We start from the raw sequence: 72,089 nt of genomic DNA, 5'->3' as shown, positions 1-72,089 counted from the left end.
CTTGAGTGTAGTAGGTGATAGTTGTAGCATTATGTATAATGACTATGAGTTGACTATGGATTATGACATGATTGTTAGTCTTGGTAAAAGTTTACTTAAAATTGATAGATATTATTGTCTCGATATTTAGAACATGCGGTTGACATGTGTGAGAAGTTGCAAGAAACATGCTTGGTATTAGTGTGAAAAGGTAATAGTTGATGTGTTTATATAACTAAGACTCGATTGCAACAAGTTAAAAATGTAAACAAAAGCAATTGGGCAAGAATTTATTAGGCTATGTTTAGAAACCCTAATTGCAAATGAATGATTGATTTGCACATAGGAAGTCTTCTTAACCTTGATTTGTTTGAAACTATGTGCATATGTGTTATATTCATGGACATGTATTTGACAGGTATATTAGCTAGTCTCTAGTTACAGGTGCATTTGTCAAGGGGATTCGAGTCCCTTGAGAGATGGCATGGGCATGTTCAGCTATAAGGAAACATGCTTGGCACAACAAGATAAGGTATTTAGTGTATCATTATGTTTATTTATGCACTGAAAGTTATGTTTTTATGGCGTTATGATGAAGGGGATTGCACAGAAAAGATACTGCAATAAAATCTTGAAGGAGGCTCAGGTTGATATTTCCTTTGGAATCACAAGGAACCATGTGGATTGAGTCATGGTGTTTATTGTTTGTCTTGTGATTTTGGTATTTTGTGATTTTCTTGCACTTGGTTTGCAGTTTTGTTATGTCTAGTGAATGATCATGGAACTTTGTTTGTGGTGTCGTATTGTTGGGTTTCCATGGTTTTGTTCTTGTTTTCTTCTTGGTATTCCTTTATTGTTTTGAGAATATTGGGAATTGGTTGGGAAAAGAGGAAATTAATGGAGCTCGGGGAGAGTTATGTGGTACCCAACAGTTAATGTAAGACTCAGATAAAGATTTTTGCATGAGTAAGCACATCAAAAGGTAGGACTACGATAGTCGATTGGACTGGCTAGGTCCATTGTGGTAAATGGATTGTGGCAATAAAGTGATGAGAAAGGTAACCAAAAAGGTAAAGTAAATGGATTTGAGGCATCAGATGCCTTGGTAATTTTGGGAATGAATATTCTTAATGTTGCGCATGTGTTACATGAATAAAGGAAGTTCTCTTAATCCTTCACCTTGATATCCGGTGATTGTGTTATGATCATTATTAAGCTAATGTTTATATATGTATACATGTAGCTATGTATGCATGTCATGTTTGATAGGGTCATCATTGATCATGATTATTAACACTAACATTTATGTGTATGCATGGATATCATTGTTTGATAGGATCACGATTGTTTATGCTAATGCTTATGCTTATGTATGTATGTATCCATGTATCTATGTCATTGTTCGATAGAACATCAAGAATCGTTCTTCTAGCAGAATGATTTCTTATGCAGGCGAATGGCATGAAGAAGTTCCTCGCTATGAGGAATCAAGTAGGAAGAGTAGTCATGACAAATATATGAGGTCAGTATCATGTGAAAATGGATTTATACTGTATGCTTGTATTATTCCTATGCTTATGTTATGGATAGGTTATACAGAGGGATACATCAGCAAAGTGAAATCAATGTAGTCTATGACATGCTAGGATAAGCATGGATAAGACATTGGAAACAATGTTTCCAGGTAAGGATAGTGTGGTTTTGGATGTGTGGTACTACTATTGTGCATATGTTATATATCTTGTACATGTTGCATCTATGATGTGTGAAAATGTTGTGTTGTGTATATATAGTGTGTATACATGTTGTTTATGTAATGTTATGTATACGATGGTAAGTATAGTGTTGCGCAAATATTGCATATGGTGTTATGTGTATGATTGGATATGCAGTGTTGTGTATAGACGATGCTATGTAGATGTTGGATATGCAATGTTATGTACAGGTGGTGTTTCATGCATGTTGTACATGTGGCTCTATGTAAATATGGTATTGTGTACATGATTGTACAAGTGGTGTCATGTGCATGTGGTGTTGCGTACATGCTGTACAAGTGAAGTTGTGTGTAGGCGGTGTTGTGTACATGTCGTGCATGTGGTGTTATCTACATGTGGCATTGCGTACCTGTTGTGCACGTGGTACTTTGTGCATGTAGTATTGTGTACACATTGTATAATGGTGTAGTGTACATGAGGCATTGCATACATGTTATGTAGGCGGTGTCTTGTACATGCGATGTTGTGCATACCTTGTGCAAGTGGTTCTTTGTTCATGTGGTATTGGTGTACATGTAGGATTGAGTTCATGTCGTACATGTTGTGTGGTGAGCATGCGTTACTATGTATGTGCATTATGTATTCATGGTATCGTGACATATGCATTCATTGTGTTGCACTCTATATACGTATTTTTGTTTTATTGTACACCAGGTGTAGGTGTATGTGTTGTATGTCAAGTGTAGGTGCATGTATTGCATGGTGTTGTATCCAGTGTGAGATTGTATGTGTGTGATGCATACTATCATTATGTGCACGTGCTTTAGGAGAAGGCATTGGGTGTTGTCTAGTGTGGAAATTGATCTGGAGTGCGTACGGAATAAAGACAAAGGTAGAAGATAAGGATTGATGAAAGGATAAGTATCAACATTTTGTTTAATTTTATTATGCATGTGATTTATGATGGTATATGATCTATGATTCTAGTTTATGATGGTTACATGTGACTTATGATGTCGATATATGATGGTTTTGTTTTGAGATAACTAGATGTGATATGTTTATACATGATGTTTTGATCAAACAGTTATACTTGTTGTGACACGGAGCGAAGAAGATTACAAGTGTACCTTATTGACAAACTACCAATGAGGTATGATTTGAGGTTATTTCAATTTATTTTAAATCTAATGGAACTTATATGCTTCGAAGAGGAACACCTGGGCATGCCCAGTTGAGAGGTTGAAATCGACTGCAAGAATGAAAAACAACATCAAAAGGAATTGGAAAATGTAACAGTATGCCGGTAAAGCGCTTCTATAGTAGGGTCATTGTGTGACACTGGTACCCAATAGTGTCCATTGACTTACATGAGCATGTTATCACTGGTATGATGGTTTTGAGGTAGGGATATGCCTTATTTTCTATCTTCTGATGCCAGGAATCCTTTCCAAGCGATGGACTACCCGGGATGGGGGTACCACCAGAACTTGGAAGGTGATTGACTGCATGGAAGGGATTGATCATATTTCCTGAGGGACTATGCAGAAGTGAAGGGAAGGTCGGGGATGGATTTGTTTTGGTAACTAGCATTTCCATATGGAATCAGAAGCACATTGGGAATGTGCCCTGGAACAATGAATCGGTAACTGTTCATTGAGAGGACAAGTGGCACAGGATTATAGCTGATCCAGGTGGATATTGGTGGCCACTCGCTAATTTTATTTGGACCCCCACAATTGTTTCTTTCAAATTTTTAGTTTCCTTAATTGTAGCACAGTTTACAATGTTTATTAGTTTTTTGGGTCCTAAACTTCTGGAGCTGTTTTGAGGCCCTAAACGACGTTTTTTTGGCAATCTATCACCAATGATTTCTTGTCTAGAATCCTCTTTTTCGTCATAGTCCTTGAAGAGATCTTTCCAATGAGTTATCATGCACATCAAACAGAGATAATATCACCAAGTCGCGAGCCTGGGAAGTTGGTTGTCCAACTCAACCCAACAGGGCCCATAAACTCTTGGTGTTACATCTCCTCGGGTTAGGGCTTTGGTTGTTTAGGGTTTGCTTTTATTGTTCAATAAAGAAAGGCCCTTGAGCCTCGTTGTAACATAGTTTAGAGGCATGTAGCTTCCACATCTCTTCTCAGAGATAAGCTACCATCGCCCAAGCTAGTCTTATTTCCATTCTGTTTGTAAGAATATTTCAGTATTTGATATTAATGAAATGGAGTGTTATTTCTACTACATCCTATATTTATGGTTATATCTATAATTTTTTGTGTTCCTGTTTAAATTCGGATCAGTGCTATTAGAGCGGTCTACTCTTTCTCTGTCTTTCTTTGCATGTCCCCAATGAGGTCGGGATATAAGGAGTTAGGACTTGAACTGGTCGAACCTTTGCAAGCCCAGCCTCTCAAATCCTAATAGCCTCCCATGGAGGATGAAAATAAATACGAGGGGGTAGGATATCCTATCAAAGTGTTGCTCGAGGAAGCCTTAGAGTGACAAAGGAACGCGATGATGGACAACTTTGCCTAGATCCTTCAGCGGCTACCCATGGGCGACGCATCTATTTCTGACAGCTACTTTGGAAGTGCCACACCCTTTAAGGTACAATTTAACTTTGACATTCCCATATTTGAGGGTCAGATAGATGCGGACACTGTAGATAAATGGTTAAATCTACTAGAAGGATATTTTTCTATTCATAATTTTTCCAGCTGGGAAAAGATCACCTTTGCACTTCTCAAAACAACCCCCCACGTCAAGGACTAGTGGGAAACCTATTGTGAGCAGAAGGATGGAAGTACAAACTCACTGTTTTCAACCACACCCACTTGGAACTCGTTCTGGGATGCCATCAAGGAGGAGTACTACCCTATAAGGAGCTATGAGGATAAATACATAAAGTGTACAATGCTGCGACAGGGAAGAGACCAAGATGTGTTGGAGTTTACCAATTTTTTTCATACCCTACGCATGAAGTTGGGTATCAAGGATTCTGAGAAGCATTTGGTTCTCAAGTACCTCATCTGCCTACATAAGTACATCCAGGATGAGATAGAATTCCTGGACATCTCCTCGCTCAGCATGGCATACCAATATGCGGTCAAGATTAAGCAAAAGTTTAAACAGAAGAAGGGAGATTTTGGATCTGCGAATCTGAAGTAAGTGAAAGGTGCCCCCAAACCACAGAAGAAAGGACAAAGCCAAGGTAGGGTGGCCCAAGACAACCTACCAAAGCCACAAGCAAAGAAAAATGCCGTGAAGCCAAAGAAGGACATGGGAAGGTGGTGTGAGTTCCATAAGAGCTCCACTCACAACACAAGTAAGTGTCGAGCCAAGCAGTAACTGGTGGCCAAGCTAAAGGCTTCAGAATCAGATGCATGTTACGACGTTGAGTCAAACCCGACAAGGGAAATGACAAAGGGAAGTAGATTATCGATGCAGAGCCCAACGCCATCGTTGCCACCACGAAGATCTAGAAGGAGGAACCCGAAGATTTAGAGGAGGAGGAGCGCCTCTTCCACTGCCAGATGTGGGTAAAGGGTTCCCCGCTATAGTTCATTATCGATAGTGGGAGCCAAAAGAACCTCATTTCGGTAGAGTTCGTGAAGTGGCTGGGCTTACCAACCACAACACATCCATAACCGTGAGCTAGTAGTGCTACTTTCCATACAACATCAAGCCCTTCACGGATGAGGTATTATGTGACGTTCCTCTCCTTGATGTTTGTGATGTATAATTAGGCCAACCATACTTATGGAAGCGACACGCTATGTATGAGTCAAGGCCTTGTGCTATTATTGTTACTTTGGGAAATAAGTTGTTCAACATACCGGAGGTAGCACCGCCTACTGCCATCTCTTTGGTTACTACAAAACAATGTGGTAAGCTCATTTCCAAAACTAGGAAATTTGTTTTCCTGATGATACGCACTCAGGGAAAGAAGAAGATGGTGGCCACCACCTCTAGACAGGGCCCCTCCGCATGGCAACAATAGATGGAAAAGGACGTGGAGGAGTACGAGGACATATTCACCTCCCCCATAGGGGTTCCTCTGCATTATCAGGTCAAGCAATCCATCGATCTGACCCCAGGTGCGCCGCTGCATAATGGACCAATCTATTGGTGCTCCATTCTAGAGAATGACGAAATCAAGTGGTCCAAATGGAATGGCATCAACCCATGGTATTCATCCACCCATGTTATTCATCCACCCATGAAATTTACCCATGGTATTGTAAGTGGCATCCACCCATGGTATTGTAAGTGACATCCACCCATGGTATTTTGACATCCATCCATGGTATTTATCCACCCATGGTATTGCAAGTGACATCCACCCATGGTATTCATTCACCCATGGAATTGACTCGTGGTATTGTAACTAAAAAATACTATAAGTAACAAGTTGCATTTTGTAAAAGGAAATATTGTCCACCACAATGTGGTCCTTATAGTTATTATCTGTTTTAATAAAAAAATTCTTTTTGGTTTTGTTTATTGGGCATTCTACTCTTTTTTCTTATGGCAATTTCAATTTTTCATATCTTGGTGGCCTCCCCCCCAAGATCCATTTCAATATTTTAGATGTTGAGGGCCTCCCCTCAAGATGTGGATCAGTGATATTAGAGCAGGTTATGATTCCATGGGAATGAGGGTTTCATGCATATTTCAGTTTCAAATTTTTGCAGGAATAGGTACCTAGTCCCACATATTGATCAACTTATGGACCAAATAAAGGGGGCAAAATAGTTCAGCAAGATCGACTTGAAGTATGGCTATCACCAAGTACCAATCGAACCCTCTTATGTGTGGAAGACTACCTTCAAAGCCAAGGAGGGCCTTTTCGAATGGTTGGTTATACCTTTTGGGTTGACGAATTCTCCTGCAACTTTCATGAGGCTCATGGATGACATATTGCAGCCATTCACCAACTCATTTGTAGTGGTATACTTGGATGACACTCTGATCTTCAACCAGAGTTGGGAAGAGCACCTCCACCACATCCAACAAGTTCTCCAAACACTGCGGCAACACGAGTTGTGTGCTAATTTGGAGAAATGCACTTTTGGCATGACCTAGGTTCAATATCTTGGATACATTATTGCTGAACGAGGGCTGCATATGGATCCAACCAACATCCAAGTCATTCAGGATTGGCCAGCCCCAACCACTTTGACAGAGCTCCGTAGCATTCTAGGTGTTGCTAATTTCTACCGTAGGTTCGTGTTGGGATTCTCTCATATCAGTCGGCCCTTGACTCAAGTCACCAAGGGAGGAGAGAAAGAAAAAATATTTTGTTCTGAATCTCAACAAAAGGAATTCGCAGAGTTGAAACATTGCCTCTACTCTGCACCAATGTTCACTTTACCAGACTTGAAACAACCATCTGAGATCGAGAGAGATGCCTCTAACTATGCTATTGGGGAAGTCCTTACTCAATAGGGGTATCTAGTGTCATATCACAGTGAGACAATTTCAAACACAATTCGGAAGTATCCCACTTATGACAAAGAGATGTATTCCATTGTGTAGGCTTGCTGACAATGGAAGCATTACATTTCGGGGAAGGAAACAGTCATCCACACAGACCACCGACCCCTACAGTTCATACAGATGTAAGGGAAGTTGCAGAATGATCGCCATCAAAGGTGGTCCATATACCTGCAGCAGTTCCATTTGAATATCAAGTATAATAAGGGTAGCACAAATAATGATGCAGACTGCCTCAGTCGACCACCGATCATGGCATTAACCACTATGCTCAACTCTTGTGAGCACCAGACTTCTGATTGGTCACCTCTCTACAAAAGAAACCTAGAGTTTGGCCACACATACCAGATGCTCTTGGAGGGTCAGTAAGTTCCAGATTTTCACCTCCAAGATGTCTTACTATGCCACCTAGGACACCTTTGGGTTCCTTCAAGCGAGCGAGCCAAGATAATTTTGGAAGAGCACTACAGTCGGGCCGCTGGGAATTTCGGAGCCAAGCAAATAGTGACAATACTACACAATTATTTCTACTGGCCGAATCTTCGATAGGACGTCGGGAAGTACATCAGATCCTGCACTACCTGCACCATTGCCAAACCGACCATCAAGAACCAAGGCCTCTATACTCCGCTGCCTACCCCTAGTCAACCTTGGGAAAACATCTCCATGGATTACATGTCGGGCCTTCCTTCTACTAAGCATGGCAATGACTGTGCTTTTGTGGTCACCGACAGATTCTCGAAGATGGTCATTCTGGTGGCCTAAAAGAAGAATATCACAAGAGAAGCCACTGCTAAAATCTTCTTTGAACGAGTGTGGGTACACTTTGGGATCCCACAGTCTATCATCTTAGATCAGGACAGTAGGTTCCTTAGTACATTTTGGTCCAGTCTCTGGTCGATGCTGGACACCAAGCTCACTAAGTCCACAACTTTACATCCCCAAATTGATGGCCAAACAAAGGTCATCAATAGGATGATCATACACATTCTACACATGTACAACTCAAAGCATCCACACAAATGGGATGAGAGCCTTCCCTATGTCCATCATAGCTATAAGTGGCCTCTCCATAGCTCAACTAGCCACAACCCTTTTAAGGTGGGTTGGGATTCTAGCCATTATGTCCCATTGATGTGGCCATACCATTTGCAACTACTATGGTAGATTTGACGCATGTCCAGTTGGAATCCGATAAGGAAAACAACTTCATTAAGCACATCCAACATATCCACCAACAGGTCCATGACATTATGGAGAAATCAAATGCCAAGAACAAGCAACGACATGATTAACATCGAGTGCCACACAAGTTTCGGGTGGGCGACAAAGTCTGGTTGCATTTGCAGAAGGAATGCCTTATCGAAGCCTATCATAAACTAAGACCACTCTGATATGGTCCTTACACCATTACCAAGGTTGTGGGTGACAACGGATTTGAGCTTAGCATTCCCCCATTTCTTGGCCTGCACCCAATGTTGAATGTGGACCACCTTCGACCATACTTCCCACCATTGCTGTACACATCAGACATTGTAAAACAACTCACACCTACAAAGTTAAATCCAGATTGCATAGAGCAAGCAACAACTGATCAGACCATGGACACGCAGATCAAGAACACTCACCAGCAGAAGATCCAACTGTATCGAGTTGTCAAATCATGCCAACTCCTTCACCAGGGACCAAGTTCAGCAGAAGTTTCCTCATCTCATGGAGGAACTCAATGCAATGGGGACCATTTCTTCCTAAGGGGGCGAGGAATGATCCATGTGGATATTGGTGGGCACTCGTAAATTCCACTTGGACCCCTACCATTGTTTCTTTGAGTTTTTCAGATTCCTTAACTGTAGCACAGTTTACTATTTTTAGTAGTTTTTCGGGTCCCAAACTTCTAGAGCCGTTTTGAGGCCTTAAACAATGTTTTTTTGGAAATCTACCACCAACAATTTTTTGTTTAAATCCACTTTTCCATCGTAGTCCTCAAAGAGATCTTTCCAACGGGTTATCATCCACGTCAAACAGAGATAATATGACCAACTCACGACCCTGCGAAGTTGGTTGTCCAACTCGCCCTAACTCGGCGCATAAACTCTTCGTGTTACATCTCCTCGAGTTAGGGTTTTGGTTGTTTACAGTTTTCTCTTATTTTTCAATAATAAAAAATGCCCTTGAGCCTCATTGTAACACAGTTAATAGGCATGTAGCTGCCACATCTCTTCTCATAGATAAGCTATCATCGCCTGAGCTAATCTTATTTCAATTCTGTTTGTAAGCATATTTCAGCATTTGATATTAATGAAATGAAGTTTTATTTCTACTGTATATCTGTATTTATGGTTATATCTGTATTTTTTTGCATTCTTGTTTAAATCCGAATCAATAGCACTAGACACTGGGTGCAGATTTGAATTCGCAGTGGATTTTAGACTTCTTGGGAAGGAGGTGAATCCTAGTATTAGTTTGAGGGTGGAGGTGTGATCCTATGGATTCCCTTATTGTTCAGTATGGGAATCGTATCCTTTTGTTTGCTGGTTTAGCAGATGTGCATATGTGTATATGTGGTTATTGTAAATATTGTAATGAGTTGTTTTATAAAGCTCCAGTATGCAGTATGGTTTTTATTTGGTCATCTTGTCATGATGTTTTTCTTTTGAGAAATCATTCATTGTAAATACTACAATGAGTTGTGTTATAAAGATCCATGGGCAATATGTTTTGTTTTAGCAGTATTGTTGGTTATAGGTGTCATTGAACACTGAGGATGGTGTCCCCTAAGGGGGAGGGTTATGTAAGATCCTTGGTAAAAATTCCATGTAAAAATATATACGACCACGGTTGATGGGACACATATTTTAAGTTGAATGGTGGGAAAGTCATCTTAGTGTGGGTGTTCATTTGGTTGTTTATGGCTAAGGAAATTGGAAAAGGTAATGGCTAAGGCTTTGGAAAGGAAAAATGGCATTTTTGGTACATTTATTTATGAAAATAATGGAAATTAGGAGAAAATGAAGGTGAAAGGTTGCAAGTTGCATGTGAGGAGGAAATTGAAGGAAAATGATAGAAGATGAAGAAAATAGAGGCCTCATTGATAAAAAGGCTACTGAGGATCAGTTGGCAAGCCTAGTTAATGTAACCTTTTCTCAATTGAGTTATGGATCTCTCTCATTGTTCTCTCTCTCTCTCTCTCTCTCTCTCTCTCGCTCTTGGACACTTAGAGTTTCTTGAGCACTTTGGCATTGGAACAAGAAAGGAAGAGAAGGTAAGAGGAATCAAAGATCAAGCAGGGAAAGGCAGGATCAAGAAACTATAGGAGGCTTCATTGTAGGTATCAACTTGCATGTGTATCTTCCTTTCTAGATTTGGCATGCATGGAAATGCATGTGGCTATTTTCTATCATGGCATGGGTTTTTCCTGGTGTAACATTGTTTTCAGCCTAGCCTTGCCATTTCCAGATAGCCATGGTGTGATGGGATTCTCATGTTTTGGTTGAGTTGGAATGTCAAATCAATTCGAAGCTGAGTGGGGTGGATCTCTGAATGATAGAGAACATGGCCTAGTGGTCCCTAAACCAGACTATGGATCAAGGTAAAGCCATTGGCCTAGTTACCCTTGAGCTAGACTGTGGGTTGCGGTAAAACCAAGATTGTGTTGCATCGGTGGGCCTAGGAATCATTACGAGTGAATGGGAGGATATACTATAAATCCAAGAGGTGATTTTCTCTTCAGTGGGCCTTGTAATCTTGATTTTGGGATATGTAGTAAAGCTTGGAGAGTGGGTGTCGGTTTATGGCCTAGTGATCCGAGTTTGGATTGTGGTAAGGCATGAGAGACTAGGAGACAAGAAAATTCCTCACGGTGTAGGTGAAAAAATCCAGTGGAATCCATACTTGTTTGGCCTAATGATCAGGTGGAGATCATGGTAAAGGATGTTATGATGTGTTCATTGTGTTGGCCTAGTGATCTGAGATGGATTACAGTAAAGCATGGTTTTTACTGATGAGGGTGAGGTGGTTTAGCCTCGGTATGCCGTGGTTAGTTGTTTTGGTTTGAGTCCCACATTCATGCTTGGAATATGGAACAAGGGTGAATGGCTGAACAAATATATGGCTCAGCCATTCTATTGTTTGGTAGAATGTGGTAGTCTGATCGCCGATTAGTTTATTGCATTCATTAATGTGAAATTCATTCGCTTGATTTCCATGTGTAAATGTATTGATGTATATGTGGATTTTATGGCTCATATGTTTGTGATATTTTTATTCCTATTACGCTGGTTATATGTATGGATAATGTATCTATGACCTAAGAGATGATAATGTAGAAAATGACATGAGGGACCAATGGCTATTAGCGATTCTCAAATAAGTACAAGATCCCGATGTTGAATTTTGTTGATTACACCTGTAGACTACATGCTTGTGATGTGTTTGATGAAATTCCTATTATGGCTAGTAGGGGTCTGGGTAAGGTCTTGTTCATCCTATTGCTTTTGCATCATTTTTTTCATATACTCTTACTAATTTTAATCTATCAACCCATTCTAGGAAATGACCTGGGCTCTGGGCCTGAAAAAGTATCTTAAATCTCGGGGTCACTGGCACAAAACTGAAAATTTTAGTCTTTGGTCGCTGGTAGGTAAGCCTGTGAGAGTGACTTTGGGTTTCTGGGCACTCTCTTGCCCATGGCATGGGAGCGACTAAGGCCTAACATGTCTAGAACATCAATGGGACCCAGGGACATGCTGTGAGAGTGGCTGGCATGTCTCTTGAGGATTCTGAAGCTAATGTTGGATGACTGTGTGTGATGTTTTCATTGATTCCACTTCCTTAACGTTACATATGAGGTAGAATCTAATCATAGTAGGCTCTCGTCTCATGTTTACCTTAATTGGCTAGTTACTTTGGTAGATCTAGAAGGAGGGTGTTATAGTAGCTTGGTGTTTGGCGAAGAATGGTTGAAAAGAAGCTTGGTATGATTACCAATTCTTTTCCAAGTATTTATAGGTGATGGTGACCAAACACCAAATTGGTTGCCATCATGTCCAAAGGGTGACATTGTGTGCATTATGACTAATGTGTTGTCCTTGATGGTAACCTACTTAATAAAGATGTAAACATGATGGTTATGCAATGTGATAGAGAGAATGGACAAAGGTTGTCCTTGATAGCAACCTACTTGATAAAGATGTCAACATGATGCTACAGGTGAGATGGACAAAGGAATATTCATTCAAAGGTAGAAAGATGATAAAGGTAAAGCTTAGGAAAATATACGCATGTACGATGAAGAGAAGTCACGTACAGTTTCCACACTATGGTATTATGAATATCAAGGTTCTTTACGATGGTATTGGACCATAGTATTGAGCGCGACAATGGATATTTGATCCTGTCAAATAATACCATCAACATTACTAATGGATTGGCCTAAACTATTCACTAAGGCTTATACTATATATGGAGATGGAGATCAAATGTTAGGGAGTGTATGTAATGGATTATTTATGAATGACTTGATCTAAAATAAGAGTGCACCAAGGAGAATGGATATGGATCAAATCTAATAGATATGAAATGACCATATATTGAATAATTTGTTTATGGTCTAATAGATCTCTGATGATGATATTATGATGTATGTCCATAATAGTTTGCATGCTGAGATTTGGATTTGACAGATGCTCTGTTACAACGAAGGTATGTCTAAGTGATTACAGATCTATACATAGGTTTAACACTGAGAAGTGACACACATACACTAATCTTCTATTGGGTAGTCATGTATATTTTATGTCGTATAGACAGATCTGTACGCAGGTGTAGTGAATGATAACCACGTACATATGCAATCACACTTTATAAGAGTCACATACATCTGATAGGGTTTTGTAGTATGAGTTGTTAATGATGTCTGATCAGTTCAGTTATGTTTTCAATTGTCTATCGATGAAGTCTCTCTTATGATGATCTATTTTTGATAGCATTGGATGGGTTTACTTTTTTATGGAATGATATGTTGAATGGGAATAATTCTATAGTGTGATTATCTGTATCTATTTCAGTGATTTATAATGGGCTCAGTATGTGATTCAGTGATTAATTCAGTATGAAAGTGATTTAGACTCAGTTGTTTAGTATTTTGAGATTGTATGCAGGCCCTCTTAAGGAGAAGTGCACACATATGTAGGTATGACTTTGAATAATAGCGTATATATTTAGGCATATGGATGATCAAGGTTTGTAGTAGCAAGAGTTAGTTTATGTGTTTTGAGTAGTTGTGCATTCATATGATCTATCCTAGTGTAGTTTCTTTTGATTGATTAATTTCAGTGATTTATTTGATCACTTTGTTGGTTTAGTGATTGAGTGATTTGATCCACTGATTGATTTCAGAGTTATTATTTGGAATTTGTCTGCAATGATGGTAGTGGGTCCAATCTAAAAAATATGATGAAATGTTTCCTACAGGGTTGATGTTTTTGATCAGGTGGATCTAGTATGAAGTATTATGAAACTTGGTCCATAGAGGTGCTGAGGATTGGAGCCTTTAGTGAGGAAGTCGAAGCTTCCTTCTAGTGGTAGTTGGTGAATAAGATGATCGAGTTGGAGCTCCCTTCTGGTGGGTGCTGGTAAACGAGATTAAGGGGTTGGGGCTCCCTTCCACTGGGTGATGGAGAATGGGTGAAGGTTGTAGCCTTCCGCATGTCGGTGCCTACGTACTACTATGAGTCTGTGCTAGTATAATATTGTAAGATGTTTCCGTTTATAATAAAATGTCAAGACAAAGACGATGACAACCTTAAAATCTTGGTGTCCTCATGTGTTGATGTGTTTCTTATGTGTGATTTTTTATTTTATTCTTACTGCTCATGGCTACTATTTAATTAAATGCTAATGAAGTAATGATACACTGGTTAAAATAGAACAAATGATGAAATATATGAAAATTTAGTTAACGAGATATACATGGTTTTCCTTTGTCGTAGTCACGTACATACATTGGTTTACTTAATTATAGTAGCATATAGAAATATGAATAATAAATTGAAAGTTTTAAGTGAGTTTTGAAATACTGATTCACCCCCCACTCTCAGTATTTTTATCAACACGAGGTATTTGAAAAAGAAAATGCATAAGGAGTTCCATCTAAGAGTGACAAAATTTGGCAAAACTATACAATTAGTTTCGATTCTTATGAGGATCCTTTCGCAGCAAGCTTAGAGTTAGAAAATTTGTCCAAGTTTTCAAATTTTGTAAATGTCAACTTTTTTTTTCAAATCTGCTTTTGAGTTATCATTAAATAATTTTTTCAATTTACTCCGCAATAAAGACATGAAAGGTTTTCAATCAATGGACAAGGTGCTTTCATGGCTGCATTGGTTGTTTGACTTCACCTAATAGCAATGCACGATTCAGCTTAGAGTAGGAGATTTGCAAATAATCTCATAGTTTGAACATCTCTTTTAGGATTTTTGAACATTCAATTTTCAGTTTTAATGTATAATGTAAGTGTGGTTTAGTTGCAAAATAGGTTGGTTGTAGGTCACAAGTGAGGTTGCAAGTTTTAGTTTGAGGTTGGGAGAAAACCAATGGATCAAAAACTTAGCCTACAGGGGTTCCTACTATCTCTATGGTCAAAAAAATCCCCGTGGAGCCAACTTTTATCACATCTTAGTTAATAGTTTTAAGGCGCTAATAGTTTCAATGTCAACACTAATTTGTAAAACATAGTATAAAGCATTGATAGATAGAATTTCAGCGCCTATTATAGATTTGTAAATTAAAACACCGACAATTGGAGTATCAATGCCCATTTAAATTTTAAAGTTTTGGAGGTAGATATCAAAATGCACTGTCAGATTCCACTTCAGTAAAGGAGCGAGCATTTGATAAAGCAAGCGTTAGCTAAACAAATGGTGACATGTTGTGTGATGATTTCACATTAGATTATCTCTACCGCCAGAGGATAGTCATCATGGTTTAAGAGTCATGGAGGATTAATCTATTATATTATCTTATTCACCAAGCTTAATATCTTAAACTAATGACACAAACTCAACAGTGAAAGGGAAAAGGTGTCAAAACATGTTTTGTTTTCTCTTGACAAAACTCTATTTTTAGACTGTTTTTTCTTGTAAAAGACAGTAACTTTGGGCATGGTATTTGAACAAATGGGAAAAAATTTGTGAAACATGAAAGTGTTTTTTGTTGGGAATGGGCCCATTAACAAAAACCTCTCTCATATTTTGCACAGATGTCATGTTTTGGAAGATTCAAATGATTACATGCAACCCATTTTTCCAGATTTAAATATTAAATAATTTCATCTTTTTGTCATCAATTTTGGGCACATTTTTTGAGAAGTTGAAAAATAAACTTCCAAATCCGAAATAGGATTTTGTCTAAATATACCCATTAAAAAAAACCTCTCTATGTTGTTACACAGGTGTCACTGTTTGAGTGATACGAAGGAATATTTTGAACCTATTTTTCAATAATTCACTTGAATTAATTATTTTCTATATTTAGAAAAATGCATAATCTACTTTGAGTTGGAGAGCCACCTCATCAAATTCGACTTGGGAATTAAATAAACAAATTTCAATCAGATCCAAATGCTCAGAGAACACCTTAGTATTCAAATAAACAATTTTGGTGAAGGATCAACTCCAGCATTCGAGACTTTTTTGCAACTAATTTTAGATTTAGTTTAATTTCAATTTATGATTTGAGTTTGTTTCCGGGAAGATAGAAAAAATTTGGGATATTATATTTATTATTCAAGCAAGGTTATGTAATGTAACAAGGGTTCGGTTTTTGTTGAAAAAGCTATTGCACTTTGTATATTTTGGAAGATTTTAATGAGGAAATCCTGAAGCTACAACAAAGATTCATGTGTTGGGTGTTTTGTATTTGTTTTCTCGAGTTTGATGTGTTTCTTCTTGCCATGATGTATCATCTTCTAATGATTGAATGAAAGAACATGAACATAATTCATTCATTGCAATGCTCTATTTATAAATTAAATTGTTTGCATTCTTCTTTCTAAATATGGTTTTGGACTTCATCTATTTGATGTTCCTTCTCAGTGGATTGCTTCTTTCATATTCTTCCTTTCGTTACAACAAATTAATGATTCAAAATTTCTTAGCTACCTTGTTTTTGTTATCTGCTTTACTGAAATATTACATTAAGCCAAAATAGACTCCATCGCCCAATGTTGTTTCTTTTTCTCCATATTCCAACCACACCGGAAAATTTTACATTAATCTAGCCATAGAGAGTTTAACACACCTACTACTGTTGTGACCTAGGGTATTTGAGTTTGAGGAGAGATCCCCCTCTGGATTGAGGGACCAACTTGAATCCCAAAGTGGTTAGAGGTTAGCTTAGATTTTTTCCCCACATCCATGTTTTTCCCTAAGTGATAACACTATAAATTTGTAGCATACAAAAAATTGAGGAGGACGATTTGGCCTTGAAATATTATCCCTTTGGAAGGTTTATAATGTGTAATATAATTCCTCTTTCCATGCTTCTTTAATTACTTGCAATTATCCTCATGATGGGGAAATTTATTGAATGAGTTGTATAGCGCGATTACCTGAGTAATGGTTGTTCATGTGTCCTTAGTGAAAAGGTCCAAAAATAAATTTACTCCTTCATCAATCCATTAAAATTTCTTTCCCACTAGTTGTTCATTTTCTCAATTAAAAAAAAAATGTTAATATTTCTCCTTTTGTTCACATAGGTATGAAAGAACTTATTGTTTCCATATCCTCATGAAGCCATATGGCTTGTTCACTTGATCCTCCATGATTTCACTTTCTTATGTAATAAATTCCTTTTTTTTCTTCCAATAGTTTTAACTCCAAATTTTGAGCCTCATTAAAATACCCAAAATCTTCATTGTTATATAGTGGGTTTCCCTTCTTCCATATCTCAAAGGAGCTTGTTATCTTTCTATTTTTTAACCTTCTTTGCATCTTTTAGATTTCATTGAAATTAAATCAAAGTACACTCTTGTGAGCATGTATCCTAAAGTTTCTAACAAGATTTGTCTTGTTTATAACTCCTCCATCTTCAACCATTCTAAATTGAATATAAATGGGTTGGTTAGCTTTTCTTGTGTTGAAGCTACTTATAGTATAACTAGAAAAACATTAAATTCTCCACCTAAGGAAGCCCATTGTTTTACTAGGATGACTTAATATAAGAAGCCTTCATAGATTGAAAACATTTCAATCCTGTCTACAATTCTATCATCCTACACAATATATTTAACCCACAAAACTCCATAGTACAAAATAACCTATAGCGAATTTTATGTCTCCTCATATCACCAATTAAAAAGAGTGTGCCAATCATCTCCATTCATTTAAGTGTATCCCATTAATACTGGGAATAAATATTTATTTTCCTATATCCATGGATAGGAGTGAAACATGTAAGCTTAAAAGATTAGTAGTTATGAGTGAAACATGTAAACTTAAAAGATTAGGAGTTATTTAGGATGAAATAACACCTATCCCAAATAGCTATGTTCCTACTAAATATACCTAAAGCATTAATAAAGCTAAATCTCATACCTTCAAAAACTAAAGGGCTGTTAAATTGATTTATCTTCGTTTATAATAATTTCATGAATCTAGATAATGTACCATTTTAAGGATTATTAACCTCATGATATCGTTTCTTAGAGGAATTGACCAACCATTGAAAATTTAGTGGCCATTTTTTCTAAGAACTCTTATTGATTCGAGTTTCTTTCCACATATATATGTGCTTTCTTCTTTGCCATAAACAAAAGGGGATTCCTCCCCTATGAAATGCACCATGCCACAATCCTAGGCAAGTCAAGGATTTCATAACCTCTAGGTATAAGGTTGTCTTTGGAAAATTCTTAGGGAAAAAAAGAACGTGATGATTTCATTGTTTATATATAGAGAGCGCATGATGCACCAGCATTAACCTCTAGGCAATCATTTTTTCCTGGACCTAAAGGAGTCATGAGATTTTCCAAAAGAAGAGATTTTCCCAATATTAATTTATATAAAATTAAGAAGACTTGTCTAATTACGAGTGTCCTGACCGAAAAGACCACGGCTGTTAAGTTAAATCCTTGTAACACTGAAAAATGCCAGCCTGAAGTGTTAAGTAGTCTAGATGGTTGGGACGTCTCATCTTTGTAACAATGAATGAAAAATGCGAGCCTGAAGTGTTAAGTAGTTTAGATGGTTGAGACAGACGTCCCATTTGTCTGGTTCTGTTAAAATATTTCATAAGGAAAATGGTCAGGGACAGGGAGCGCCCATAAAGATTGTATTATCGAGCCATGGACTTCTGTATATTAGAGGCTGATTAATGAAAGCCTGTTTAAATGTTTGTTCATGGATCTCTGTCTGTGCGTAGCATTGTAATTAGTGTCTCTGTAGTATGTGTGTTATATAATTCCTGGTGGGCTCTGGCAGAAAGACCATGTGAAGCCACTGTAAATACACTTTGATTAAGGTAATACAATCCTGTCTCAGAGCATGTGGGATTTTGTGCGCTGTATTCCTGCCTATGTTACTCAGAAAGAGCACGTACCGCTATGAGAAGTTTTAATCTTTTAGACATGTTGGTTTTTTTTTCACAACTAAAAGGTTTTAAATGCTAATTTAGTTTGATTATATTTTAAAATCAAATAATAATAATAATTAAACATACAATTATGAAAATCACATTAATTTATTTCAATCTGAATCGAATAAAGATCCCGAGCTCACTCCATCAGCGATTTGAACAAACGTTCGGAGCCTGGACAAGTTGCTACTACCGTTAAAGACGAGAGACAATCAGGCATGGAAGTAACAGCAATGCCCGTCCACAGGGAAGAGAGTGACTAACGAATTCGTAACACTAGACCAAGAACCAGAGTGACTTGGGCGTGAGAATCCCAAGCAGGGGACTAAAAGTGAAGTTGTAAGCATCGCTACCAAATTAAAAATCGAATACAAATGAATTCGAAAAAGGAAAAAAATTGACCAGACCATGTAAAATGCAATTGGATAAAGATTTTGAGAGTATACATGTGGCAAAAAGTAATATATTGTTATTTGTTTTTTATTAAAAAAAAATACTCCTTTTAGATTTTTTTTTAATGTTGATTTAAATATCAATATTAAAAATTGAGAAGGCCATGGCTACTAGGTTATGAAAAGGTTGCTTGCTAAGGCCATAGACCAGGTGGCCATGGAGATCGCTGAACTGGGCCAAGGAATTCCTAATTTGAAGAAAGAAATGCAGAACATTCAAGTCACCCTGATGATGCAGGACAACAAACTGGAAGAGATACAGCAGCAGATAAAGAAGATCAATCCGGGAATAAAGAAAGAAGATGATCAGCAGGAAGCCATGGCTGGTTAATATCTGAAGATATGTATATGCTTTCCATAGTTTTTTGAATGCCGGTGGATAGTTTTTGGTTTCAGTATCAGTTTATAATGCAATTAAGAACCAGTAGTAATCTTTTTGAATGCTTAGTATACTTAGCCTGGACAAGAAGACTTAGTATTTTTTGTTTTTGGATGGCTGTCAAAAACTTAAGGTGGCCAACAGACCCGGTTTCCCTTCGGGGCGGGTTGAGGCCACCATGAAAATGTACTGGTTTCAATTCGAATTAATGGAAAATGTATGGTCCCTCCTCAGCTTAAAAAAAAAAAAAAATTAAAAATTGAGAAAATATATAAATGAAATATAATAAGAACTATATAGTGGTTAGTATTTGTGGCTTAGCTTAAATATAGTTTAATTAAAAAAAATAACAAAGGCAAAAATTTCATCACGAAAAGAAAATAATTAATAAAATATTGTATTATTGAATGTCACACCAAAAATTAAGAAATATGATTAACTAATATTGTTTATATTAAGATACATATATCTATATGTGTGTGTTTTTTAATTAATATATATAATTGTTTATAATTAAATTTATTAAATATGCTTTTAATATAATAATAAATCACCTTGAAAAAATTATAATTCATGAAAATACAAATTATAGAAAAAAATCAAAATAAAAAAGTTAAATAAAAAGAAAATAAAACTAAACTCAAAAAATTAGTAACAAATAGAAATGGGAGTTACTAAAGAACTCATAATAAAACCTAGACCAATCACCTTACAAATAAATAAATTTAAATAATAATAATAATAATTGAATTCTTAATGTTAAACTATGTATAAGCATCATAAATTTTTGGTAAAAAACAAACTAATATATAGTCAAAAACAAAACTGAATACCATGCATAAAAAATTAAAACTAAAATATAAAATAAATGAAATATAATAATATGAATAATAAAAACTAAAATAAAAAATGAAACATTAAATATTAAAAATAAGTTTTAAGTGATGTACATCAGGTGATGACTGGGAATCAGATAACCATGCACACTGTAAACCTGAATTGATTTTATAAACCAAAATCTTGGTACCGGATTAAAATTAAGTATTATAGTGCAAAACGAACCGTACTATTGCGGAATTCCTGTAGTCAATCTCTGAACATCCGGTCGCCGCGTGTATTCCGCTACCTGGGAAATTCGACAGGCTGCCTAATGAGCAACGGAGAATTAGAGGTCCGAATGCAAACACGTGTGCGTTAGATTTTGAGTGGAGGCACGTAACAATGCAGCGCCGTAGATCTTCCAACGGCAAATCGTAGCCGTTGAAGAGCCCAGAGCAATCACAGGCATCGGACTCCAAGAGTAGCGGGGCCTCGCTCGGGCCCTATGAAGGCTCTACTGAAGTTTGCGCAGCGTATGAAGAGAGGTTCATAGCAGAGTTTAGTGCGAAACAGTTGAAATCTAGCAACGAGAGGAGTGAGGGTTGTGAGCTCTGGTATCGGGGTCTCCAGTGGTTTTATATTTTTTTTGGAAATAATATAATGTAATATAAATAAAAAGTTATTTACACAAATAAATGGAATTTTCCGTTTATTTTTTGATGAAGGATATTGAGGTTGAGGAATTGTTGGTACTGTTAAAAGTGGTTGGAATCTGGGCAAAAAAATTTCAAATAATTTTATAGTAGTCATGTTTAAATTATGTTTTTGATGGTGGAAATAGATCTAGCACTATTAAAAATTTTAGAAGACCCAAAATCTTGAAATTTGACAACTCTAACTTAATTTATAAAAATACTTATCAAATTTTATCAAAATCTTACTAGAATTTCTATAATTTTCCAAACAAAAAACACCTATTTAAACTACCACTTTATTTTTATTAGACTACCACTCTATTTTTATTAGACATTTACATTTTGAAATATATTATTTCAGAAAAAAATCATTTATAATTAAAATGCAACTATCGTGAAATTGGGTAAGGTATCCTTTTATGCTCTCGCATAGGCTCAACCAAATTATGCATATACAATAACTAATTGACACCAAAATTCTACCAGAAAAAACATAGTTTAATTAGGTTAATGATCGAGGAGATTCTTATTACTAAATGAAATTGGATTAGCGAGGACTAAATTATTGAAAATATATTTTTTTCCATATATTTATTTTAAATATATATTTAATAGAAGTCGAAAAAAATATAATTTCATTTATAAAATATTAAAATTAAATAAATTTTTAGTTAATTTTTTTAAAGTTTTTTATTATTAAAATTATTAATTTTTTTAGATATAAAAATAATAATAATAATAATATACATATTACATTAGAATATATAATATATAAACGGGCTCGCTTGCAGGTTTCTAGGTTGAAAACAGATCTAGCTTTTCTTAAACGTTGCAGAGACTCCTCCATCATTCCCAATTTTGCCCGGATTAAGCACCCCCTTCACTCTCCTCGAAACCATCAGGTTTTCCTTAAGGCGAGTCTGGCTTTAATTAGGGCAGAAATCAATCGGGTTCGTTCTTCCTTGAATCAGCTTTCCCGGGTGTTGTTTGATTTGCATCTAGATCTTAGTAACTTAATTTCCGCCTCTCTGTGGGCCAGAATAGAGGCCTGTTCAGCTTTGAAGTCTCTTCGGTTAGAGGAGATTCGTAAGCAAAATCAAGCCTCTAAGTTCCTAAGGTTGGCGGGGAATTCTGATCTTCTTGATAGATCCGTGGGAGCAGCTTCCCGGAGCAGGGTCTCATCTGGGCAAATCTCGGCGCTGAAGGATTGGGTATCTGGCCGCTCGGATGGGGACTCTGGTTTCTTGTCTCTGGATGCCGTTGATCCCTTGGTTAGTGCTGGTTCTGGCCTGCATTCTTCTATAGGGGGCTCGGTTTCACCTGGAGGAGGTAAGCAGAGTCTTCTCTGCGCAGATGAGGTTTTAGGGTTGGTTTCTGAGCAGTGCGTTGCTGGAAATCTATCTACCCTTCCTGTCGACAGGGATACTGTTTGCGTTATTCCTCCAAGCGATAGCCGGTTGTCTCGGGTCAGCAGCCATGGTGATGTAGCTCTCAGCGTTTCTGAGCCTGCTGCTTTGTCTTCCATGGCTCGCTCCGCCTCCCAGGACAGTAATGATTCTGGTCCGTTAGCCCTTGGTCCGCCGTTTCCTTCTGAAGGCTCGGTTTCCCCAGCGCTCGGTTGGAAATCGCGGGTTGGTCTCGCTGAACGGACTGGTCGAGCTGATGTGGAGCTGGGGTATTCTGGGTCGTTGAATGTTGTATCCGTGTCCCCGGTACCCAGTAAGTCAAGGCGTTCTGAAAACAAAGGAGTTGGCTCGGTCTTCGATTCCCAGTTTTCGGTCTGCTGTCCAGCGCGGTCTGCGGTGCCTCTCCGTGGGTTACATAGCAGCGCCAACGGTTCAGCTGTTGATAGCATTATCTCTTTTAATGATTATGAGATTAATAATTATAAGAATGTTAATAGAATCAACGATAATGATAATAATATTGTTATTAACAATAATATGAACTGTGACATTAGCGGTAGAGCGAATAATAACAATAATCTTATTAATAATAATATTTTTAATAATTATGATAATAATGTTTTTAATATTCATAGTAATAAGGTGAATTCTTATAATAACTGTAATAATATGAGTAATAATAATGATACTATTAACAACATTGATTATAATAACAAAAACAATAATGATAAGGTTAATAATATTCGGATGAGTAACAAATTCTTTTCTAACTCGAATTTTAATAAGAATAAGGTGTCTCCTTGTTCTTATAACCTTTCTTCTAAAAGGGTTATTAATCTTTCTAGTTTCAATTTTCCCCCCTCGGTGTTTAAGGTTCTGGGTAAAGGTTTAAATTTTGCCTTGGCCCCTAGAAAGATTCCCGTTGAAGATATTATTTGCGATATTGAGTTTGGAATCAGGGGTTTACCTGATAGGATCAAGGATACGATTAGGCAGGATTGTGCTGTTGCCTTGAGAAAGGCTAGGCCGCCTAAGAGTAACCTTAGCAAGGATGAATTTTTAGCTCTCAGATCCTTGAACCAGAACAAAGATATCGTTGTTCTTAAGGCAGACAAAGGAGGTGCTGCTGTCATTCTTAATAGGGTTGATTACCGCAGCAAGATGTTGGATCATCTTCATAATAGTGGTAGCTACAAGCAGCTTTCAAAAAATCCTTTGAAGAAGGTTGCAAGAAATGTGGCCTTGGCCATTAAATCCATTGGCTCTTTAAGTTCCTTGCACCATAAGCTCATTGAAAGCAACCCTATTACTCCTAGAATCTATGGTCTCCCCAAGATTCACAAGGAAGGTGCCCCCTTGAGGCCCATCGTCAACACCATTGGAGGTCCTACCTACCTTCTGGCGAAGTTTCTTGCGTTAAAGCTTAAACCCTTGGTTGGTCGAACAGAGTCCTTTGTGAAAGACTCTGCTTCATTTATTGAAGAACTCAAGGGCATTAAGCTTGATCCTGAGGACATTCTTGTTAGTTTTAATGTTGTCTCCTTGTTCACTTGCATCCCTATTAATGAAGCCATGGAGGTGATCCATCGCCTAACTGATCCTGACACGGCTAAGTTGGTTGAGATCTGTCTCACTTCCACCTTTTTCAGTTTTGAAGGAGAGTTCTTCGAGCAAACTTGTGGTGTTGCGATGGGCTCCCCCCTTTCCCCTGTTGTTGCTAATCTTTTTATGGAAGATTTTGAATCCAAGGCTCTTAGCTCTTCTCGGCTCTTGCCTAAGATGTGGAGAAGGTATGTGGACGACACCAATGTCATATGGCCTCATGGGCAGGTTGAGCTTGATCTCTTCTTTGATCATCTCAACAACCAATCCTCAGCCATTAAGTTCACTAAGGAGCAAGAAGTTGATGGATGCCTTCCTTTCCTTGATATTCTTATTTCTAAGAATAGTGATGGTTCCCTCGCCCATCGAGTTTTTCATAAGAAAACTCATACGGAGCAGTATCTTCATGCCAATTCCCACCATTTCCTGGCTCAAAAGATGGGTGTCCTCAATACCCTTGCTACTCGGGCCCTTAGAATCTCCGACAAAAAGAGCTTTGAGGATGAAAAATCCCATCTGCTTGGTGTCTTTGTTGAGAATGGCTATAGTAGATACTTGGGTCAGAGGGCTTTCCTTAAGGCTTCCAAGAATTCTTTGAATAAAAGGGAACCGAAGGAACGAATCCCAGGTGTCCTTCTTCCGTATGTTCAGGGGACTACTGATAGGATTGGAAGGATTCTCCGGAAGCATAGTATCCCTGTGACCTTCAGGCCCCTGAACACCATTCGTGGGTCCCTAAGATCTGTAAAGGATCCTATCGACCCTAAGGATATGAAAGGGGTTTATTTGGTCCCTTGTTCCTGTGGGACCCCCTATATTGGAGAGACTGGTCGCCCTATTAATCAAAGGATTAGTGAGCACGTTGCGGACCTTAAGCATAGGAGAGCCAAGTCCTCCGCTTTAGCTGAACATGCTGAGAAAACCAATCATCATGTTTGCATTGAGGAGGCTAGTGTTATTGCTAGGGTTTCGTATTTCCATCATCGTAAATTTAGGGAAGCGCTTGAAATTGAAAAAAGATCTTGCAATCTTAATAGAGACGATGGCTGGATAGTCAGTAGATGTTGGGTCCCTGCTCTCTCTTCCTAGTTGGTTTCCGCCCTCTTCTTTAGGGTTTATTTCTTTTTATCTATTTACTTTTACTATTATTTTTATTATTTATCTAGTATTAACCTTTTTATTTTTACTGATTTATGTTTTATGGATTTACTTTTATTAATTCATTCTATTATCACCTTTATTTTTTGAGTCCTTTAACTAATTTTTATTATTTTTATTCTTATTTTATTTGTTCGGTTATTACTTTTTTAACTAACCTACCCTCTTATATTTTGTTTATTTGTTTTGTCTTTAGTTTATTTATTTTTACTAATTTTTCTAACTAACCTATTTGTTTTATTCTTTTTATTTTCATTTATTCATTACATTGTTACCATTTTTAACTTATTTTTTCTAACCTATGTGGTTTTCTTCCATTAATTTTTCGATAATTTTTAATAATATTTATAGGCTTTTACTTCTGATTTGATTATTATTATTATTATTTTTTTATCTTTATTATTTTATTTACTATTATTATTATTATTATTTTAACTGATTTTTGTTTTATGGATTTACTTTTGTTAATTCATTCTATTTTTACTTTTTGAGTCCTTTTAATTTATTTTATTATTTTTATTCTGAATTTATTTATTTATTTAACTAACCTACCCTCCTTTATTTTATTTGTCTTTATTTTATTTATTTATTCAGACTTTTTAACTAATTTTTCTAACTAACCTATTTATTTTATTCTTATTTATTCGTTCTTCCATTAATTTTTCCATAATTTTTAATAATATTTATAGGCTTTTAATTTTGATTTGATTATTTTATTTTTATTTTTTATCTTTATTATTTTATTTACTATTATTATTTTTATGTTTTTTAACCAATTTATTTATTTATGTATTTTTTCATTTCTAATTTAATTATTTTTTCTAACCTATCCTCGTTTTGACGCTTCTTAGTATTTTATAATTTTTAATTTGTAATTACTTGTTTTATTTTGAATAATTTTAACTAACCTTCCCCCTTTTGACCTTTGTTAGACTTTTTATTTTATAATTTTAATATTTTAAATAATATTATTTTATATATATTGCTTTTAGGGTCCATTATTTAACTAATTTTTACTATAATTTGTAAACTAAATTACCCTTCAATTTATATTTTGATCCTAATTCTTCTAACTAAGCTAATAAAATATTTTTGACCGAACCACACTTGTTGGTTCGAAACGCGTCGACAAATGATTTTCCATGTGATTTTCGCCGAAGAATCTCTCTCTTAATAAATAGTATTTATAAATTAATATATATTTCTCCAATAAATTAAAATAATAATCTTGTAATAATATTTAAATTTAATTAATAAGCACATAAAAAATAATATTTATAATATAATAAGATTTTTAACAATGAATATTCACCTTATTTTATCATGGATATTATTAATTTTTAAATAGGCTTTCTTACAATACAATGGGTCAATACCATGGCTTATCAATACAACATACTTAAAAACCATAAGTTATTTAAAAATCTAAAAAATATATAAAGATTTTATATTAATTTAATTTTATAACATTTTTTAAATTAACACTTAATGCTTACAATAACAATAGAATATAACGAGTCCACAAGGTCCCTATTGGGGTGATATACTGGACATTGTGATGTAGTCTTCTTGAGCCCCAACTAAAATGCTATATTGGACATGGTGATGTAATCCTCCTGAACATACAAAAAAACAATTAATACAATATAATTCTTAACTATAAATACTCACCGTATTTTACCATAAAATTCAAAACTAAAACTTTTTATCTTTTCAAAAAACGTTAATTTATATAGAAAAATAACCAAGCTTCCATATTAATATAAAAGAATATAAATATTCACTCTACCATGAAATTCCAAACAAAACTTTTATAAAAAAAGTTAATTTTTTTTATTAAGAACAAATAAATATATACAAAAATAACCAATCTTCCATATTAATTACGTCGTAAGGCGTTCCCTCTTAGAAAGATCTCCCTAAAATGTGAGGTGTGCGATCGTGAGCCATTGATTTTGTGTGTTAGATGATTGGAGTGTTCTCAGCCGTTCATTTAATCTATTTTATTTATAAAAAAAAATGATATTTTCCCATGCTAATGGGCCATGAAAACCCAGAGCTCGTCTGCTGGCCATGAGACTCTTCTGCTGCCTTGGCATAGACTGCCTGGTGGCAAAGAGACTCTGCGATAAGACTCTTCTGCTGCCTTAGCATGCTGGCAAAGAGACTCTGCGATAAGACTCTTCTGCTGCCTTCGCATAGACTGCCTGGTGGCGCAGAGACTCTTCGCATACATTCTTTGTGGACAGTTATTTGGCCTCCATGATTCAGTGGATTAATAGCTATTTAAGGTTCCACCCACAGCTATCAAACCCTCCTCGTTTACGTTTTCCTACTGTTCATACTACATCGCTGTCTGTTCTATAAGGTTACGTGCTTTCTGGGTTGGTCAAGTATCCAGTTATGATCTAAGTCCTTCAAGGTACGAACTCTGTATCCGGTTGCTCAGCTCTTCTTCTTGAATGTCGAGAACAGTACTATTATAATTGCTGCCGATTTTAATTGCTGCCTGATGCTGAAATACTTTCGCTGTTTGAATTATTTCACTGTTTGAATTACAAAATTTGTAAAGTGTGTGCTTGAATGTCGAGAACAGTACTATTATAATTGCTGCCGATTTTAATTGCTGCCTGATGCGTGATTACTCTTGATTTCCCAAGCAGAGAAACACAACAATCTTTCTCAGTATTCAGATTTCAATTCTCTTGTCAAATGAGCACCCTCCGTATGTTTGGAAGTTTAAAATGCACAATATATGGTTACGTTTAATTGAAGTAATTGATTTTTATATGGGATAGGGTGGGTTCTGTGTCTACTACATCATTTTGAAGAAATGGAAGACATCTCGTGTCAGAAATCTACATCATTTTTCATTATATTAAAGAATATGGGATTTTCAGAGTTAGCACATCCATTTACACATCCTACATGTGCAACTTAATCTAGCCGTAAATGATTGGTTTTAGCCTTTAGGGAGTCACATTCTGATATAGAAATTTGTGTTGAAGGATGTAAAAGGACAACATTTTCTGAAATAAGATCATATCATTACAGAACTCGTCTAGGACACAATAGGAAATTGTGGTCAACTTGTGTGACTTGAAATAGCATTATCCAAAGCGTTGCCTGTTGGAGCGTTGGAGTCGTGGAGCCTTTCTGGAATGTTGTGTTGTTGTTGAGCCATCTTGAGTTGTAAATTGTGGATCCATACAACCATCCTAAACGTGTGAATATTGTTGAGCCTGTAGCAGAAAGGTGCAGCTAGAGCTTGCTACCGTTGGAGCTATGTTGAAGAGCTTTATCTTCTGATTTTTGAAGCTATTAATTTCTGAGAAACTGTTCAGGGTTATATTTGAGATGCATATTTCTGGAGTTTTCGAGTTGAATGTGTTAATTTGGAGATGGAACATGGTTATATATGACGGCTTCTTTATAAATCTATTATAGTGTCAATCTTGAAGTTTAGTAAAAGTATATACCATATGTCATGAAAAAACTTATTAGTGATGAGAGATGACAAGTGAGTGGTTCAAGATTTGTTCACTAGGCTTCAAGATTTCTCCAAAAAACTCTCAGAGCGATGGTGATTACACACAGTAATATCACTGAACCTAATGAGATGCAAACAATAGCTGTTGTTCACACAGAAGCTGTCCATTTACACAATCAACTTAAATCTTAAGTAATCTTCTGCCTACTGATCCTCTGCCACCTATCTTCACCAGCTGTCCTTTATCCTATTTTGGAGGAATATATTTTTCACCTCTTAACTAAATTCTTTACCTTAACATTCTATATTCAGCAAATAATTTTCTCATCATCTCAGAGCTACATTATCTACTTCATTTTCCATGTAGAATATCAATAATTAATAATGAGAAGATATTTCTGCTAGGTGTTCGTAATTGAGTTGTTCATATGCTTTTTGTTTTGAAATGGGACATCCATTATAGGGATTTGACAGATTGTTTCCTTTTCAAGTCAATGAAATGGCTATCAAAGCAAACCTTATCTGACTTGACTTGACACTGATTTGGGGTTCTTGTGGATCTTGCTTTCATATCACTGTTTATTTTCTGTGAATGATAGCACATCACTGTTAGGTTGAATTTTCTCATCATCTCAGAGCTACATTATCTACTTCATTTTCCATGTAGAATATCCATAATTAATAATGAGAAGATATTTCTGCTAGGTGTTCGTAATTGAGTTGTTCATATGTTACCTCAACATGTCACTTTTTTGTCAAGGCACACAGTCCATTCAATTAAACAGAGACAACTCCAAAATTTCACCTTTTTTTCATTGCTGGTCGTAGCTGAAATAGTTGTGAGACCACTTTATGTTGCAAGAGGCTGAGGTGCCTAAACCATATCAGTGATATCCCCATCATGAGCTTTATCTGCTGTATCAAGAATTTCTCCAGTCTCAAAACTTAACCATTGTAACATAAAATTAAATGCTACTGTAATGACCCAATCATCTAGCGAGGGAGTCATCCTGTCATAATGCAGAACTAACCCCTTTTCATGTTACAAAGGTATTGGTAACTACTTCAAACACTTGGGATCTTCATCAAGATGGTACCAACAATTAATTTTCCATATCAATGCAAATTGAAACCATGAAACTAGATTCTAAACAAAACAAGATCTCCATGCAAAGCTCTGTTTTGTAGCTTCCGACCAGGAACTAAGATCTCTAATAGAGATGCCTAAAAAAAACATGGTATTGAAACCTTTCCATGATTCACTTACTGATGAAGAGTTCAGATGGTTTCACCATTTTGTGTAGAATCTACTGTTATACCAGATCCTCAGAATTTAGCATCAGATTTTGATTCAGGTGCGGTTTCTTTTTATGCAACAATTTTTTCAACATTAGGAAGAAAGCTATGTTATTCAAACATTTTCTTCAATTCACTGCTTTTCATTCCCTTGTGCACTTCTTCATCGCTCAGAATGTGAAAGTTACCAAATTGCTCCAAAAGTTAACCCAAGCTCTGCCCCAAAAGGTACTTCTTCTACTTCTGGTTCAAGATTTGTTCACTAGGCTTCAAGATTTCTCCAAAAAACTCTCAGAGCGATGGTGATTACACACAGTAATATCACTGAACCTAATGAGATGCAAACAATAGCTGTTGTTCACACAGAAGCTGTCCATTTACACAATCAACTTAAATCTTAAGTAATCTTCTGCCTACTGATCCTCTGCCACCTATCTTCACCAGCTGTCCTTTATCCTATTTTGGAGGAATATATTTTTCACCTCTTAACTAAATTCTTTACCTTAACATTCTATATTCAACAAATAATTTTCTCATCATCTCAGAGCTACATTATCTACTTCATTTTCCATGTAGAATATCAATAATTAATAATGAGAAGATATTTCTGCTAGGTGTTCGTAATTGAGTTGTTCATATGTTACCTCAAGTGTTTTGTTTTGCATTCTCTTTTCAGTGGCTAGACTATGCATATGGTTATTTTCTGCTTTTGCATGTAAAATGGAAGCATAAGTCATGCATACCACCATATCCTCTAATATCCTTCCAGCTCTTCCTGAAGAACTGCTGATCCATTGACATGAATTGTTGCTCTTCATGATTATTAACACCCAACTACAAAATGTAAGGACTTTATAGCTCAATAATGTAGCTATAGTAGACTCAAAATTAACAGTTCAATGACAGATCCATCTCCTGCTCCTGAAAAACCTATGGGCCAATTTCATCTTTGTGCCAAATGTATAAACCCAAATGCTGAAAACCACCAAATCATCATACTAAGTCTGGATCTCCTATGGTCCTCTGTTTCTTCTGTCAAATATGGGAACCCAACTCAAGATCTGTGACAATTTCTTTGGTGGATCCACTAAAACTTATGTGATTACTCTTGATTTCCCAAGTTGATTTCCCAAGCAGACAAACACAACAATCTTTCTCAGTATTCAGATTTCAATTCTCTTGTCAAATGAGCACCCTCCGTATGTTTGGAAGTTTAAAATGCACAATATATGGTTATGTTTCATTGAAGTAATTGATTTTTATATGGGATAGGGTGGGTTTTGTGTCTACTACATCATTTTGAAGAAATGGAAGACATCTCGTGTCAGAAATCTACAGCATTTTTCATTATATTAAAGAATATGGGATTTTCAGAGTTAGCACATCCATTTACACATCCTACATGTGCAACTTAATCTAGCCGTAAATGATTGGTTTTAGCCTTTAGGGAGTCACATTCTGATATAGAAATTTGTGTTGAAGGATGTAAAAGGACAACATTTTCTGAAATAAGATCATATCATTACAGAACTCGTCTAGGACACAATAGGAAATTGTGGTCAACTTGTGTGACTTGAAATAGCATTATCCAAAGCGTTGACTGTTGGAGCGTTGGAGTCGTGGAGCCTTTCTGGAATGTTGTGTTGTTGTTGAGCCATCTTGAGTTGTAAATTGTGGATCCATACAACCATCCTAAACGTGTGAATATTGTTGAGCCTGTAGCAGAAAGGTGCAGCTAGAGCTTGCTACCGTTGGAGCTATGTTGAAGAGCTTTATCTTCTGATTTTTGAAGCTATTAATTTCTGAGAAACTGTTCAGGGTTATATTTGAGATGCATATTTCTAGAGTTTTCGAGTTGAATGTGTTAATTTGGAGATGGAACATGGTTATATATGACGGCTTCTTTATAAATCTATTATAGTGTCAATCTTGAAGTTTAGTAAAAGTATATACCATATGTCATGAAAAAACTTATTAGTGATGAGAGATGATAAGTGAGTGGTTCAAGATTTGTTCACTAGGCTTCAAGATTTCTCCAAAAAACTCTCAGAGCGATGGTGATTACACACAGTAATATCACTGAACCTAATGAGATGCAAACAATAGCTGTTGTTCACACAGAAGCTGTCCATTTACACAATCAACTTAAATCTTAAGTAATCTTCTGCCTACTGATCCTCTGCCACCTATCTTCACCAGCTGTCCTTTATCCTATTTTGGAGGAATATATTTTTCACCTCTTAACTAAATTCTTTACCTTAACATTCTATATTCAACAAATAATTTTCTCATCATCTCAGAGCTACATTATCTACTTCATTTTCCATGTAGAATATCAATAATTAATAATGAGAAGATATTTCTGCTAGGTGTTCGTAATTGAGTTGTTCATATGTTACCTCAAGTGTTTTGTTTTGCATTCTCTTTTCAGTGGCTAGACTATGCATATGGTTATTTTCTGCTTTTGCATGTAAAATGGAAGCATAAGTCATGCATACCACCATATCCTCTAATATCCTTCCAGCTCTTCCTGAAGAACTGCTGATCCATTGACATGAATTGTTGCTCTTCATGATTATTAACACCCAACTACAAAATGTAAGGACTTTATAGCTCAATAATGTAGCTATAGTAGACTCAAAATTAACAGTTCAATGACAGATCCATCTCCTGCTCCTGAAAAACCTATGGGCCAATTTCATCTTTGTGCCAAATGTATAAACCCAAATGCTGAAAACCACCAAATCATCATGCTAAGTCTGGATCTCCTATGGTCCTCTGTTTCTTCTGTCAAATATGGGAACCCAACTCAAGATCTGTGACAATTTCTTTGGTGGATCCACTAAAACTTATGTGATTACTCTTGATTTCCCAAGTTGATTTCCCAAGCAGACAAACACAACAATCTTTCTCAGTATTCAGATTTCAATTCTCTTGTCAAATGAGCACCCTCCGTATGTTTGGAAGTTTAAAATGCACAATATATGGTTACGTTTCATTGAAGTAATTGATTTTTATATGGGATAGGGTGGGTTCTGTGTCTACTACATCATTTTGAAGAAATGGAAGACATCTCGTGTCAGAAATCTACAGCATTTTTCATTATATTAAAGAATATGGGATTTTCAGAGTTAGCACATCCATTTACACATCCTACATGTGCAACTTAATCTAGCCGTAAATGATTGGTTTTAGCCTTTAGGGAGTCACATTCTGATATAGAAATTTGTGTTGAAGGATGTAAAAGGACAACATTTTCTGAAATAAGATCATATCATTACAGAACTCGTCTAGGACACAATAGGAAATTGTGGTCAACTTGTGTGACTTGAAATAGCATTATCCAAAGCGTTGACTGTTGGAGCGTTGGAGTCGTGGAGCCTTTCTGGAATGTTGTGTTGTTGTTGAGCCATCTTGAGTTGTAAATTGTGGATCCATACAACCATCCTAAACGTGTGAATATTGTTGAGCCTGTAGCAGAAAGGTGCAGCTAGAGCTTGCTACCGTTGGAGCTATGTTGAAGAGCTTTATCTTCTGATTTTTGAAGCTATTAATTTCTGAGAAACTGTTCAGGGTTATATTTGAGATGCATATTTCTAGAGTTTTCGAGTTGAATGTGTTAATTTGGAGATGGAACATGGTTATATATGACGGCTTCTTTATAAATCTATTATAGTGTCAATCTTGAAGTTTAGTAAAAGTATATACCATATGTCATGAAAAAACTTATTAGTGATGAGAGATGATAAGTGAGTGGTTCAAGATTTGTTCACTAGGCTTCAAGATTTCTCCAAAAAACTCTCAGAGCGATGGTGATTACACACAGTAATATCACTGAACCTAATGAGATGCAAACAATAGCTGTTGTTCACACAGAAGCTGTCCATTTACACAATCAACTTAAATCTTAAGTAATCTTCTGCCTACTGATCCTCTGCCACCTATCTAAACCAGCTGTCCTTTATCCTATTTTGGAGGAATATATTTTTCACCTCTTAACTAAATTCTTTACCTTAACATTCTATATTCAACAAATAATTTTCTCATCATCTCAGAGCTACATTATCTACTTCATTTTCCATGTAGAATATCAATAATTAATAATGAGAAGATATTTCTGCTAGGTGTTCGTAATTGAGTTGTTCATATGTTACCTCAAGTGTTTTGTTTTGCATTCTCTTTTCAGTGGCTAGACTATGCATATGGTTATTTTCTGCTTTTGCATGTAAAATGGAAGCATAAGTCATGCATACCACCATATCCTCTAATATCCTTCCAGCTCTTCCTGAAGAACTGCTGATCCATTGACATGAATTGTTGCTCTTCATGATTATTAACACCCAACTACAAAATGTAAGGACTTTATAGCTCAATAATGTAGCTATAGTAGACTCAAAATTAACAGTTCAATGACAAATCCATCTCCTGCTCCTGAAAAACCTATGGGCCAATTTCATCTTTGTGCCAAATGTATAAACCCAAATGCTGAAAACCACCAAATCATCATACTAAGTCTAGATCTCCTATGGTCCTCTGTTTCTTCTGTCAAATATGGGAACCCAACTCAAGATCTGTGACAATTTCTTTGGTGGATCCACTAAAACTTATGTGATTACTCTTGATTTCCCAAGTTGATTTCCCAAGCAGACAAACACAACAATCTTTCTCAGTATTCAGATTTCAATTCTCTTGTCAAATGAGCACCCTCCGTATGTTTGGAAGTTTAAAATGCACAATATATGGTTACGTTTCATTGAAGTAATTGATTTTTATATGGGATAGGGTGGGTTCTGTGTCTACTACATCATTTTGAAGAAATGGAAGACATCTCGTGTCAGAAATCTACAGCATTTTTCATCTCAACATTTTTGTGGTTAGTTTTCTTCTCAGACTTCGGTTAGAGAATGTATATCTTTCCATGCTAATTTGCTTCTCTGCTATTTTTTTGATATTTCAAAAAAGTTTGGCCATATATTCCCCCAAAGATATTTGTGACATTAATTATAATGCTAGAAGGGCCATTTTGGAAGTAATTTGACTCATAAAATGTATTTATATATTTTACTTCTGAAATCACTATTTAAGTTTGCAAAGTTATGCATATTCTATTTTTAGTGTGCAAAGTCATGCATATTCTATCTGTAAATTTGAATTGATAACTTTTGAATGATGCAACATATTTTTTTAACCATCAAATTATATTAAAAGATGATATTAAACTACTTGTTCTCGGATCATCTTGCACGTAGTTTAATCTCTGTTTTGTTATTGAATTTCTCCCTGCCTTTATCTGACAATATCCATTTTTTACTATGTGTGAAGCAGTTGCAAACTAATTTGTAGTTGCTGTTCAACTTTCAGCATTGAAGGACATTTCTGGACGTTCTCTGTATTGCTTCAACTCCGGTAACAACCTTAATCTCCTTTCCGAGTTTTTGCTTCATTTCTATTTCATCCATGGACCATGATAGAAAATCCTCTTCCATCAATTGTACATTAGCCACTCAGCAACTATAGAGTCTTACTTGAAAGCAGAAAGTGTTTTCCATATATTTAACATTATGTATATTGTAGAAGTAAAAGATCAGTCTTTTATCATATTGTTCAAGTTCCTTTGGAGACAATGCTTAATAGTAAGTGGGTATTATGGTAAACATTTTTATTTGCTGGGGCACCCAGATTTGCCTAGGATTTTATAACATAAGAAAACCTTTAAATCCCTGCAAAACCTTCCTTGCGAGGATTAGATTGTGTGGATTATGTTGGGTTTTCTTCTCGCAAAGACTATTAATTTGCATAGCACTGTGCAGCTTGTGTTGGTTACTCACACATCAATGTTAAATACAGATACTTTGCCTTGGCCTGCTCTGTTTTGTCACTGGGAAATCCAACTTTCAGCATTGACAGACATTTCTGGGCGTTTTCTATATTGCTTCATCTCTGGTAACAACCTTAATCTCCTTTCCGAGTTTTTGCTTCATTTCTATTTCATCCATGGGCCATGATACAAAATCCTCTTCCATCAATTGTACATTAGCCACTGAGCAACTAAAGAGTCTTATAACTTTCATTCAAAATTATTTTCCGATTGAAATGATTCAGTTATATATATGCTTTCTTGATAATTTAAACTTTATTCCTTTGTGTTTAACTAATGCAAAGTGGTGCCATCGTGGCTGTCTTGTTTTTTAGTGTGTATTGATATTATATTCCACTTGTCATTTTTTTTGTCATCCACACATTAAGAAAGCGGAAAACAAATACATGCATGTACATTTACATTTAGAATGCATGTGGAAATTGATTTAGGGCTTTACGTGCGCTCTCTGCTCTATGTTCAAACAGTTTCGCTTCTCTTTCCTTAGTAGCTAGGATTTTCATTGCAAAAAAAGAAAGTAAACGATTGTTTATCATCTTAGATTGCATATTTAGGAATTGTATCTGTACATCACGCGATCAACCTTAAAGGCAAACTTCTTAAGAAAGATCAACTGTAAAATACATTTCAATAAACATAAAAACGCTTTGGAACCTAACGCACACAATTTAGAAGTCTAGGCTAGAGACGTGTTCCGGCGTCGTAAAGCCTGGTAACTATCACTTTCATCGTAGGTTGGGTGATTCCTCCTCTTTGAAATGACAAGTGCCAGTACGGACTTGTGCTCCCACGTACCGTCGAGTATATATTGGGAGACCACAGTAGGCTATATCCTTTATCCTTAGGAAGCCGTGTCTGCCGCCCTATCGATCGCAATGCACTGAACACAGCATTCGGGAAGATTGACTGCCGTACCATAAAAAGTATTCTGCAGTTTTGCGATTGGTTTGGTAATCCCCCTGTCTAGATATCCAGAGTAGTCACTTTCGTTCCTTTTCAGACTCCTTAAAAGAAAAGGACCATCTGAGCACTTGTCACTTCAGGCTCATTAAAAATTGAAGGCGACTAGAGTCATCTTTAGCTTTTTCTCGACTCTTAAAAAATGAAAAAGCAAATTGTGTCAAAGTGTCATAAAATTTATTTAAATCGGAATAACCTCACAGAGTAGTCACTTTCATTCCTTTTCAGACTCCTTAAAAGAAAAGGACCATCTGAGCACTTGTCACTTCAGGCTCATTAAAAATTGAAGGCGACTAGAGTCATCTTTAGCTTTTTCTCGACTCTTAAAAAATGAAAAAGCAAATTGTGTCAAAGTGTCATAAAATTTATTTAAATCGTAATAACCTCACTGTTCCCTCGTTGGTCTTAGGGTAAGAAAATGGAGTCCACCATTCAAGGATTTCCCCATGGAGGAATCCTGCTCCCTTTTCCTCTAGGGGAGATGTTGGTGCACCTCATATGGCTACATTGACCCTTCCAGGGCTTGCAATTGCCCTGCCAATATACTTTTTCTCGACCTCTACCGTTCAAAACGCCTTGATTCTCGATCAATCAACTCAGCAACCAGCTGATACTAGAGTTGCCCAAATCGAAGGCGACTAGAATCGTCTTTAGCTTTTTCTCGTCTCTTGAAAATTGAAAAAGCAAGTTGTGTCGAAGTGTCATACAATTTATTCAAATCGGAATAACATCACTGCTCCCTCGTTGGTCTCAGTTTGACAAAATGTTGTTCGCCAATCAAGGATTTCCCCTTCTCCCTTTTCCTCTAGGGGAGATGTTGGTGTACCTCATATGGCTACATTGTCCCTTCCAGGGCTTGCACTTCGCCTCCTGCTATGGCTTTTCTCAACCTCTGTCGTTCAAAACACCATGATTTTTGGGCAATCAAATCAGCAACCACATGGCGCTTCGTGGAAGTATGCTTAAAAAAAAATGAACGTATAAAGATGTTGTAATAAATATCTTTCTTCATTATGTTTATAAGCTTAGATGCCCACTCATTTAGAAAAAAACTAAACATGCTTCCTTCAACATTTTTGTGTTTTGTTTTGTACCAGAAAATGACATCAAACCTCACTGAAAATGCAATTTCCTCAATGTTATCTGGATCAACTCATATTCAACCATACCTGCAAATTGCTGAGCTTGAGCCAATACAACCAATGCAAAAATCAACTCCACGATATCGTACTGCAATTTCAGACGGAACACATAAGAAACACATCATGCTTCCAAAAGATTTCAATGATCTCGTAGCAACAGGCTTGCTACAAAAGGGTTCTATTATAAATGTTAAAAGTTGGACTACCTCAGCTATTGGTCCTTCAACGTAAGTTTGTTATAAATTTCTTATTTCAAATTTAACATTCTTTTACTTATAACACAACCGCTTCTAACAGTTATTCCTTTGACTCTCATTTGTCGTGTAGGTCTATAAAGCTAATAGACTTTGAAATATCTACTTCATTTGCACCCTTAATTGGCAATCCAAAAACTATGAGTATCCCCATCACATCTGATGAAAACTCTCCATCCTCATCGGATCCACATCCTCCATCAAAAAGGCCCTGCCCTCTTCCAACTACTCCAACCCCGTCCGTTCAACCGGTTCAAATTCCCATCAAATCGTTAAACCCTTACCACTCAAACTGGTGCATAAAAGGATACGTCCAAAGGAAAACAGCTCTTCGACAGTTTCAGAATCAATACGGACCCGGTAAAGTGTTTGCCTTTGACCTGTTCGATATAGAGGGTGGAGAAATACATATTACATGTTTCAACAATGTCGCAGATTATTTTTTCGACAAAATCCAAAATGGAAATGTCTACATTGTTTCTAAAGGGAATGTGAAAATGGCTAATAAGCAATACAACCACTTGAACAATGACTGGGAAATTTTGTTGAATGCAACATCTACCATAGAACATGTTGCCAGTGAAAAAAAACATAATCCAGCAGTGCAATTCAGTATAAAATCAATTGATGATATCAGAACAACAAACGTCAACTCCATTGTTGATATTTTGGGTGTTGTCACAAACATTTCCAGTGTATGCACTATACGTAGAAAAGATGGCTCTGAAGTCAATAAACAAACAATACAGCTTCAAGACATGTCAGGGTATAGCATAGATGCAATCTTTTGGGGCGATAATTTTAATGTCGTTTCACAGGAAATCTCCTCCCTATGTGCTACAGGCAATAACCCCATCATTGCAATCAAATCTGCACGTGTTGGAGAATTTAATGGGAAAAATATCGGCACTACAACGAGATCCATTGTTCTTGTAGATCCTGACATTGAAGAGGCCCATACGCTAAAGTCGTGGTTTAAAAAAGAAGGCTCGACTGCTGCTTCAACATCTTTGACAACAAGATCTCCTTTTTGCCCCCAACAAAAAAAAATAACAATTGTTGACATTTACAGTATGGATTCCTTAGAGAAACCAACATTTTTCCAATTAAAGGGCACAATAACAAAAATTGGTATGGATAGTTTTTACTACATTTCTTGCCCGTCGATTGTTGGTGGGAAAAAATGCATGAAAAAACTTATTCCACAAAATACAGGGGTGTGGTTTTGTCCAAAATGCAACGCTGAAGTAAGCGACTGTGATTACAGATACTTATTGAAAATCGACATACAGGATCACACTGGTGAATTGGCTTCAACTGTTGCTTTCGAAGACGCGGGCTCTACAATTCTTGGAAATAATGCCAAAGACTTCTATCTATTATCTTCAGATCCAGAACTAATCAAGGAAATTGTCTCTAGAGCTCTATGGACAGATCATATCTTCACACTTTCGGTGAAGACATAAACTTTTAAAGAAGTCCCACGATTGAAATGCGTTATCATAAAACAAGAAAAACTGCATTTCACGACAGAATGTAAAAACATCATTCGAGAAATTCAGAGCATCTCGACATTGTAGATAAATATTGCAGAATGTGTTCCTTGCTTTTTGGCAATTCCTATTGTCCAATTTTATAAATACAACTTTACAAGATATATTGTTGCATGTCTTCTTATGAAAATTTCTTATATACCATTGAAATAAATATTTCTTCTCCATTGTATCTAGCATTATGTTTGTAGACAAAATCACATTTTTTTTTCCTTTTATCAACTTTACACATAAAACTACCTACATGTATGCAGAAAAAATACTAATACGTTCTTTCAAAAACATTTCTCAAATAAAAAAATTCACATGCCACTATTCAGAACTTAGATTTTTTTCCCCTTCTTTCGCTTTCGCTTGTATTTTTTACCCTTCTTTCGCTTTCATACAATAACGTGGTTGTTGTCTCTAAATAACATTCTTGTTTTCCCCTCCCTTGCTTATAGGTACCATAAATTTTGCGAATGGCTTCTTCTTCTAATAATGAACGTGCTCGAAGATACTATGCAACAAATAAAGAACGAATAAATGCACGGCGTCGTGAGCTTTACCAAGCAAAAAAAAACAACATAGAATGTCAAAAACACAAAAAACAAAAGGGTGACCAACCTTCCTCGTCTGAAATGGCCCACCCTGAAAACAATCCTCCCTTGCAATTATCAGGCTCTTTATCTTCTCAGCAAACCTCTCAAACAAATACATCCATGCCTCGTTGCCCTAACCCCTCCTTTGCACATGCTTTCAGCAACGTTTATACCGATCAAGCACATCGAGATTTCCGTTCAAAGCTTGATAAACTTCCACCTAAATGCCCATGCTCCATTTGTCTTGAATCATATCCTGGAATACATATCCGCAATTCCAACCACATGGATTGCTGCTCTAGATGCGCCTCTGAAACAAAGGGTCATCGCTTCTCATTATCAAACAACATGGACCCTGGCCCTCAACCAGCTGCCCTTACGTCTCTTTCGCAAATAGAAGAAATGCTCATTGCTAGGGTTAACCCTATACTGCAGGTAACACATGCACGTGGTGGCCAGTATAAATACAGTGGCCACACAATTTGTTTTCCTCAAGACATAACAAAAATCGCAAACATGTTGCCACGACGTGTTGAGCACTTGGACATCCTAATTGTCACGCATCATAGTAACACTACTGCAGGTAACACATGCACGTGGTGGCCAGTATAAATACAGTGGCCACACAATTTGTTTTCCTCAAGACATAACAAAAATCGCAAACATGTTGCCACGACGTGTTGAGCACTTGGACATCCTAATTGTCACGCGTCATAGTAATGACCATAAGGCTTATGATTTCATTGTCAGTAGACATCGCGTTCTCGCTGCATTGGAATACAAATTGGCTAATGACCCATACTATAAGAATGTTCGTATTGATTCCAATGCACTGGCATCCTTACCAGCAATCCCCACCGATGTCTCCTCCTCCCTTCACCATTCCAATACTACAGAAACCACTATTCGCCTTCCACTTGAACCACCCCATGAGCTCACCGAAGATTTCATAGACCCATCCGCTGGCCAAACATCATCGTTCGTACCCATCATACCCAATACAAATACAGAAATCCAAGAAATCCGCCATTATTTGCATACTTACAACCACCAATCTGATACTACAATTGAGTGGCCAACAATTGGTTTATCGCCAGTCAATGAATACAACACAGAAGGTCTACTCTCTATGGCTTTCCCCGCCCTTTTCCCGACAGGCACTGCAATGCCAAATCAGCCAAGAATGAAAGCAGTGCAGTTACATGAATATGCACTTCATCTCATACGTTACTACGATAACAGATTTGGAAGCCACCCACGCTTTCGTTATTATATATATAATCTCATGATGCGGCATCGCAGTCAAGCAACAGCGTCGATTTTTGTGAAAAAAAGCATCACAGATAACTTTCCAATATCTATTCAAGATCTAAACATCCGATTAGAACAATTTCCAGATGAGCACTTGGCGGAGCAAGTCATGCGATTCGGTAGCTCTTTACGTGGAACAAGGTCATTTTGGCACAAAGCTAAAAATGAACTAATGGACATGATATCTCAACTCGGTTGCCCGACATTCTTCTTCACATTAAGTGCAGCTGATACAAAATGGCCTGATCTTCATGCAGTCATGCCCGGATGTCTTCCTATTGATATTGGAAAACAACAAAAGTGGAGAAATGATAACATTATCTCTAACCCACATTTAACATCGCTATATATGCACCATAGATTCACAGCATTTCGTGAGATTATCTTGGAGAAACACCTGAATACAAAAGATTACTGGTACAGGTACGCATTCTACCGCATTTTTTTTCCTCCAAGAACTCTAAACATCATTCCTCACCTGTTGCAAAATTATCTTACAAAAAACGCATTCTTGTTAGGTATGAATGGCAACATAGGGGATCTGCGCACATCCATGGTTTCCTTTGGATAGAAAATGCACCTGATATGGAGAATCTCAACTGGGAAGACACAGAAGCAGTCGATATTGCAAGGCAGTTCTTCGACAAATATATTTCCGCTTGGAACCCTCGTGCTCCTTCGAATTCAAACCAACCAAATGCTTGGACAAATCCCGAAGACCCTTGCCTGTTCTCCACACCGCAAATCTTCAGAACCAATCCTTTCAGTGACTATGAACAACTCGTCAATTGTGTTGAACGTCACACAAAATGCTCAGAAAGCACGTGCCTAAGAAAAAATGGATCCTCACTCCAATGTCGTTATAAAGCACCGTGGGAATTACATCCAAAATCAGCCTTATTCATTGATTCCAATGGCCAAAAAACATACACCCCTGCTCGGAACGACGATCGACTCAATAGCCATAACCCTACCATCCTATCTATTTGGCGTGCAAATGTTGACTGCCAACCAGTGCTCTCCATACACGCTGTACAAAAATATATCGCCAAATATGCATCCAAAGCAGAAAAAAAATCTGAAAGCTTCCACGACATGCTACGTAGAATTGTCCTTGCTTCACCCATTGCTGACCCAGCAACATCTGCATTTCGAAAATTTCTTGCTGAAACCCTTGTTGATCGTGACATTGGAGCCCAAGAAACCTGCCATATGCTGCAAAAATTACCGTTAACATTATGTAGTCGCCCATTCATTTCTTTAAATGTAAACCAAAAAATTCTTATGCGCCTTCCACAAACGGACGCCGCCTCCACTACATCCCCGCACTTCATAGATACATATATCCAACGCCCTTCTACCCTGGAGTCCACATCACTAATAGAGTTGGCAAGATCCTGGTCATATGATCCTCGTCGCAAAACAAGCAAATGGAAACAAAGGCCTACAAAGGCAATTGTTCGGGTCATACCACGTTACTCCTCCATACCATCCACAACAGAACCTTGCTACGCTGACTTTTGCAGGGTTGAGCTTATGCTATACAAACCTTTTCGCCGTATCGTACAAGATATAGGAGATTCTACTGCAGAATTCATCACAAATTGGCAAACATTTCGTCCATTCTACAATCCTTGGCATCAACACCGCACACTATCTGATATTGAATCTGTCGCAAATGATACCTCAACTATGAATGAAGCCAATCTAGCAGACGCCATGGAAATAAATGAATGGGAATTACTTTCCCAATTACACCCTACAAATGAGCTTCTCATAAACGACCTTGACATGCTTGGTCTTCGTGGCTTTGATGACACCCATAACTGGAATCATACCACTATCCCATTGGATCTACAAAATAATGCAATACAATTCATTGAGAATAGCCGCTCCATCCACCGCATTCTTCAAACACATCAACATACCCTGCCGACCCTTCCTACATTATCTCCAATGCAAAGAAAAGCTCTAACTATTGTTTTTAATCATTTTGCTAGGAAGGATTATTTACCCGCTCTCAGATTGATAATACAAGGCACTGCTGGTACGGGAAAATCCCTCCTTATTAATTGCATCAAAGATATGCTCATAGGCCTTGCAAGCCTGGAACCTTCACCGATCATGCTCCTCGCCCCTACAGGGGTTGCTGCCTTCAACATACAAGCATCGACAATCCATTCTGCTTTGTACCTTCCTATAAAGGATCTTATTCCGTTAGAAGGTAGTGCTCTTGCAAAATTCCAGGAAGAACTCAAGCATATAAGATACATACTGATCGATGAAATGAGCTTCATTGGGCCAAAGCTTCTCAGCCATATTGATGAACGTCTTCGCGAGGCATTTCCCCACCAAAGAAACACTCCTTTCGGTGGTTGTTCCATAATATTGGTTGGTGATCTCGGTCAGCTACCACCCGTCAAAGACATACCTCTGTATGCAGGGACGAGCCACGGAAGCGCACTGTGGAACACCTTCAACACAGTCATCACATTGGACACAATATTTCGTCAACAAGGCGACGACATCGCACAGGTTACTTTCAGGAACATTCTCCAGAACATTAGAGATGCAAATCCAACAATCGATGACTACAACATACTCATGTCGCGCACAGATTCCTTTTTATCAGAAGAAGAAATATGTTCATTCCATGATTCCATGCATCTATTTCCAACAAATGCTCAAACAACGGTCCATAATAAGCAAATGATGAAATCTCTTAACACTCCTATCGCACGATCCATTGCTGAAGATGACACCACATATTCCAGTCTTTCCCCTGAAGATGAGCAACTTGAGCGAATTGTATTGCTATGCAATGGCGAAAAAGTTATGTTGACTTCCAACCTTTGGGTTTCAGCCGGTCTTGTTAATGGTTCCCTTGGAAAAATTGTAACCATCTTTTACAAAGAATCAACTGCACCACCACAAATTCCAACATTTGTTGTCGTAGATTTCCCCAAGTACATTGGGCCTCTTTGGGATGAAAGAAACCCCACTCACTTGCCTATTCCAACAGTAAAAAGAAATGGTCGTGCACAAATTCCACTGAAGATGGCTTGGGCTTTAACCATACATAAATCTCAAGGTATGACCCTTCCGAAAGCAACAATTGACATTGGAAAAACAGAACGTCAAGGTCTCACATTCACAGCTATTTCAAGAGTGCCTTCTCTGCAAGATCTCCGGATTAACCCGCATTCAGTTTCGATCGTTATAGTAAAATGAAGGACAACAAAAACATTGCTCGCAGAAAACACGCAGAGGAAATTCTCCGTTCAATGCCGCCTCCAGATAAACTGCTCCAACCCGTACTTTGACATCGCCAAAAGGTTTCCTCCATTTATTTGCCTCATTCTATTTCTTAACATACTTTCCATATCTTTCAACAACAACAAACTTTAATCATTATTAGTAAATAAGCAAATATTAGAATGTCTTTATATTGTCTATACATCTCATTCTTACCTTTTCTTTCTTTTGCAACAGGCCACATGGGCTCAGAAATAACATAACTACACAACTACATGTAGATTGGCAAGCAAAAAAACTGCGTCTCCAGCTGTGCATTGACCTCCAATGGTGTTCAATATGCCGTTATTCACCATGCATCTTCCACTAACAATATATGGATCCCCATAGCAAAGGTAACTTCATTACCATTCATTCCAGATTCATTTTAACGCAACTCACCTGCAGAGTATTGCTAATAAATTTCTGCAACTGGTTTACATATTACTAATTCTAACAAAATATAAATTTTGCAGGTCCATTGCTGCTTCTTCAGGCCTTCGCTGCCTCCACCATGTTTTCATACAACTTCAAATATGGAATGACAAGCACAATGTTCTTTAGACTATTATATTCCTTCTCGAACCTCTTTTGTTACGATTCACTGTTTGTATTTTCCATTTCAAACTTGAAAAAAGATGTTTCAAGATCGAATACCGTTTTCATTGTTTGTTTCCTCACAACTATTTGTGTTTTCCATTTCTATCTTTAAAAAGAATGTTACAACACACTTTGTATTTTCCATTTCAAACTTTAAAAAGGATGTTACAATACAATATTTGTATTTTCCATTTCACACTTAAAAAAGGATGTTTCAACATCAAATAACATTTTGATAGTTCATGTCCCCCCAACTATTTGTGTTTCCCGTTTCAAACTTAAAAAAGGGATGTTTCGACATCAATGCCATTTTGATAGTTTATTTCCTCACAACCATTTCATTGTCAATGAGTTTTAACATATTTTGTTTACAAAATCAATTGACTTTAATGATTATAATACATGTTTTCAATATATCTTCATATTAATTTAATTTTCAATTTCAGTAATGATTTCTTAAATAGCCCTTTCCAAATCAACATGGTTGCTTGGTTGTTGTTCGCATATTAATTTAATTTCCCATTTGAACAATGATTTCTTAGATAGCCCTTTCCAAATCAATATGGTTGCCCGATTGTTGTTCACATGGACTCGTTCATTTATCTTCACCTTTAACTCCACAGTTTTTCCCAACAACAAAAAAAGGTCTCTAAACAGGTTCAATGCATATTTATGTCTCCTTGCATTCCATTTCAACGGTTTTCGGCATCGCTCCCTCAAATAAAAGCTCGAATTCATCGACCCTTGCTTCCAAAAAAGCCCGCAAAAGCCTATCACGTTTCAATATTCTTCCACACACTATGCCTTACGGCGTTTTCTTTGCAACACTAGGTGCAAATGCTAGTATAAAAAAATATAAAGAATAACCAAAATTTTTGTTTCCAAATTTAATAAATAAAACTTTATAAAAGAAGACCGATATATACCTATATGCTTTTCATGACAGTAAGGGCTGACGCTGGTCTAAAGCCTCCTAAAAGGCCATTTCCGTTCATTTTATCGCCACTTTACCCACACGTTGGTACCCAAACCCTTGGCCCACCATATCATCTTCCTCTGGCGGTATTGACTAACTCACTCGGTTTCGGTATATTAAAAGCAAATGAATATATACAAAAATAAGAAATCTTCCATCTTAATATAAAAAAATATAAAAGAATAACGAATTTTTTATTTGCAATTTTAATAAATAAAACATTATAAAAGAGGACCCATATATACCTGTATGCTTTTTATGACAGTATTTGAATTGAACGCGACTGTGAACCTCGTGGGAAAAATACGAATAAATCTGAACACCTTTAAAATAATAATAATAAAATTGTAATTTAATAAGATTGTATTTTTATTTTGAAAATTATAAAAATTGTGGTAATATTTTAATAAAATTTGGGAGGGATTTTTGTAAATTTAAGTTATAGTGGTAAAACTTTAAGATTTTGGATGGTTACAAATTTTTGATGGTGTTGAATCTATTTTCACCATCAAAAATATGATTCAAATTGTAACACCCAGTGACACATCAACAATTGTTTTTACCAAGTTTTATTTACCAATGTTAATTTTTATTTAGTTTAATCTGCATTGTTAAAACATTTAAGCTGAAGAGCTAGAACAGAGGTTGTTAAATATTAATTAAAATATTTTGAATCAGTTTGCCAAAGAACTAGAAAATCAAAAAATAGTTAGAAAGAGTTCATTCACCCTCTCCCTTGAAAAGGAAAAAGGATAGAACCCTCGGGGTTGGAAAAAGAGAGGAAAAACTATACTGTGATTATTTTCTTCCTAGTGATATGGAAAAAGAGAGGAAAAACTATACTGTGATTATTTTCTTCCTAGAGATAAGCAAGTTAGCCAGTGCCAAAGAAACTGTGATAACAGTTGTGGGTACAAGACTTGAGGCTGGAGCCCAAGGTACCAGACTGTTTATCATTGATAGAAGTGGAAGAGCTCTGAGGGGGATTCTATATGTAATTGCCAGATCCAAGGCTAGGTGGAGAGGCCTTCCAAAATAGAGTTACATGCGTAAATTACACTCATACAGAAAACAGATAAGGAATATTACCATGTCAACAAATTATTACTAGGAAAAGAATATATTGTTAGAAATTAAGTTAACAAGCTAGAATCTAGTGTCAATGTTATTATGTCACTGAAAAGAATAGAATATTGTCTTTTGATACATTGCATTGCTAACAAGGTATACATGTAACCAGAGCATAGAAGAGATAACTAAAGATCTAATTACATGGCAGTGATATCTACAATAAACATTCTAATGATTAACTACAGGGGACATTTTAAGTATAGCAACGAAGGACTTAGTTCAAAGAATCAATATTCTATCCTGGACTTTCTATATCTGCTATATCACTGGACTTTACACAGTCTTTTGGAAAACATATGTAATATACAAAACATTAGTTCCCAGAATTTACACTGTTATATTCCATCTATTTATGACAAATAAATCTATGCAAAGATAGTCGACCCAAACCTTCTTATGGCCTTGGTTTGTAAATAACTAAAGAGTTAGGGTTTATCCGGTCTCGGTTGAGTTCTGGAGAGAACTCACCGTGAGCCAAGTACCCAGACTCTATTAAAACCCTAAAACCCCTGAGTTATTAAACCATAAGTTATATTCGAGCGAGAATGAAACGTCTATATATAGAAACAAAGTAATGATGACCATACTCATATTATCATTCGAATCATTCACTTAATAACCAAAGATGTTCAGTTCACGGAATTAAACCAGTACAAAAAAAGTTTCAATCTCAATATATATATATATATATATATATATATATATATATCAGAAGTCGAGTTATCACAACAGTTTAGATACAATATTTAACATATACTATTTATGCCAAAATGTACAGTCCGACTTCTCATAGAAACCTCTTGGAACCAAACTGCTAGCCCAAGCTATCATATTGGTATTGCAAAGGCCGACAAGTTAAAAATTAACTAAATACAATCACTAACAACAGTAGTATTTTGGCCGCAAGGCTTAAAATCATGTCTAATTATCGTTCTAAAAACCCTCTGTTTGTGGAGGACTGTCTCTAAGAGCTCGAATTAAAGGAAAGATTCTGAATCCAAACCCACCTGGAAATTGAGAATAGTAAGCTTTGTTTAGAGCACTGGCACCACCCAAAAAGCCATGCCGCAAGAAGAGTTCGAGTCACAGGAATGTGTACCTACATAGAGAACAACGGGTATGGGGACCAGAATCGATAATAACTTAACCATTGAAATGAATCTTGCAATAAAATGAGGATATTTACCTGGGTTGAGGTTCAACATTCTTCGGAGCTGCGAACGAAGCCTGTAAGTGCACATAGAGCCTTAGCATTAAGCTGGAGAGTAAATTTCGACATAAACTTTATAAAAATTGTGAATTACCTTAGGATATTGTGCGGAATCGACCACTCCACCAAAAATGTAAATCCATTATGTGGTAGATGCCCCTACGCAAGGGCAACAGTAAAAACCGTCATCAACCACCCATCAAATACACATATATTCATAGTAGAGAAGTCTTTAAACAGAAGGTCATGAGATATTAGTTCCAGGTTTGCAGATAATTGTAAGGTTGAGGATTCAAGCATGGTGAATCGATGAACTAGGTTGCCCCTTCCGTCGCAGAACTAGAGAGCCGAACCCCAACAGTCAAATGAACCTCTCATCACTGAAGAAGAGCATTATCATATTCCGTCAGCCCTGAATCGTCAAGACCGTAGATCGGTCTAGATACGACGACGGAGAATGTGCCATCTGCATTGGTTCGAGACTCTTCCGAATGACAAAGGTAAGGATCATTAATGCTGGACTGTGTGGCCAATAGGGAGAGGGACGTTAGTAACAAGGGATGGCCTCGGGGCTCTCCCACCTTAATGAGGAGGGGTCCTCCCGAGGTAAGTCCGCTCAGGTAGCGTTAATGCAGTGTACAACAATGCAAATGACTTGGAGTCCAACAAGGAGGTATATGTTTCCGTGGTGTTAATCAAATAGCCACACTAACATTACCTATGGTCTATATGGGTAGCGTAAAATTTAAAAATCCCATACATGTGTTGGGAGTTTGACATAGAGTCAAATCATTTAACATTAACATAATTTCATTAACTGAACAACTTTCTCTATTAGATTTTAAAAAAATAAAAAATTGTTGGGACAAGGATGTTACAAATGGTATCAGAGCCCAGGCTCATATACTGAGACTTCTGGGTTATTTTAACACAGTCAATTAAGTTTTGATGTATGTGTATTGATGCAAAAAAAAAAAACTGAGTTTGGGTGCATACAAACACACAGAGAGAGAGAGAGAGAGAGATAGAGGTTAGCACCAAGAATTAAAAATGCAGAGGACCCCTAGATCAGCGAGTCAACTGGAAGTGCCTTATGTGGAGGCCAACCCCAAACTATGGGTACAACTAGGAGAAGAATCGTGACAAGCTAACATTGCCCTACTTGAAACAATGCAGCAATTACGGGCAGAGATGATGAACTTGAGGACAGACAACGAATGACTAAGGTAGGAGCAGGAGAAGATCCTTAAAATTTTGTCTAGTCGACAAAATTAGTGACGACCAGACCTGAGTATAGAGAATAGGGAGAAGACCCCAACCACCCATAATGGGGAAGATAATGCAGAATCAACAGAAGGCCATAAGGAGGAGGAAGAAGGGCATTTAGATAACGTTTCCGATCAAAGAAATACAAAAAGACAGAAGACAAAATTACAAATTGAGTTCAAAAAAATAAAATTGTTGTTGTTTGAAGGAGAATCTGAAAAAGCAATGGAAGCCTGGCTAATCAACGTGGGTAAATATTTTCATATTTATGAATATACTGACAAACTCAAAGCACGAGTGGTAGTCTACTAATTACGGGGAAAGGCCACCCTTTGATGGGAATAGATTAAAACTGTGAGGAAGATTGATGAGGAACAAGTAACGTGGCAAGAATTCCAAAAACATTTTAAAGATAAGTATCTAACTAAATGTTACTATGATGAAAAGGAAAAGGAGTTCCATGAGTTAAGGTTGGGAGCCTTGACCATGGATAAGTATGTAAAACGATTTACTTCCCTGTTGTGATATGTTCCATATATGCAGGAGGAAAAAACTAAAATTATTCGGTTTATTAGCAGTTTACCCAACTTCATGAAGAAAAAAATTAGAATTTGATTATCCTAAAATGATGGACAATGGAGTGCGAAAAGCCCGTATCTGTTATCAGCAAATGAAACAAAAAAATGAGGGGCCCAAGGGATCCATTGGCAAGAAAATGAGGAAATTACCACCAAATAGGCAACCGAAAGTCATAAATGTAGAAATAATTAGCAAAGATCTTTCGAAAAAGTTTCAAGAAACCCACCTAGAGTTCAGACATACACCAAGAATAGATAGCCAGAGGGGATTAGTAAAACTACTATTGATCAACCACCAAAACCACCACTCCAATGTTGGGGATGTGGGGAATCGCATTACTACAAGAATTGCCCGCACAAAGCCCGAATTGAACAACTTTTGAACATGCAAGAAGACTTCATAGTGGGAGATATAGCAAGGAGCATCAACAGAATTAATGTCATCTTGGATGATCATCAAGAGGAATATCATCCCTTCATGATCGAATGTGAAGGTATGATTGTTGATCAACTTATTTCTATTTTATTTGATCCAAGTGCTAGCCTAAGCTACATTAGTCCTAAAGTGGTAGAAAAATGTCAATTGAAAAGTACTAAATTTAAGAAGTCTTGGCTAGTTCAAATAGCCACTGGAACAAAAAGGAAGGTGTCTACAAAAATAGAAAACTTCCCTATAACAGTTTCAGGATAGCCCATCCATGTTAATATGAACATCCTTCCCCTGGGTTCGTATGATGTATTAATAGGGATGGACTGGTTGGAAGGTCATTGGTCCCTGGTGGATTGCAAAGAAAAATATGTAAGCTATCTTACCGAGTCAGGGCAGCGAAAAGAAATTCAAGGAATCAAGAAAAACATCAAATTACATCCTATTACAACCAACCAGCTCAGAAGATGCATAAGGAAGGGCTGCCAGATTTATGTTGTCCAAGTAGGGTACAACAATGACAGAAATAAGATGACCTCTTTAGAGAATATTCCTGTAATTCAGGATTTCATGGACGTGTTTCCTGAATCCATCCCTGGATTGCCACCAAGGCGTGATATCGATTTTACCATTGAATTAGTGCCTAGAGCAGCCCTTGTTTCAAAAGCTCCTTACCGAATGAGCATTCTTGAGTTAATAGAACTTAAAATGTAGCATTGTTGGATAAAGGATACATTCGCCCTAGTGTCTCCCCTTGGGGAGCCCCCATGTTTTTTGTATGAAAGAAGGACGTAACCTTAAGATTATGCATTGATTATCGTCAGAGAAATAAGCTGACCATCAAGAATAAATACCCATTACCTCGTATCGATGATTTATTTGATCAAGTGCAAGGAGCTAGCGTATCCTCGAAAATCGACTTAAGGTCTGGTTACCACCAGATCACAATAAAGGATGAAGACATATGAAAAACCACATTTCGAACTCGTTATGGGCATTACTAGTTTGTGGTGATCCTTTTGGCATTACCAATGCTCCAGCCATTTTCATGAGCCTGATGCACGACATTTTCCAGCCATTTCTAGATAAATTTGTATTGATTTTTATTGATGATCTACAAATCTATTCAAAAAATCAGGAGGAACATGAGCAACACTTGAGAATAGTATTGCAGATTTTGTGAGATAACTAGTTGTACGCAAAGTTTGGTAAGTGCAATTTTTATAAAAGTCAAATCCAATACCTAGGCCATGTTATATCAGTAGAAGGAATAGCTATGGATCCAAAAAAGATCAAAACCATTATGGAATGGACAACTTCGAAAAGCGTTGTTGACATAAGATCCTTTTAGGGCGTGGCAGGTTATTACTGTCGATTTATTAAAGGATTTTCAAAGATAGCATTTCCTATGACCACACTAAAAAGAAAGGGGCATGCTTTCCACTGAAAATCGGAATGCCAACAAAGCTTCAAGCAATTAAGAAACTACTTACTACTGCACTGGTGCTAAAAGTAGCAGATCCGGAAAAATCCTTTGCAGTATGTACCGATGCAAGTAAGGAGGGTGTCGGTGGAGTATTAACGCAAGAAGGGGAGGTTATAGCCTATGAGTCACGCAAATGAAAGGATTATGACCAACTCTATTCTTCTCATGATCTGGAGTTGACCGCGGTAATGCATGCATTAAAAATGTGGAGACACTACCTTCTAGAAAAGAAATTTATGTTATTAATTGACCACATCAGTCTTACTAATTTCTTTAACCAATCTAATTTAAATTCTTGGCATGCCAGATGAACCGCATTCTTGAGCAAATTCGACTTTGACATGAAACACCTCAAGGGGAAAGAAAATCGGGTAGCAGATACTTTAAGCATAAAATTACATTGCATTTATGAAGTGAAATTCATCCAAGCACAATCTAACCTACCAGAGGTCATCCGAGAAGCATCCCTCAAAGACCCAGAATATGCATTCCTATGGCGGCAAGCTTCGGAAGCTCAGGCAAAAGAGAAACAAACTGAGTATGGAATTAACCCGACAAAATGTTAACATTAAGAAATAGAATTTATATTCCTAACCAGAACTCTATCAAGCAGTTGTTATTAGATGAGTTTCATAGGAAGCCTTACGCCGCCCACCCAGGATACCAAAGAATGTTTTCTGTTATCAAGAAAAGTTATTTCTAGCCAGGTTTAAGAAGAAATGTGGCTAAATATATATCCAAATGCTTAGAATGCCAACTAGTGAAGGCAGAACATCAACATCCTGTCGGTCTTCTGCAACCATTACCCATCCCTGAATGGAAATGGGAGATGATCACCTTAGACTTTATCATTGGGTTACCTCGTACTAAGAAGCAACATGACTCAATCATGGTTGTGATGGACAATCTGAGCAAGACCAATCATTTTATTCCTGTAAAATGCACCCATAAAACGGTGGAGATTGCAGACATATTCATGAGAAAAGTCTTCCAACTACACGGGATACCCCGAGTGGTGATCTCCAACAGAGATGTAAAATTTACATCCACATTTTGGAAAAACCTCTTTGCGAGGTGGGGTACTTAGATTCAATTCAGCACTACGTACCATCTGCAGACAGACAGTCAGACAGAGCGAGTTAATCAAGTCTTGGAAGACATGTTGAGAATGTTTGTAATGCAATAACCATAGAAATGGGAGGATTTCCTCCATTTGGTAGAATTCTCCTACAATAATGGACATCACGAATCATTGGGTATGACCACTTTCGAAGTACTGTATGGGAGGAAGTGTCGGGTACCCACGAACTAGAATAGTCCGGATAATAAGCTAGCATTGAGTCCTGATATGTTAGCTGAAACGGAGGCCACCGTTAAGAAGGTTCGCCAAAACCTAAACGCTGCTCAAGATAGGTAGAAGGTCTATGCAGATAAGAAAAGGACTCATAAATAATTTCAGTTGGGGGATCACGTGTAATTGAAGGTTAAATGATGCAGGAGCATCGGAATTAGTCAGCAATGTGGAGGATTGTCCACATGTTGTGGCTAATCACAATAAAATTCATTGAATGTTTTGCCAAATTCGGGATTACTAAGAAGAATAAACTTCTCAATTAGTTTGTTATTGTAATAAGTGTGAGATTGCCTTATTTTAGATCAGAGATAAGGTTGTTAAACAAATGTGATCGAGAGTGATAAGATTAGGAGATTTTGTTAAGATTTTTCGAAGAAATAGGAGATTGCGTAGCATTTGTTTAGGAATTAGTTAATCATAAAAGGAGGAGATTTGAGAGGATTGTGGTAGGTTTTGTGTGGAGCAATAGTGTGAGGGTGAGGTTTTGTGTGGAGTGGAAAGCTTAAATTAGTAGTGAGGTGTGTATGTGAAAAAATAGTTCAGAGTCTTTGTGTAGTTGGCCAAGAGCCAATACTCTGTTCCATTCATTGAATGAAATTGTGAATTGTACAAATCGAATGACAAAAAATGGAAGTTCGAGTATGATGTTTGTAATGTTGATTTATTGGTGTGTGATTTGCATGTTTATTTTAACTATAGAATTTCGTATTTAAAATGAATCTAGAGTAGTTAAAGTTTGTCAATGGAAAAGTCATAAACATAGCAAATCGGTGATATCGAACCTGAGTGATTGCGATTGCTGATTTATATCATACCGGTGTAATTCACCTATTGAAAGCTTTGAGTGGATCTGAAATATTGTTTAAACGTTATATGTGAAGAATTTATGAGGATTGATGCGTTGGTTGAAGTGGGTTCGGTTTGTGTTTCAATAAGAATTCTGTATTAATGCAATCCTGGCTTTGTCATCGTTTATAAACTGAAACACAGAGAAATGATTTAAGAAGGACTTCGTGGATCCTTTTTGATAGAGTCGAATTCAATTATATTTCAAATTTGAATTGCATCGGGTCCGGAGAATCCGATTGGGAGTTAAGCAGCAAATTCTGATCGCTGGTTGAGTCGCATTCGGGATATTGAAGAGTGTCAAAGGTGGGACCGCAATGGGAAATTGTGATTTGCGATTTCTGAAACATCACATGGGAAATGTGTGTAGTTGGGACAGGTGTGACATCCAATTATTGTGCTCTATGATCGCCGATTGATAGCACATCATTAGTGCGTTTTGCAAATTGATTAAAAGTGATAGCACATCATCAGTGTGTTTTGCAAATTAATTCGAATCATCGGATCCTTTAGATCTGTGGAGCGGCGAGTGAATTTCGACTCCGTAGTTGGCAGGAATTTAACAATATTCAATTTGGAAACTGAGCATAAGGTGAGTAGGGTATCGAGAACTAGATCTGTGGCGCGTTATGAATTGCGTTCAGTTGGATGGGAGGTAAGAAATTGAGCACTGGCTGTTTTTAATTAAAGCACATTTTTTGGCATTTTGCAAAGGTTTCTGGCCCTGAAAGGACAAAGCATTGTTTAAAGCCTTTTCAAAGGCTTTGGGTTCCAAAGGGAAAGTGGCGTAGTTCCAATTTACAGGAATGTTCGGCAAGGTGACCGATTTGGGTAAGGTTGAAGCGGATTGGAAGATGCAGAAGCATGTGGAGTATGGAGCATTTAATTGCCGGACATAATGATTACTACAGAGGTCGAACTATCTGGTTGTTGAAACAATGTTTCAAATCTGAGAATTGCAGAGGCGTTGTATTGAATTAACATATGGTGATCAGTTCATGAAGGAAATGAAACGGTATATGGTTAATTTGTGTTTAAATCATATTATATATAATGCTGTGGTTGAACTGAAGGACGCAGAGGTCCAGCATCAGCTACTGGTCTTTATATACGCTGATATTGATTATTAGAATCAGTATGTGCGTTGGAAGTGGATTTTTCCGAAGGGAAAAGGGCGTAGTTCCAATTTACAGGAATGTTCGGCAAGGTGACCGATTTGGGTAAGGTTGAAGCAGATTGGAAGATGCAGAAGCATGTGGATTATGGAGCGTTTATTGCTGGACATAATGATTACTGCAGAGGTCGAACTATCTGGTTGTTGAAACAATGTTTCAAATCTGAGAATTGCAGAGGCGTTGTATTGAATTAACATATGGTGATCAGTTCATGAAGGAAATGAAATGGTATATGGTTAATTTGTGTTTAAATCATATTATATATAATGTTGTGGTTGAACTGAAGGACGCAGAGGTCCAACATCAACTACTGGTCTTTATATACACTGATATTGATTATTAAAATCAGTATGTGCGTTGGTAGTGGATTTTCAAGTCTAGTGGGTACCATCATGAAGATTGAAGTGTGATTTTTTTAACTCATGAGATTACAAATGAAAGTGAAAGCTTCCGCATGTATTATTGTAAATTGCCCATATTGAATTTTTTGAATGGTAGATGGTTGAGATGGGTTTGCAAGCCCTGCCTGCATCAATTTTTGGTATCAGAACTAGCTTAACACTCTGAAAAGATTGTTTTTGGAAACTGAATTTTAAATTTAACAGATGTATAATTGCCAGGAAGTGTGTTTGATGAAGATAAGGATCAGAATGGAGAAGCAGAGAATAGGTTAGTGGAAGCAGTGGATTTGCTGAAAGATGGAATGAGTTGTACCAGCATCATAGCATATGAGCTATGTAAAGAAGATAGAGCAAGAAGAAATCCCAGATGTGTAAACGTGACAATACCCGACAATAAACAAATTTACTGAATGAAGAAGTTAGTGAGCAATTGAAGATGTGGAGCCTACATCAAGAAGTATTCAAGAGGAGGTGAGAACAATTTCCAACTGAGATTGGGTAGAAGTTGATGAGGCAACTCCACAATTGTGATTGTGGATAAGAGATAACAGTTCCAGCAAGAGGAGTGCTGGGTAGAATTGTTACACAGTGAAAGGTTCAAAGAAAGAGCCAATAGGTGCCAAAAGGCTAAACTCAGGAAAGTTTGGTGAGGCATGAAGGAGACTTGTTACAGGCGAAATGGAAAAGGTTAGTTGCAGCTCACTAGTGAACAAGGAAATTTCACCAGAGGAAGGAAAGGAATTGACTATTGATGGTCATGACAGGGGTACAAAGGAAAGTCACAGACATAGGGAAAAGAGTGCTGAAGTAGTTGGACTCAAAGGAATGAGTAAAGAAGAAAGGGACATAGAATTGGCTGGGATAAAGGTAGAACTCAGTCATTTGGAGAAGCTGGTATTGAAAGGAATTAGAGAAAAATGGAAATAAGGATTTTATGTGGGAAGAAGAATTAAATGGCCTGTCAGAGAATTGTTTGCTGAGAAGTTATTACTTCGAAGAACTGAGAATGAAGAAATAGAATACATCTGTGAACCAGAGAAAGGATCTCTCCTTGGGGACGAAGACAGTGATGACATTAGAGAAGAACTGATTTATGCAGATCATAATGAGAGGAATGTGTTGACATCATCCGCACATACAAGAGGATCTCATATTTTTGGGATTAATTATTTCTGTGAATGTAAAATTGCAGGTATGCAGCCTAAAGAATTTGAACCTGTGTATGAAAAAGTGAAAGGAGCAAAGGCAAGACAAGCAGGAAAGGAGATGCATAAGAACCTTCAAGACTTCAATTGGTGGAGGAAATTAAAAGGTATGGCTGAATGGTTATGTCTTCTTTTAGTGGAAACTTATTGGATTATATTTGAAGGAATTTTAGCATGGAAAGAAAACCAATGGGAAATGGAAACAGGAAAGGAAACAAATGTATTGCAGATTTATGAAGTGAAGATAAGGAAAGCTGACACCGAGAACTTAGCTGAAGAAGGTAAGCCAAGGAAATCTTTGAAAGATCAAAGTCTTATCAGAGAAAAGGAAGAGGCATTATTGTCTTATTTGGACAAACTAAGTATTGGAAGAAATTATGTAGAACAGGAAAGTATTCTACAAACTTATGATGAAATTGCCAAGCATAGTCAAGAAGTTGCAATCCCAGAAGTTTTCTTTGATGAGGAAGAAATCAGAGATGTTGAGGAAGAATTTCTCAATAATTTAGTGAACTATCAGAAACGTTCAAAGGAGCATGAGGAGCTGATCATTGAGGCTTCGAATGAAGAGCCTTGCATTTTTGAAACTGACATGTTGTGTATGTTTTCAGGTTCGACAAGTGATGAACAATGATTGGGCAATGTGCTTATGCATGTTGATGAAGAACTGAGATTACTGGAAGAAATGGTTGAAACAGAAAGATATTTTGAACATGTATTTAATAATTTTGAGAATGATGGTATTGACAGGGAAATTGTCATGATTAAAGGAGCTGAAGATAAACAAATGGAGGAGCTATATGCAAATGACATGTTTATTGAATATGAAGAAATTGACATTTTGCTGGAAAATTTATTCGACAAATCTGAAGACAGAGAGGGAAGAATTATCTTTGATGATAATGAAAGAGAGGCTGTAGAGTACAAACAACAGATTATAAATGGAAAAGACAACGAAGATTTGGATAAAAATTTTATAATTTGTAAGGAAAAGGAGAATGTACAGCAGACAGATGTCAGTGGAGTTCAGTTAAAGACAAATGGTAAGAAGAAATTTGAGAAATTGTGGAAGATGAAATTAGATGAGAAGAGGAACAGCAAGAAGGAGAAATTGACCACAGGAATTTGTATCAGCAAGAATAGGGGACAACAACAAATGAAGATTTGGAAATCTGGAAGAATAGAAGTGACATCGGCAGAAGAATTAAATCAGCAACATAATGAAGGTGATGACCAGTTACAAAGTAAAGTTTGGGATACTGGATGGACAACAGAAGAAACACATGACTAGGAGGTCATGGAAACTTTCAACTTCAAGATTTTGATGCAGGAGCATCGGAATTAGTTAGCAATGTGGAGGATTGTCCACATGTTGTTGCTAATCACAATAAAATTCATTGACTGTTTTGCGAAATTCGAGATTACTAAGAAGAATAAACTTCTCAATTAGTTTGTTATTGTAATAAGTGTGAGATTGCCTTATTTTAGATCAGAGATAAGGTTGTTAAACAAATGTGATCGAGAGTGATAAGATCAGGAGATTTTGTTGTTAAGATTTTTCGAAGAAATAGGAGATTGCGTAGCATTGGTTTAGGAATTACTTAATCATAAAAGGAGGAGATGTGAGAGGATTGTGGTAGGTTTTGTGTGGAGCAATAGTGTGAGGGTGAGGTTTTGTGTGGAGCGGAAAGCTCAAATTAGTAGCGAGGTGTGTATGTAAAAAAATAGTTCAGAGTCTTTGTGTAGTTGGCCAAGAGCCAATACTCTGTTCCATTCATTGAATGAAATTGTGAATTGTACAAATCGAATGACAAAAAATGGAAACTTGAGTATGATGTTTGTAATGTTGATTTATTGGTGTGCGATTTGTATGTTTCTTTTAACTATAGAATTCCGTATTTAAAATGAATCTGGTGTAGTTAAAGTTTGTCAATGGAAAAGTCATAAACATAGCAAACCAGTGATATTGAACTTGAGTGATTGTGACTGCTAATTTATATCATACCGGTGTAATTCACCTATTGAAAACTTTGAGTGGATCTGAAATACTGTTTAAATATTATATGTGAAGAATTTATGAGGATTGATGTGTTGGTTGAAGTGGGTTCAGTTTGTGTTTTAATAAGAATTCTGTATTAATGCAATCCTGGCTTTGTCATCGTTTATAAACTGAAACACATAGAAATGATTTAAGAAGGACTTCATGGATCCTTTTTGATAGAGTCGAATTAAGTTATATTTCAAATTTGAATTGCATCAGGTCCGGAGAATCCGATTGGGAGTTAAGAAACAAATTCTGATCGCCGGTTGAGTTGCATTCGGGATTTTGAAGAGTGTCAAAGGTGGGAGCGCAATGAGAAATTGTGATTTGCGATTTCTGAAACATCGCATGGGAAATGTGTGTAGTTGGGACAGGTGTGACATCCAATTATTGTGCTCTATGATTGCCGATTGATAGCACATCATTAGTGCGTTTTGCAAATTGATTAAAAGTGATAGCACATCATCAGTGCGTTTTGAAAATTAATTCGAATCATCGGATCCTTTAGATTTGTGGAGCGGTGAGTGAATTTCGACTCCGTAGTTGGTAGGAATTGAAGAATATTCAATTGGGAAACTGAGCATAAGGTGATTAAGGTATCGAGAACCAGATCTGTGGTGCGTTATGAATTGCGTTTAGTTGGATGGGAGGTAAAAAATTGAGCATTGGCTGTTTTTAATTAAAGCACATTTTTTGGCATTTTGCAAAGGTTTCTGGTCCTGAAAGGACAAAGCATTGTTTAAAGCCTTTTCAAAGGCTTTGGGTTCCGAAGGGAAAAGGGCGTAGTTCCAATTTACAGGAATGTTCGGCAAGGTGACCGATTTGGGTAAGGTTGAAGCGGATTGGAAGATGCAGAAGCATGTGGAGTATGCAGCGTTTAATTGCCGGACATAATGATTACTGCAGAGGTCGAACTATCTGGTTGCTAAAACAATGTTTCAAATTTGAGAATTGCAGAGGCGTTGTATTGAATTAACATATGGTGATCAGTTCATGAAAGAAATGAAACGGTATATGGTTAATTTGTGTTTAAATCATATTATATATAATGTTGTGGTTGAACTGAAGGACGCAGAGGTCCAGCATCAACTACTGGTCTTTATATACGCTGATATTGATTATTAAAATCAGTATGTGCGTTGGTAGTGGATTTTCAAGTCTAGTGGGTACCATCATGAAGATTGAAGTGTGATTTTTTTAACTCATGAGATTATAAATGAAAGTGAAAGCTTCCGCATGTATTGTTGTAAATTGCCCAGATTGAATTTTTTGAATGGTAGATGGTTGAGATGGGTTTGCAGGCCCTGCCTGCATCATTAAACCCTAGAAAATCACTTTACAATGGAAAGGTTGTGCTAAGTTGGCACCCCAGTACTGTGGACCATTTTAGATTTTGGAGCGGATTGGGCCTGTGGCATACAAGCTAGCACTTTCGGGCCACATCCGAGTCCACAATGTGTTCCATGTATCTTTATTAAAAAAATATGTGTACGACCCTCAACATATTATTAACTGGGAAAGTATTCAGGTAATGATAGAATAAAGTCAATATATTAAGAATTGTTGTTTGTAGGAATTTTCTGACAGCAGATTATGAATGTGCAGGTAGAACCCGAGGGAGAATTTCTAGCAGAGCCTCTTCGTATCCTCGATTGGAGAGAAACCACCTTGCGGAGGTGAGCCATCACCCAAGTTAAAGTGTAGTGGAAGCACTTTGGCCTGGATGAGGCTACTTGGGAAGAAGAGGAAGCCATGCAAAAAGTCTATCCTACATTGTTTACTTAAAGGAAAGAACACCAGAGACGGCGTTCCTCTCAAGGGGAGGGAGTTGTAACACCCAGTGACACACCAACAATTGTTTTTACCAAGTTTTATTTACCACTGTTAATTTTTATTTAGTTTAATCTGAATTGTTAAAACATTTAGGCTGAAAATCCAGAACAGAGGTTGTTAAATATTAATTAAAAGATTTTGAATCAGTTTGCAAAAGCACTAGAAAATCAGTTAAATTAACTTATGAAAAAACAGTTACAGATAGTTCATTCACCCTCTCCCTTGAAAAGGAAAAAGGACAGAACCCTGGGGGGGTTGGAAAAAGAGAGGAAAACTAGTACTGTGATTATTTTCTTTCTAGAGCTGAGCAAGTTAGCCAGTGGGAAAGAAACTGTGATAACAATTGTGGGTACGAGACTTGAGGCTGGACATTGTCCCGACACCCAAGGTACCAAACTGTTTATCATTGATTGAAGTGGAAGATCTTAGAGAGGGATCTAGACATAATTGCTAGATTCGAGAATGGGTGGAGAGACCTTCCAAAATAAAGGAGTTACATGCATAAATCACACTCATATAGGAAAACAGATAAGTAATATTACTATGTCAACAAATTATTACTAGGAAAAGAATATACTGTTTACAATCACAATAGAAATTAAGTTAAAAGGCTAGAATATAGTGTCAACATTATTATGTCACTGACAAGAATAGAAAAAATTTCTTTTGATACATTCCATTGCTAATAAAGGTATACATGTAACCAGAGCATACAAGAGATAACTAACATATCTACTGACATGGCAATAATATCTTTAATAAACATTCTAATGATTAACTACATGGAACATTTTAAGTATAGCAACGAAGGACTTAGTTCAAAGAATCAATATTCTGTCCTAGACTTTCTATATCTACTATATCACTGGACTTTACACAGTGTTTTGGAAAACATATGAAATATACAAAATATCAGTTCCGAGAATTTACACTGTTATCTTCCATCTATTTATGACAAAGAAATCTATGCAAAGATAGTCTATCCAAACCTTCTTATGACCTCGGTTTGTAAATAACTAAGTAGTTAAGGTTTACCGGTTCTCGATCGAGTTCTGGAGAGAACTCACCGTGAGCCAAGTACCTAGACTCTATTATAACCTAAGTTACCAGAAAACGGATACGGGAACGGATACGGGTACGGGTACGGGGTTTGAAACCGATACGGCAAATTTTCGAAAAATCTGAATACGATACGGCAGGAAACGGCACATAATATATATATATATATATATATATATAAAAATAAAAAATTCATATTACCATTCATATTTCAGAATCTAGATTATCATCTATGATCTATCATGATTCATGATTCATCATCATCAATTCAAGTTTCAACATATGTCAAAAACACAAACCGAGTTGAAATCAGAAACGAGATGCAACAGGCTATCATGTCACATTAATAGAGAATCCAGAGAGAAGATAATAGAAAACTGAGCTCCGTAGAGTAATTGAAGCCCTCGTTCCCTGTGCCCAATCAAGTTTTCCAATCCTTAATGGACCTTTCAGGAACATTATTTCCTAATATTATTAATTATGCTATTTGATCAAATAAGTTAAAAGTAATGAATGACTTAAAGCTATGCTTACCAAAGATTAGAATAGGCCATTTATTTATCAATATTTATTTCATTGTAAGAGAATCAATTCAACGATCAATATATATTATTTGAACCATTTTCCTTGTGCACTAAGTATCTGGCAGATGCATTTGTCCACCATGAAATGAAACCTGGCTTAGACCCACAGCAAATCCCATAAGAGCTTTCAAACAGTGATTAAAGAAAACAATTCATGCACCAGCCTTCAACTTTTTAACATTGGTGCTAAAACATTAAATTCCCTAACCTTAAACTAATCATCTCAGATTTCACGAATCATACATATCTTCTGCAATTGCATCTGTTGGTCCTCAGCTGTCAATTTCATTATAGTCCCATTAACGTCCTTTTGCATCTCAGTTTCTCTGCATCAATTATAGTTTGATTTGTCCCTTTATCTTCTTGCTCAGTTCCATATTTTCAATCATCTTCCCATCTTTGCAGTTATTACCAAATATACAGTATATTCAAAATTTCGATTCAATTTAGTTATGCTCTGTGCCTCCAAGATCTCCACTATTCTGAATCCTCATTATGGCACTTTCATTTTCACATTTTTGTTGTGAATCCTCATTATGGCCCATGTAACTATCACCACAATCTACATATTTACCATGGCTTTCACCTTACATCATCTCTCACTGCCCGCAATTGCCATCATTATCTTCTACAACCACACATTTTGCATTTTATCCCTTGCAAAAAGCATTGCTTTATCCTTCAGGCTCGCATACTATCAAGTGATTTGCAACTTTGATTTTCAGCACGTGATGGGCAGACACCCCAACAAACACATCATGAAGTATGCAATATACAAGATATGGAAAATAACATTTCTAAAGCCACACCCTTCATATTATTCTGGGAAAACTCAAGGGTTCTGCAAATCTGTCGGAACTTCATATTTTTCAAGGCAAAAGACAACAGCGCATTAAATGCCCTTCTAATCACACCCAACCTTCCCCGATATCAATGCAGATTGCAACCGACACGACTTTTAGATAACAACATGCATCTTCTTCATGTTAACACTGCAGCACAGTAGCTTTCTGCTCTAAGCTCCAGAACAACATCACACAGATCGTTGAGAAGATCCACAGAGGACAGCACAAAACCATCCCACTTCAACAGTATATGAGTCACTTATCGATGTCACCAAATCAACAGAACAAAAATGCGCTCTAAACAGCTCGACAGTTTTACGCTAATAACAAACAAACAGATTTTACAAGAACATATTAACATTTCAAATAACAGAATAGCAAATCAAATATTGAATCACACAACAAATCTCTGTACAGTAGGATGCAAAAATGATGACCCTCTGTTAATTAAGATACCATAAATAGTACAACAATGTACAAAGAACACAATAGCCACAAACGGATCTCAAGTGTGTCGTAGGACTCTTTAGCCACACAAGAAGGGGTAGAATGAAAGTGAAAGTTGAAAACCGTGAAGTTAAAAACTTAAAAGTTAAAACCAAAAAATCGAAAAACCTAAATTCTTAAAATCTGTTCCTGCGGGCAAGGGATCAGCAACCAAAACGTTTTGAAATGTTTAAAAAACGTATCATGATTTACCTGAAACGTATTTTTTTTTTAAAACGGGAGGTTTTTTTCCGGAAAACGCCTGGAAAACGGCTAGGGAAAAAACGGCCCGTTTCCAAATCACAAAACGGCACCCAAAACGTTTTTCTGCCGTTTTTTTGCCGTTTCCGTACTGCATACGTATCAAAAACGTAAAACGGAGTTTCTGGTGTTCAGGCAGCCGTTTCCGGTAACTTAGATTATAACCCTAAAACCCCTAAGTTATTAAACCATAAGCTATATTCAAGCAGGACTTAAACATCTATATATAGAAATAGAGTAATGAGGGCCATAGTCATATTATCATTCGAATCATTCACTTAATAGCCAAAGATTTTCAGTTCACAGAATTAAACTAGTACAGAAATAAATTCAATCTCAATATATACATATATATATATATATATATGAGTCGAGTTATCGCAGCGTTTTAGATACAGTGTTTAACATATATTATGTATGCTAAAATGTACAGTCCGACTTCTCGTAGAAACCCCTTGGAACCAAACCGCTAGCCCAAGATATCATATTGGTAATGCAAAGGCTGACCAGTTAAAAATTAACTAAATACAATCACTAACAACAGTAGCATTCTGGCCGCAAGGCTTAAAATCATGTCTAATTACAGTTCTAAAAACCCTTTGTTCATGGAGGGCTGTCTCTAAGAGCTCGAATTAAAGGAAATACTTTGAATCCAAACCCACCTGGAAAACGAGAACAATAAGCTTAGTTTAGAGCGCCACACAAAAGGCAATGTCGCAAGAAGAGTTCGAATCATTGGAATGTGTACCTACACAAAGAACAATGGGTATGAGGACCTGAATCGATAATAACTTAGACCACCAAAATCAATCTTGCAATAAAATGAGGATATTTACCTGGGTTGAGGTTTAGCATTCTTCGGAGCTATGAACGAAGCGTGTAAGTGCACGTAGAGCCTTAGCATTAAGCTGGAGAGTAAATTTCAACATAAACTTTATAAAAATTGTGAATTACCTTAGGATGTCACGCAGAATCGACCGCCCTTGCAGAAATGTAAATCCATTCTGTGGTAGATGCCCCTACGCAAGGGCATCAGTAAAAACCCCCCGTTAGTTGCCCAACGAATACGCATAGATTCATAGTAGAGCAGTCTTTAAACGGAAGGTCATGAGCTATGAGTTCCAGGTTTGCAAATACTTGTAAGGTTGAGGACTCAAGCATGGTGAATCAATGAACTAGGTCGCCTCTTCCATCACAAAGCTAGAGAGCCAAACCCCAACAGTCAAATGAACCTCTAATCGTCGAAGAAAAGCATTATCATAGTCTGTCAGCCCTGAATCATCAAGACCGTAGATCGGTCTAGATCCGACGGCGCAGAATGTGCCATGTGCATTGGTTCGAAACTCTACCGAATGGCCAAGGTAAGGATCATTAACGCCGGACTGTGTGGTCAGCAGGGAGGGGGACAGTGGTGACAGGGGAGGGCGTCGGGGCTCTCCAACCTTAATGAGGAGGGTTCCTCTTGAGGTAAGTCTGCTCAGGCAACATTAATGCGGTGTACATCAATGCAAATGACGTGGAGTCCAGCGAGGAGGTATATGTTTCCGCGATGTTAATCAAACATCCACACTAACATTACTTGTGATCTATATGGGTAACGTAAAATTTAAAAATCCCTTACATGTATTGGGAGTTTGACCTGGAGTCAAATCATTTAACATTAACATAATTTCATTAACTAGATAGCTTGCTATATTAGATTTTTTATAAAAAATAAATTGTTGGAATAAGGATGTTACACAAACAGTGTTATTACAAAATTTGCTGAATTTTTTTCTTCAATTCCCTCCGCCTCAAAAAACGAGGCCCATAATACATACCAAGGATGATTCGTTTCTATTCTTCTAGTTAAACTCAAATAGTGATAGTGATTCAGTGAAACCTCGTTAGGGTTTAAGTAATGATAAGATTATGATATTGGTAATAATAGGTAATTTTTGTAATGTGTAATCCCGTTAAAGAAGGTGATGCACGACGCTACATTTGACGTTTTTTTAATGTACATAAATTTTCTGAGACTTTTGAATTTGTTCTTGTTTATTCACAATATAAGTTGAGGAAGAAAATGAGATTAGTCTTTAATGGGTCTTAAACAGATGTGAAACCCAAGTAGGCTATAAAAAATGCCGCAAGGCCATTAAGCTAATATACAAATGTACAAATAATCGTTATCATCACAGAATTAGGGTTGTGAATCGCAGTGGGTGGAGTTCCAAAAGATAATATTACTCTATTACAGAATAGATGAGAAGTGGGTTAAATTAAAAAATATAAAGGTAAAAATAAAATAATAATATATTGTTTTTAATATGTGGATTTAAACTTCAAAAAAATAGGTGAACTTGATATTTGATTGTATTTATAAGTGTTTTATGGTATTTATGAGTGTTTTATGGTTTAGTATAGGGAAAATGCGTAGGTACTGAATGTGAAATATAAATAATTTATTAATTGTAAATTAATATTTATTTTATTATATAAATTAATATATTGATTTTACAATCTTATTTAAATTTGATATTTGATTGTATTTATAAGTGTTTTATGGTTTAGTAGAGGGAAAATGCGTAGGTATTAAATGTGAGATATAAATAATTTATTAATTGTAAATTAATATTTATTTTATTATATAAATTAATATAATGATTTTATAATTTTATTTAAATTTAATGAAGAAATGCATAAATTTTTATGTTTACAATATAATAAGATTTTCAATTATGAACATGCATTCTTATTTTACTATTGATGATAATAATCTTTAAATAAGTTTTTTTACAATACCATAGCTTATCAATACCACATACAAAAAACAATTATAAATATCTTATAAATATAACATACAAATATAAATATTTTATTTCTATTTATTTTTATAACATTTTTAAAATTAAAACTGAATAGTTAAAATAACATACAACATAACAACATTTTTAATTATGTATATCCACCTCATTTTACAATGGATGTTATCAACTTGCAAATATACTTTGTTACAATACTATGGGCCAATACCATGGCTTATCAATACCACTTGCCCAAAAACCATAACACATTTCTAAATCAAAATATTTTATAACTATTTTATTTTATAGTTTTTTTAAATTAAATCTAAAAGAAAAAATCTATGGGGAGATGTTGTAGTGGTGTAAATGTTTGTAAATCTTTACATGTGGGCTCAATTAAAAAAAAAAGTAATTGTCTAGAGAGAGACTCCCCAACACAATATGTAGAGATGTTGGAATGTCCTCTAAGCACAATATGTAGAGATGTTGTAATGTCCTCTAAACATTTTGACTCAGTCAAACTAAAATAAAAATGAAAAGAAGCTCATTGTACAGCCAATGTGAAGGTGATCTGTAAGTATGTATGTAACATGTATAAACACCATACAAAACAAAATAAATGTTTTCCTCTTTACATTCACTTAACGCATCAACACTTCACTATTTATTAAGCCATCATTGTGAGATTTCTTTTCCACATCATAATAATCAAAGTGTAAGGCTTAGCTAGCCTAACAACTTGTTTGTAAACTTTTGCAATGTTTAGAGCACGTTTTAATATCTTTGATCTAAGTTGAATACAAGGTTAGGGTTAATTTCACTTGTTCCTATCATCTTATTTGATTTACATATTGATCTAAGTTGAATACAAGGTTAGGGTTAATTTCACTTGTTCCTATCATCTTATTTGATTTACATACATTATGTTTCAATACCCACATTGATGCTTCTCGCATCACTCTATTCATGGTTGTTGCGACACCTGGATTCATCTCGATTGTCAGTTTCACACCGCTTGATCCAACAATGTGGATTATCTGCAAGTAGTTAAGGTAACTACTCTTGCCCCAGCCTCAATTTCGATCAATGATTCTACCATGTCTCCGTCGAGAATTCCTTCTGTTACCTACTCGATGAACCATGGTTTTTTTTATAGTCAAGGATCTCTAACCCTCTTTCCCTTTGCTAGGATTATTTCAGGTGTTGGTGTAGGAGGGAATTCTTCTTAATTCAGACTTTGATGTCTACAGATTCTAATTTCCTTGAGGGTTTAGCTATTTTTGAGGTGATTTAAAAAATTCCTACCTCTGCAAGTTGCCACAACCTAGCTTTTGGTACATAGTCTCTATATTGTTCACTTATGCTACTAATTCATAGAATCTTAGTTCTAGTGCCTAAGGTTATTGCATTGAATAAGGGTTATACTCGGCGACAGAGTGCAGATTTTTACTTGAAAATTCAACAACTTATATGATATGATAAAACAAAAGAAAATAATCTACTCTACTCATGAGCGAAAACCAATATTGATTGATCAAAAAACTAAGCAGAAAAGTAAGAATTTCAATCGCACATAACACAATATTTTTCTAGGGAACGTAATTTCTTAAAACACCAACTATCTGTATTCCATTAATCATAAGATCTGAGAAGAAAATACAATGGTTATTCAACCCAAAAATTCCTCATAAGTACATTCTATCTTTCTACTTCACAAACCATCTCAAGCTAATACTTAGCTAATTTTGTTGCCTGCCAAACACCTACTTCCTATTAGCCCATATTTAATTGGGATATTCCTCATCCATAACTACACAAATCCTCATAGGCATTCAACTTATTGCATGCACCATCTGTACAACTCAGAAAATTATACAACTAATAGTACATTGTCCATGAACTCTAATCTCAACTAGGTTTTCCTATGAATTGACATGCATGAGTTATTTATGAGTGAATCTTCACTTAGCTGGTGGAGTAGTGAAGCTATATTGAAGTTGATCCCCACTACTAGACCTCCTAATAGTTCCTCCAACCGTTTGGACTAGTTTAAATGACTATAACTCAGTTAGACTGAGTTAATTAATTTCAACTCAAAAGAACTCAACCTAGACCCCAAAAATTTAGGAATCACTCTACATGACTCTAGATAGTCTTCCAACTCAAATTTACTTAGCCAACTAAGTAAAATTAACTTATTTAACTTCTACAAGTTACTATGATAATAGAATTACAATTTAATTCCTTATTTAAATCAAGGACAAATTAAATTAGGATTTCTTGTTGCTATTTCTAACACTCCCTCTCAACAAGAAAGGGATTATCTGCTACCCCGATCCTGCCTCTGTGAAACTCAAATTTGCATCTTGACAAGGCCTTTGTCAAAATATTTTCATCCTACTCCTTTGTGGGAATGTACTCAGACAACATGATTATCCTTTGGACACAATCTCAAAGATGATGATACCAGATATCAATATGCTTGGACCGATCATGAAAAACTAGATTCTCAGATAGTTTGATACAACTCTTATTGTCACAGTAAATCACTGTTGGATCCATTTGCTGACAAAAAAAACTAACAAGAATCTTTCTCATCCAGATAGCCTCACAAGATGCTTGAATAACGATCACGTACTCTGCTTCTCTTAAAGTAACTGCAATTGATCTTTGTTTCCTGTTGTACCAAGAAATAATTGATCACCCAATACTGAAGATACCACTTGACGTGTTGTTCTAATCAGATGGATTCCCTTCCTAATCTGCATCAGTTAAGCCTTGAAGCTTCACTCCCTCTGCCCATCTGTACCAAAGACCAAACTAAGTGGTGCCTCTGAGGTATCTCAACACATGTTTGGTTGCCTTCCAATATCGTTTGGGCGGCTTAACCATAGCTTGACTAAGTTGGTTAACTATATAACACATGTCTAGTTGTGTGTTCACCAAACACATAAGTGAACCCACAAGCTGACTATAAATAGTAGCCTCAACTACTTCACTAAAAGCAACATCCTCCTTCCTCTAGTTACTAGCTAGAGGAGACTCCATGGTTTTACTACTCTCCATGTGTAAATTCTTCAGTATCTCATTGGCATACTTGCCTTGAGATACAAAGAGTTATTCATCTCCTTTCCATACTTACATCCCTAGAAAGTAGTGCATGAGCCCCAAGTGCTTCGTTTCGAAATATCTTGCAAGAACCTCTTTGCAAGACTTGATCAACTTATCATGACATGTCATAATCAAATCATCAACATATAAAACAAGAATAAAAAATTTACCTTCAACCAAAACATGGTAAAGGTTCACATCTGGTTCACTTTTGGTGAAGCCCAACTAGGTTAAATAGCTATTGATAGTGGTGTAACAAGAATGAAGTGCTTGTTTTAGTCCATACAGATCTCTCTTGAGTCTGCACATGTGTGACTCTCTATTGAAGGTCTCAAATCCTTGAGGCTGCTTGAAATACATCTCTTCCTCAATCATGTCATTGAGGAATGTTGTCTTTAGATCCATCTGATGCATCTTCCATCCCATCTACGTTGATAATGCTAGAATGGATCTATTTGATGAGTACCTTGCTACAAGAGCAAAAGTCTCATCATAATTAATCCCCTCCACCTGAGAGAACCCTCTGGCCACAAACCTAGCCTTGTGTTTCTCCACACTACCATCAGTTGCTTGCTTTACCTTGTAAATCCATATGGAACTCACCATTGACTTGTGTGTCGGTATTGGGACCACTTCCCAAACATTGTTCATGATAATGCAGTCATACTCGTCAACCATGTCATCAACTTAAACTAGTGGTTGCACTTATTCCTCAAAAGAGCAGGGCTCAATCTCTACACTCCCACTCATGAAAGCCATGTAGCTAGTGTACCTCTCTGGTGACCTCCTCTACCTGCGATGCGATGTGGGTGTTCCCACATTTTCTCTAGCATCATGCAATAGCATGTTAGCCTCTCTAATGCACTTCCTCCCATATCTAGAAGACTCTGCATGGGTGGGTGTTTACACTCCCTACTCCTCTACATGTTTCTTCTCCACATCATCCCAAGGTTCCTCCTTTGGAGCTAAAATATCCTCATCCATACGTAGCTGAACCTCCCTCTCAAGGGAACATATCATGGACTTCTCTTCATTGAATTTGACATCTCTGTGAACCACTGTCATCCTGTTGGTTGGCAGGTACACCCAAGAGTTGTGAAGTGTAATAGTGTACCCCACAAATATGCCTAATTATTCTCTTGACTCTAGCTTGTTATGTGCATCTTTGTTAACATGGTAGTAGACCGATGAACCAAAGATCTTGAAGTGTACCACATATATTTTCCTCTCTAAAAAAGTCTCTTCTGGTGTACGCATCTCGAGAATTTGTTGAGGACTTCTGTTATGAAAGTAAACAGTTGTGTTGCATGCTTCATCCCACAAGTGTAATGGTAGGC

At 36.6% G+C, this 72,089-nt stretch overlaps 1 protein-coding gene and 1 long non-coding RNA gene across 6 annotated transcripts; one reads left to right on the top strand and one right to left on the bottom strand.

The window, feature by feature from the left end:
• Positions 1-26,731: 26,731 nt before the first annotated feature.
• LOC149217822 (uncharacterized) lies at positions 26,732-66,310 on the bottom strand. The gene is made up of 3 exons (XR_016251289.1): positions 65,810-66,310; positions 65,518-65,603; positions 26,732-26,948 (listed from the first exon to the last, which is right to left on the bottom strand). It is a non-coding gene; the product is annotated as an uncharacterized LOC149217822 (long non-coding RNA).
• LOC149217823 (uncharacterized) lies at positions 27,412-45,903 on the top strand. 5 transcript variants are annotated; one of them, XM_089393087.1, is made up of 6 exons: positions 27,412-27,754; positions 34,901-34,991; positions 35,480-35,524; positions 35,966-36,061; positions 45,290-45,447; positions 45,568-45,903. In XM_089393087.1, the coding sequence occupies exons 2-5, from the start codon at positions 34,936-34,938 to the stop codon at positions 45,420-45,422; spliced, it is 330 nt and encodes a 109-aa protein (XP_089249213.1). In that variant the 5' UTR covers positions 27,412-27,754; positions 34,901-34,935; the 3' UTR covers positions 45,423-45,447; positions 45,568-45,903. The 5 variants fall into 5 exon arrangements, 2 of the variants coding, with proteins under 2 accessions (XP_089249213.1, XP_089249212.1); XM_089393086.1 differs by having other exon boundaries at positions 35,444-35,524; positions 45,568-45,902; XR_016251288.1 differs by lacking the exon at positions 34,901-34,991 and having other exon boundaries at positions 45,568-45,901.
• Positions 66,311-72,089: the final 5,779 nt, after the last annotated feature.

Source organism: Pinus tabuliformis, chromosome 1_1 (genome assembly GCF_031772625.1).
Source record: "Pinus tabuliformis cultivar Carrire ecotype Pingquan chromosome 1_1, CPIR1, whole genome shotgun sequence".
Taxonomy (NCBI): Eukaryota; Viridiplantae; Streptophyta; class Pinopsida; order Pinales; family Pinaceae; genus Pinus; species Pinus tabuliformis.
This window is presented reverse-complemented; position numbering and strand designations above follow the sequence as displayed.

Coding starts and splice junctions, on each gene's coding strand:
- LOC149217823 (XM_089393086.1), top strand. CDS start 34,936: ATGGAAGACATCTCGTGTCAGAAATCTACAGCATTTTTCATCTCAACA. Junction 34,992..35,443: donor TTCATCTCAACATTTTTGTG/GTTAGTTTTCTT, acceptor TGTGTGAAGCAG/TTGCAAACTAATTTGTAGTT. Junction 35,525..35,965: donor TCTGTATTGCTTCAACTCCG/GTAACAACCTTA, acceptor TGTTAAATACAG/ATACTTTGCCTTGGCCTGCT.